At 37.3% G+C, this 50,536-nt stretch overlaps 1 protein-coding gene across 2 annotated transcripts; it reads left to right on the top strand.

Annotated features, from left to right (window-relative positions):
• The first annotated feature begins 18,206 nt into the window (after nt 1–18,206).
• Nucleotides 18,207–49,865, top strand: RLIM (ring finger protein, LIM domain interacting). Of its 2 annotated transcripts, XM_082447409.1 has the most exons (5): nt 18,207–18,483; nt 20,306–20,369; nt 40,373–40,565; nt 41,481–41,564; nt 42,875–49,865. In XM_082447409.1, the coding sequence occupies exons 3-5, from the start codon at nt 40,397–40,399 to the stop codon at nt 44,491–44,493; spliced, it is 1,872 nt and encodes a 623-aa protein (XP_082303535.1). In that variant the 5' UTR covers nt 18,207–18,483; nt 20,306–20,369; nt 40,373–40,396; the 3' UTR covers nt 44,494–49,865. The 2 variants fall into 2 exon arrangements, with proteins under 2 accessions (XP_082303535.1, XP_082303534.1); XM_082447408.1 differs by lacking the exon at nt 20,306–20,369 and having other exon boundaries at nt 18,209–18,483.
• Nucleotides 49,866–50,536: the final 671 nt, after the last annotated feature.

Here is a 50,536-nt window from a genome sequence, read left to right as displayed (position 1 = left end):
AAAGCAATATATAACATACAAGGGAACCCCCATAAGGTGAACAGCTGATCTTTCAGCAGAAACTCTGCAAGCCAGAAGGGAGTGGCAGGACATATTTAAAATGATGAAAGGGAAAAACCTACAACCAAGATTACTCTACCCAGCAAGGATCTCATTCAGATTTGACAGAGTAAGTAAAACCTTTACAGACAAGCAAAAGTTAAGAGAATTCAGCACCACCAAACCAGCTTTACAACAAATGCTAAAGGAACTTCTCTAGGCGGGAAACACAAGAGAAGTAAATAACCTACAATAACAAACTGAAAACAATTAAGAAAATGGTAATAGGGACATACATATCGATAATTACCTTAAATGTAAATGGATTAAATGCTCCCACCAAAAGACACGGACTGGCTGAATGGATACAAAAACAAGACCCATATATATGCTGTCTATAAGAGACCCACTTCAGACCTAGGGGACACATACAGACTGAAAGTGAGGGGATGGGAAAAGATATTCCATGCAAATGGAAATCAAAAGAAAGCTGGAGTAGCAATTCTCATATCAGACAAAATAGACTTTAAAATAAATACTATCATCACAAGAGACAAAGAAGAACACTACATAATGATCAAGAGATCAATTCAAGAAGAAGATATAACAATTGTAAATATATATGCACCCAACAGAGGAGCACCTCAATATATAAGGCAAATGCTAACAGCCATCAAAGGGGAAATCGACAGTAACACAATAATAGTAGGGGACTTTAACATCCCACTTTCACCAATGGGCAGATCATCCAAAATGAAAATAAAGAAGCAAACACAAGGTTTAAAGGACACATTAGACCAGATAGGCTTAATTGATATTTATAGGACATTCCATCCAAAAACAACAGAACACACTTTCTTCTCAAGTGTTCATGGAACATTCTCCAGGATAGATTATATCGTGGGTTACAAATCAAGCCTCGGTAAATTTAAGAAAACAGAAACTGTATCAAGTATCTTTTCTGAGCACAACGCTATAAGACTATATATCAAGTACAGGAAAATAAACTGTAAAAAATACAAACACATGGAGGTTAAACAATATGCTACTAAGTAGCCAAGAGATCACTGAAGAAATCAAAGAGGAAATAAAAAAATACCTACAAAAAAAATGACAATGAAAACACGATGACCCAAAACCTATGGGATGCAGCAAAAGCAGTTCTAAGAGTGAAGTTTATAGCAATAGAATCCTACCTCAAGAAATAAGAAACATCTCAAATAAACAACCTAACCTTACACCTAAAGCAATTAGAGAAAGAAAAACAACAACAACAACAAAAAAACCCAAAGTTAGCAGAAGGAAAGAAATCATAAATATTAGATCAGAAATAAATGAAAAACATGAAGGAAACAATAACAAAGATTGATAAAACTAAAAGCTGGTTCTTTGAGAAAATAAACAAAATTGATAAATCATTAGCCAGACTCATCAAGAAAAACAGGGAGAAGACTCAAATCAATAGAATTAGAAATGAAAAAGGAGAAGTAGCAACTTACACTGCAGAAATACAAAGGATCGTGAGAGACTATTACAATCAACTATATGCCAATAAAATGGACAACCTGGAAGAAATTGATAAATTCTTAGAAAAGTACAACCTTCCAAGACTGAACCAGGAAGAAACAGAAAATATGAAGAGACCAATCACAAGCACTGAAATCGAAACTGTGATTAAAGCACAAGCCCAGGACCAGATGGCTTCATAGGTGAATTCTATCAAACATTTAGAGAAGAGCTAACACCTATCCTTCTCAAACTCTTCCAAAATATAGCAGAGGGAGGAAAACTCCCAAACTCATTTCATGAGGCCACCATCACCCTGATACCAAAACCAGACAAAGAGGTCACAAAAAAAGAAAACTACAGGCCAATATCACTGATGAACATAGATGCAAAAATCCTCAACAAAATACTAGCAAACAGAATCCAACAGCACATTAAAAGGATTATACATCATGATCAAGTGGTGTTGATCCCAGGAATGCAAGGATTTTTCAATATACACAAATCAATCAATGTGATACACCATATTAACAAACTGAAAGAGAAAAACCATATGATCATCTCAATAGATGCAGAGAAAGCTTTCGACAAAATTCAACACCCATTTATGATAAAAAAAAAAAACTCTCCAGAAAGTGCGCATAGAGGGAACCTACCTCAACATAATAAAGGCCATATATGACAAACTCACAGCCAACGTCATTCTCAATGGTGAAAAACTGAGACCATTTCCTCTAACATCAGGAGCAAGACAAGGTTGCCCAATCTCACCACTATTATTCAACATAGTTTTGGAAGTTTTAGCCATGGCAATTAGAAGAAAAAGAAATAAAAGGAATCCAAATCGGAAAAGAAGAAGTAAAACTGTCACTGTTTGCAGATGACATGATAGTATACATAGAGAATCCTAAAGATGCTACTAGAAAACTACTAGACCTAATCAGTGAATTATGTAAAGTAGCTGGACACAAAATTAATGCACAGAAATCTCTTGCGTTCCTATACACTAATGACAAAAAATCTGAAAGAGAAGTTAAGGAAACACTCCCATTTACCACTGCAACAAAAAGAATAAAATACCTAGGAATAAACCTTCCTAAGGAGACAAAAGACCTGTATGCAGAAAACTATAAGACACTGATGAAAGAAATTAAAAATGACACAAATAGATGGAGAGATATACCATGTTCTTGGATTGGAAGAATCAACATTGTGAAAATGAATATACTACCCAAAGCAATCTACAGATTCAGTGCAATCCTTATCAAACTACCAATGGCATTTTTCACAGAACTGGAACAAAAAATTTTACAATTTGTAGGGAAAAACAAAAGACTCCGAATAGCCAATGCAATCTTGAGAAAGAAAAGGAGTGGAGGAATCAAGCTCCCTGACTCCAGACTATACTGCAAAGCTACAGTAATCAAGACAGTATGGTACTGGCACAAAAACAGAAATATAGATCAATGGAACAGGATAGAAAGCCCAGAGGTAAACCCACGCACATATGGTCACCTTATCTTTGACAAAGGAGGCAAGAATATACAATGGAGAAAAGACAGCCTCTTCAATAAGTGGTGCTGGGAAAACTGGACAGCTACATGTAAAAGAATGAAATTAGAACACTCCCTAACACCATATACAAAAATAAGCTCAAAATGGATTAAAGACCTAAGTGGAAAGCCAGACACTATCAAACTCTTAGAGGAAAACATATGCAGGACACTCTATGACATAAATCACAGCAAGATCCTTTTTCACCCACTTCCTAGAGAAATGGAAATAAAAACCAAAATAAACAAATGGGACCTAATGAAACTTAAAAGCTTTTGCACAGCAAAGGAAACCATAAACAAGACAAAAAGACAACCCTCAGAATCGGAGAAAATATTTGCAAATGAAGCAACTGACAAAGGATTAATCTCCAAAATATACAAACAGCACATGCAGCTCAATATCAAAAAAACAGACAAACCCAATCCAAAAATGGGCAGAAGACCTAAACAGACATTTCTCCAAAGAAAATATACAGATTGCCAGCAAACACATGAAAGGATGCTCAACATCACTAATCATTAGAGAAATGCAAATCAAAACCACAATGAGATATCACCTCACACCAGTCAGAATGGCCATCATCAAAAAGCAATAAATGCTGGAGATGGTGTGAAGAAAAGGAAATCCTCTTGCACTGTTGGTGGGAATGTAAATTGATATAGCCGCTATGGAGAATAGTATGGAGGTTCCTTAAAAAACTAAAAATAGACTACCATATGGCCCAGCAATCCCACTTCTGGGCATACACCCTGAGAAAACCATAATTCAAAAATAGACATGTACCACAGTGTTCATTGCAGCACTATTTACAATAGCCAGGACATGGAAGCAACCTAAGTGTGCATTGACAGATGAATAGATAAAGAAGATGTGGCACATATATACAATGAAATATTACTCAGTCATAAAAAGAAATGGAGTTCTTTGTAGTGAGGTGGATGGACCTATAGTCTGTCATACAGAGTGAAGTAAGTCAGAAAGAGAAAAACAAACACCATATGCTAACACATATATATGGAATCTAAGAAAAAAAAAAGGTTCTGATGAACCTAGGGGCAGGACAGGAATAAAGATGCAGACATAGTAAATGGACTTGAGGACACGGGGAGGGGGAATGGTAAGCTGGAACGAAGTGAGAGAGTGGCATGGACATATATATCCTACCAAATGTAAAATAGATAGCTAGTGGGAAGCAGCTGCATAGTAGAAGGAGATCAGCTCAGTGCTTTGTGGCCACCTAGAGGGGTGGGATGGGGGGGTGGGAGGGAGGCGCAAGAGGGAGGGGATATGGGGATATATGTATACACATAACTCTGATTCACTTTTTTATACAGCAGAAACTGACACAACATTGTAAAGCAATTGTACTCCAATAAAGATGTTTAAAAAAATCAGCAACTTCACTAGAAAAATAGGCAAATGATATTTATAGGCAATTTACATAACAGCAAACCCAGAAGACTAATAAGGCATATGTAGAGATGCTGAAACTCATTCTTAATCAGAGAAATGTAAATTGAAAAAACAATGAAATATCTCTTTGTACCTATTAAATGATAAAAATTAGAAAGCAGGGTCAGGCCAAGTGCTGGTGGAGACTGGGGATGTAGGAACTCTCATGCAGTTAGTTTGTAGATTTGTAGTATCACTCTGAAGATCTAACATGAAGCAGTTAAATTTAATGCATGTCCTATGCCCCAGCAATCTTTTTCCTGAGCTGGTATCCCAAATTCTTACATGGGTTCAGGCAGGGCTATGTTCACTGTAGCATGGTTTGTGGTAGTGGGAAATTGAAGATGCTTGGAGAGTGAATGCAGCAGAAAAAAGCAGTGTGTTAGATGTGCACATAGCAACACGGATGGAGCTTTTAAATAGTGCTAAGGAAGTAGTAAGATATACAACATAATGCCATTAGCATCTATTGAAAAAAATATGCATATACACGTTTTGCAAGAATACCTATAAATGAAAAGATACCCACTAAACACTTTAGAATAGTTGTATATGGAGAGTGGGGAAGTGAAACGGGAGTCTCATATGAGGATGAAAAGGAATATATAAACAAGGAGCAGGCATTGGCCAGACCAATGACAATGTGGAAATAAAATACCAGAATATAAAATCATTCAGCCAGGAGGCAATAAAAGTAGCCAGTGTGCAGATTTCTACAAAGAGCTACAAAGGCCAGATTTCTGACTCTTCTAAAATCTGTAGGATAAGTAACAAAAAGGCAAATCGAGTGGCTCAGCCTAGAAGCTGAACTGCTAAAGAAAAATATCTAGAACTCATTCTCAGATGTCACTTTTAGACAACCTCTCTTTCCAAGGGTCCACTCCCTACAGTTGATCACACATTTTAAGATGGACTATATTTTGAAAGCTCACTTCTATGCGATTTAACACTAGCAGGCACTTTAAAAGTACCATTTCTCTAGATTCATTTATTTATTCATCTAACAAATATTTATTTAGCGCCTAGTATGCAAGGGTGAGACTGAGGATGTAGTCACTAGATTAGAAGCTGGGAGTATATACTATAAGGGTACAGACTTTGCCAGTGGTATAGAAGTTTCACAGGACAAGGGTTTGAGTGGGGCCATAAGCTCCTGGACTAGGAATGTATTGCTTAGAAACCTATAATTCTCACTGACTCCTGTGCCAGTTCCCATGTTTTCTTCATCACAAGGGTAATCCCTGCATCTCCCCACAAAATGCAAATTATAGGATTTTTAGCAGATATCATTCCCAGTGTAGGATCTGATGTGGTTGAGGGGCCTCAAAGTGGGTTAGAGTTTTAATTATTCACAAATGAACACTTCCAGGCTAATTTGAAAAAGGAGTACACCTGGGTCACATGAGACCTCACTAGTGCTCTCTGCTATTAAATCTTTACTGAGTGTAGGGATCCTGCTGCCAGGATTTGGGTGTGGGAGACTTATAGGGCTTGCTGATGGGCAGAAGGAATATTAAGCCAAGGCCTGCTGCATAGCACTTTGGATTTTCATAGTGACATTTATACCTTGACAGCCCAATAAATATGTAAGAAGACAGTGGCATTAGTGTGTCCCCCAGAATTTATACTGCCTCATTATCTTAACCCATTATAAATTCACAGTTGGTCAATCTGCCCATATTTCTAAACTCCCACCTCTACAGTCACCACTTCCCTGTGTAAAAACATACTACAGGAGATTTCAGAATCAATAATTCTCTATCAGAGGCTTTGAGGAAGCAAAAGTACTACCCAGTTACCTGCTGTGTCTCTGAGGGATGATTAGGCTCCAACCCATGTCCTCAGCTCAGCTGCAGCTATAATTAAGGATAAGCCATAATCTGCCTTTAAAATGTCCTGCACGTTCCATACCTTCCTTGCACAGCCATAACTATTTTAAAAAATCAAATCATCAAGGGCTCAAATCTGGTCTTTATCCTGTCCTCCTATTTCTGAGATCAAATGTATAAATCCTTGAGCTCTGCTATCTGATTCTGAAGAGCTTGTTAGAAACCTTTTAAAATAATTTAGTGGTTTTAGGGGTTTTAACACTTATTCTCTCTTGGGCACCTGCTGATATCCTGAAGTACAAACTTTGTACTCTCATCTCAGTTTTGGTGTGGAGTATGGAGTTCTGAAGATGAGAAATGAAATGTGACTAAAGACGTGTAAACCTGTCCTGCTTACCAGCCTCCCAAAAGCACAAAGCCCTTATCACTTCAGCTGATTTAACACTGGCTTATAACAAGGAGCCCAGAGTGGGTACAGATAGCCCATTTACCAGTTGCCCTGGTATGTGGATTTTTATTTAAATATTACCAATAAAATGCCCAGAGAAGCTAATTAGTAGAGTCATAGAAAATTGGGACTAAACCCAATATCATCCAAACAGAGATAGCACAAGAAAATAATTGCTTGGGCTAAAGTTGACAAGCTTGACTGGTATGCCCCCCAAATCTTTAATGGTCATTTGTACTCTTAGCCTTGGCAAGTACTTCCCTTTCCCAATATATGGCAAAAAGCCTGTAGAACTATAGCACTATTAAAAAAAACCCTGTCACCTTTTTCTCATTACTGATGAGAAAGAAGTTGGCATATCTAAATATGCATGCCCACATAGGTACATAGGCTTATATGTATGCACATGCACGAATGCAGTTAGTCAACATTTATTGAATGCAGAACTCTATGTGGCAGGAAGTACCAGGGGAAATTTTTAAAAAATGCCTAATCTCTGCCCACATGATAGTTATAGTCTAATGGACAATTGAGATGCGCAGGAAGATGAGCAAAAATTGATTACTCTAGAGATAAAAACCTCTTTCTCTTCCATAACATTTGCTTTTTTTTCTTCTGAGTACAAAAGTAATACATGTTTCTTGCAAAAACTTTGGGAAATAATCACCTATAATGCCAGTACCCAGAAATATATGTATATATTTAAATACATATCTTTCCAGACTTGTTTTTCCTATGCTTATAAAATGTCTTTAAAGGCTACAAACGGTATGATTCCAACTATATTACATTCTAGAAAAGGAAAAATTGTGGAGATAATAACAGGATCGGTGGTTTCCAGAGGTTGAGGGAGAAGGATGGAGGGATGAATAGAGCACAGAGGAGTCAAAGAACAGAGAACTTTAGGGAATGAAAACGCTTTGTATGATACTATAACAATGGATATATGTCATTATACATTTGTCCAAAACCACAGACTGTACAACATGAAGAGTGAACCCTAATGTAAACTATGGACTTTGGGTGATAATGATGTGTCAATGTCGGTTCATCAATTATAATAACAAGGGTACCACTCTGGTGAGTGATGTTGATAGTGGGAAAGGCTAGCCATGTGTGCAGGCAGGGGGTAAAGGGGAAAGCTCTATATCTTCCTCTAATTTTGCTGTGAAACTAAAACTTCTCCAAAAAGCAAACTCTTTTTTAAAAAGTTGTTTTACAGAAACAGAATCACGGACATAGAGAACAGACTGGTGGTTGCCAAGGGGGAGAGGGTTGGGGGAGGGATGGAGTGGGAGTTTGGTGTTAGCAGATACAGGCTTTTATATATGGAATGGATAAGCAGCAAGGTCTTACTGTATGGCACAGAGAACTATGTTCAATATCCTATGATAAACCATAATCGAAAATATTTTTTTAAAAAGAATGTATAGATATGTATAATTGAATCACTTTGCTGTACAGCAGTAATTAACACATTGTAAATCAACTATACTTCAATAAAAATATTGTTTTAAATGGCTTTAAAACAAAATTAGAATCATACTATGCATACAAAGTTATGAACTGTTTTTTCTTACCTGACAATATGCCACAAAGTTTTCCACATCAATAATATCTCATCATAAAGTATGCAATAATTTATTAACAAATATCATAATTCACAACAATGTGAATATACTTAACACTACTAAACTGTACACTTAAAAATGGTTAAGATGGTTAAAAATAACTTTCAAAACAAACCAAAAACTCCTTAATTATTGAAGAGAGGGTATTTTAATTTTTTGCTATTATAAATAATTCCATAATGAGCAATCTTTGAGTGTTATTTTTGTGCATGTGCATATCTCTGATACTTTCTATAGGTAAAATTCCTAGAATTGGGACTGCTAAGCTCCCAATTATGAGCAAGGGTATGAGCAAAAGTAGAAATATCTTTACTGTTTTTCCTTATTTTAAAAATAATTTGTGCTTGTAAATTTTTTCAGAAAATGTCAAAAAAATGTAAAAGAAAATACAAAACTTACTTTTAACCCCACTATCCAGAGATTAAACACTATTAATATTTTGGTAACTATCCAGACTTATTTTCTTATATACAAATATGTATATATTATTATACATATCTTAAAGGGAGCATACTGTATTTGGTAACCTGGATTTTCATATCATAAATGTCTTTCCATACCAATAAATATAGGCAGGCATAATCATATTTCATTTCTTAAATACATTTCACTGAACAAGTGTACCATAAGTTTTGTAAGCAATACCATATTTCTGAGTATTTTGTTTCAGTTTTGCATTATTAACAACATTTTCTGAGCACTTATGTGATTATTTCCTCAGGATAAATTTCTAAATGCAGAATTGCTAAGTAAAATATTTATAAGGTTTTTGGGATATAATGTCAAATTTTACTTCAGAAAGGACGGACCAATGTATACTTTCACTGATTACAGGAGTTTCATTTTTTTAGGAGTTTCATTTTTTATCTATAAAATGGTTTCATCCATACAGATGTTATTTTTGTACTTTTTTGTTCAAAGTTAATTAATTGTCTCAACATCACTGATTAAAAAGTAATCTATCATTCAGTTGATTTGGAATTCCATCTTTATCAGATATTTACTTGGAATATTTGCATATCATTCAGGTTTTCTATTGCCCCCCTCCCAAAACTGGTATCTGGCACTACTTCTTTGAAATTCTCTTAAGATAATAATAATAATAATAATAATAATAATAATAATAATAATAATAATAATAATAATAAACGTCATTTGCTCCCAATTAAATTCTTCTTCAGGTACTCAAGTCTGGAGAATTAACCTTGTCTGTAGTAACTGCCTACAGTGTGATTTAAAATGCCATCAAGCACTCCCACTTGAAAATATCTTCCCCATCAATCTGTTATGGCTCCCTCAAGAGACGTCTCTTTTGGTTATACCAAAGTTCCCAAACAGGTTGCACATTCAAATTACTTGGGGAGGTTTGTTTGTTTGTTTTTAAGTACAGATATCAGTCCTACTGGAATCAGACTCGCCAGGGCAGGCTCTGGCACCAGTGATTTCGAGGTTTGGCAATCATTGGATTCTAGCAAAAAGATAACAGTTATGTCAAGAAGGCAAGAGTTAAAACCCATATATATTATCTGGAGAGAATCTCTCCCAATCCTCCTCCTAAGCTGGAAATTGGTTTATTCAATTTGAGCTAATTATCACTTTGGAATAGGCCACCAAGGAGGCTTGAGTCCTAAGAGGAAAAGTACAGAACTGGCTTAATTTGGAAGGGAAGGAAGGAACATAATGCAGTAATAATATCTGGACAGCATTGGGTTCCAGGCTGGGAATACCAATCCATAAACAAAGTTTCTCTTCCTTATGTTTGTCAGCATGTTAAGTGTAATCAGCATGATCTTAGGTGATATTCAGGTGAACAGTCTCTATTTTACTAATTATGTATTGATTTTCCTCCATTTATGACAAGTGATACTAGTTTCCCATTTATAATAGTGATATAAAATATCCTTTTAAATAAACATATTTACGTTTTAAAAGGTGAGTCAATTTAAAGGAAAAAAAATCACTGATAGCAAGAGGATATAACAAACTTTTGAATATAATTAGAAATAACTGAAGTTGGCTAAACACTGACAATGAGATTCCTGGGGTAGATGCTTGGAAGTCTAGTTTGGGGAAGAATGCCAAAGGGACAACTAAAATGAGCTTTGTCTATCTGGCAGCTTTGCTCAGGGTTAGAGCTAATACCAACTACATTGGTGTCTCTTAGGTTCCTCACCTCATCTTGTGCTGTCTTTTACTACATTTATTCAACTGGCAGCATGAATCAGTCAAACTGTACAATTTCAACTTTACCCTAATGGAAAGTGACCTGTCCAGCTACACTGCTGCCTAAGTCTGATATTCCATTTAAGACTTTAGGCTTCTTGCTCAATCAAGTTCTGGACCAAAGAAGCAGGTGACCACTGACCAGGCTTTCCGGAAGTCAGAGACTGCACCATTTCTGTAGGTATTTCCAAGTGCTTTTGTCCTGCCAAAACAAAACCAAAAACAAAAACAAAACAAGAAAACAAGGAATTAACCTAAGCCAAAGAAATAAGTGACTTTAGCTGATTTGCATAATGGGGGTGGTGGGGAGGGGAGAGAGAACTTTTATTTGAAAAGACCATGCCCATTCAAGATCTTTAGTATTGTAAGATATATAGAAATTTTGAGGAACAAAATTTCCAGCAAAGCCAGGTTTTCTATCTTTTCAATCATCTTTAAGAAAACATTTCTTAATGTATTATTCACTTGAGCCTTTGGTTTAGGAGCTTGGAGATCGGGATTGTTAGAAGCAGCATACAATTATAGTACAGATCTCTCCATTATTTACTAGTTGTGTGATCTCATGCAAAGTTTGGTTTTGCTGCTTTAAGCTTCATTTTCCTCGACTATAAAATGTTCATAACATCTCTCAAGGTTTTTTTGGTAAAAGTAAAATGAGATAATGTGCATTATGTTCTTGGCACATACTAGGGACACAATGGAGGGTAACTATTAGTATCGTTTTCTTTTAAATTTTATTTATTTATTTATTTTTAGCTGCGTTGGGTCTTCATTGCTGCGCAACAGCTTTTCTCTAGTTGCAGCGAGCGGGGGCTACTCTTCGTTGCAGTGCATGGGCTTCTCATTGCGGTGGCTTCTCTTGTTGCAGAGCACAGGCCCTAGGCGCATGGGCTTCAGTAGTTGTGGCACGTGGGCTCAGTAGTTGTGGCACGTGGGCTCAGTAGTTGTGGCTCACAGGCTCTAGAGCACAGGCTCAGTAGCTGTGGCGCATGGGCTTAGTTGCTCCGCGGCATGTGGGATCTTCCCGGACCAGGGCTCGAACACGTGTCCCCTGCATTGGCAGGAGGATTCTTAACCACTGCGCCACCAGGGAAGCCCTATTAGTATCACTTTAACTAAAGTCCATCTTCCAAACATTTCTCTGCAGATAACCTGCATCTGAATCTTGTAGAGAGTTTATTCTACCCTAAGATGTCTGAATCAGATTCTTAGGATGAAGCCTAGGAATCTATATTTTAAGTAAATGCCCCTCCCATCTCTCCTTCTGGGTTTGAGATATAAAGGCTTTGTGAGGAAAAAGGTCTGCACTTGGTTTTTTATTTCTCGGTGAGTCTGTGGGGAGAAGAGGTCTTTTGGAAGTTGGCACTTTTCAAAGTGCTGGGAAGGACAGACCTTTCTATGAAGAGACTAAGAAAGCAGAGGTGTGCGTTAGTATTGAGTGCGCAGTCCCAGAGGGCTCGATGGGAAGTGTTGACAGAGTGCAAAACAGTGCAGATCATGATGGAAGTGGATTTACAGCTGACCTCTATGGAAATGAGAGTTTAGATGGGTGTGGGACCAGATGAGCTTGAAGCTTTCATGACAACTGAAGAGGATGGAGATAAGAAGCAGGGACAGAGTCATCCTCTCTCTAAACAGAAACTTGGTATAAAGTTGTTTGATGCCAGAGAAAGTGCATAGTCAACTGAATCTATTTTAAACATTTTATTATTCACAGTTTATATAAATGACAAAGTATTTATTAAAATAGATTAATAATTGGAGATAAGATGGGTGTTTCTTCTCTAAATCCAAGTCTCCTGTCTTCTCCTTGGTATACTGCACTTAATTTGTTACAGGAAGATCACTTTCTGGTTGTTTTTGGCGTGAGTTGAAAAACTGCCCTGTGCTTTCTAAACCAGAGCATCTGAAACCTTCATGTTTGGATACATAAGGTGCTTGATACTGCTTCCTTAAGCAGTCATTTTTATATCTCCCATATATCTCCCAAAAGCATAGAATGGAAAGAGAGATATCTCATTGCTGCTGTAATAGCTGGAAAAAAAGACATGACAGTGAATCTACTGAGTTCCCCTACTACTAATGTAATTAACCAGGCATCAGTACATATTTTATTTCTACTATGTTTGGATATTTGCAACATAATACTTCTTATTTCTAGAGTATATTTTACTGGAGGAGAACAACCCCAGTTAATTAACTTACAGGGCATTTGTGGGAGGAATGATATACATCACTATATACATTTTAAAAAAGATGAACTGAGTTCTAGAGCAACTAGGTCTTCAATAACAATGCTAGTATAAACATGGCATTGTGCTGCTAGGAATGAAAGCAATTGTAATCTTTTCTACTAATCTAAGGTAAATATACAAGATGTTCTTAAGGCTTTTAGGTTAAAAATATCTTCCACAGATGGTAAGGAATAAAAGGGATTTACTCTTATGCTTTGTGTGCTTCACTCCCTAATCTTTCATTTATTTTTTTTAACACCTTTATTGGAGTATAATTGCTTTACAGTGTTGTGTTAGTTTCTGATGTATAACAAAGTGAATCAGTTATATGCATATGTATATCCTCCTTATCCCACCCCTCTAGGTGGTTGCAGATCACCGAGCTGATCTCCCTGTGCCATGCAGCTGTTTCCCACTAGCTATCTATTTTACATTTGGTAGTGTATATATGTCAGTGCTACTCTCTCACTTCGTCCCAGCTTACCCTTCCCCCTCTCCGTGTCCTCAAGTCCATTCTCTATGTCTGTGTCTTTATTCCTGTCCTGCCCCTAGGTTCATCAGAACCATTTTTTTTTTAGATTCCATATATACGTGTTAGCATACGGTATTTGTTTTTCTCTTTCTGACTTACTTCACTTTGTATGACAGACTCTAGGTCCATCCACCTCACTACGAATAACTAATTTCGTTTCTTTTTATGGCTGACCTCAAACATTTTATAAATATAAACTTGTGGCTGACTTCCTAAAAAGTGTTGCCTGGGCCCCTACAATGGAACCAACATATCAGCTTTAGCTTCCACATATCTCACAAAATGACTGTAGATGAAATTACATCCTCAGGATGCCTCCCTTCTAGACTGTGAACTTCCTCAGGACAGAGACTATATCTTTTATATCTGTAACCCCAAGACCTAGCACAGTGCCATGGTACACAATAAATATTGTTGAATGAATGACAACTGAATGAATAAAGGAACGAATGGATTACTGATTACCTTTCAGTTGTCTCTTCTCATACTGCTATCCCCTTCCTCAGGGAAAACTGAAGAAAACATTTAAAATCCATTCATATCTTGAATATTATTATGAACTCCTAAAGGAATGACCTTAAGCAAAATGGAAGTGCTAAGAGGCAGATACTGGTTTTCTAGTTAATTGATTTTGATCAGTAATTCTTATGCAAAAAATTTTAATAAAGACATTAGAGGCAGCATCTAGACTAAATAAATATATATTTGGGTGGTGTCACTTTTTAAAAACAAAACCAGTTTAATTTCTTAAAGATAAAGGAATTTGGACCCTTAAAATAGTAAATAAATCCACCATAAAGAAAATGCAGTCACAAACACATAGCAGCCATAAAGATCTTTAAAAAAACAAACAAAAAAAACCTTCATCAGATCATTTTTAAATGATCCCTTTTTAAACCTCTTTAACAACTTCCCATTGCTTTTAGGATAAGATCCAAAATCTCTAATTTGAACTATAAGCTAACTCATTGATTCATTCCAGAAATATTGATGAGTGTCTATTAGTATTTTAGGCTTGGAAAATACAGTGGTGAAGCACGGGGGCAAAGCCTCAGTTCCCACAAAACTTTACACTGGGAGCGGGCCAGTGGGAAGACTGACAGACTATAAACATAGAAATACAATCAATAAACATCGCAAACAAATAGACAAGATAAATTCCAATGTGATGAGTGCTATGAAGAAAATAAAATAGAATGATTTTCTAGAGAAAATGAGCTACTCTTTCAGTTTCCCAGGCTCCATTTTCTCACCCCAGGAAATCTGTGCAGGTTATTCCCTCAGGGCTCCTCCCTTATCTTCCTTCTTTCCCTAACCATCATTCTTCCTTCAGTTCAAGTCTCAGCTAAAAATGGCAACTCTATGGGTTAAATATTCCTTTTATATACCCGTCCCAATGTACCAATATGTTGTCTCCTTTGTAATGTTCATTACATTTACGAGTATTTGGTCAATGTCTGTCTTGCCACAAGGGCAGGGTCTTCTTGTCTGTGGTCTACTGATCTATTCCCAGCCACCAGCTGGGAAATAAAGTAGATGATCAATCTACAGTAGATGATCATCATATAATAGGTGATCAATACATTTTGTTGAGTAAATGAACAGAAGGAAAATTAGAAAATTCTTTTATTATTTTCCTGTTAAGGAAGGGATAAAAATATGTGAACATCACACATATGTAAAAAGCACATGGGAGAGAAATGCAATTAGGCTGAGGAGAAACTCAATGAGAATTATTCAGTGGGTTGCTTCCCTGGGTTCTAGGGTGGCACTGAATGCTATCATGGGATAAACTGTTTTGAGAAGTCATATCCTAGGTGTTGGAAGTAAGCAGCCCCTTGGTTATAAAAGAGCATGGAAGAGTACATGGGAGGGAGAGAGAGAGAGAGAGAGAGAGAGAGAGAAGAAAGAAGGGAGGCAGAGGGTGAGGGAGGAAGGAAGGAAGGGAGGAAGGAAGAAGGAAGAGTAGACTTGTTGAAGCGTGGAAGGAATAAGCAGATGGGGAGATGCTCTTTCTTTTTATTTTCAGATTCAGACAGACTTTTCTTTTAAAATAAAAATGGCCCCTCCTCCCAATACCAAGAAATACATGCATATTGTAAATATTCAAGACAATACAGAAAGAGGTAAAGAATTAAAAATGACTAATAATCCTTTCACATTTTATTTGCATGTATATTCATTTAGACTTTTTTTCCTATGTATATTTACACATATATTTTTAATATAAAAATAGAATAATACATGCTATTTTATAAATTGTCTTTTTATTTAAAAACATATTTCCAGATCTAGCTACTCATTTCTAATGGCTATGTAGGAGTCCATTATGTGGATGCACTGTATTTAACTAATTATTGTTGAATGTTCTTTTTTCTGATTTTTCAGTATTTCAATATTATACACCTATGATTAACATCTTTGTACATTTATTACGTATATTTTTGAAAACTTGTCCATTTATTTTCCTTAAAATAAATTTGTTTGTGGACTTGTTGGTCAAACAATATGGATATTTAGGCTTTTGATACGTGTTGCCAAATTACCTAAAAAAGGTTATATCAGTTTGTACCAGTAGCATATAAGTGTGCCCATTTCATAGTATCTTCATCAACACTTAATATTATAAAACTTTTAATCTTTGACATTCTGATAGGAAAAAAAGAGATATCACTGTTTTCATTTTTATTTCTCATTATGAGTGAGGTTGATTACTCTGATTAATATTATCATATGCTTATCAGCCAAATATTTTCTCCTTCTTTGAATTGTCTATTCATGCCCTTTGCACGTTTTTTAATTGGGGTATTTATCTTTAAAAAAAATTTATAATAGCACTTTTTAGACTACAGATCTTCCTCAATTTACGATGGGGTTACATCCCAAGAAATCCATCCTAAGTTGAAAATATCCTAAGTGGAAAATGCATTTAATACACATAACATACCAAACATCATAGTTTAGCCTAGCCTACCTTAAACATGCTCAGAAGACTTAAATTAGCCTACAGTTGAGCAAAATCATCTAACACAAAGCCTATTTTATAATAAAGTGATGAATATCGCATGTAATTTATTGAATACTGTACTGAAATACAGAATGGTTGTGTGGGTACAGAATTGCTATCAGTGTCTGGGTTGTTTACCCTCATGATGTGGCAGTTGTATTTAACAGTAATTCCTTTTATGGACTTTGTGTCATGTTTAGAAAGTCCTTCCACCTCCCCAAGGCTATGGACATATTCACTTACATTTTCCACTTCTTTTATGATTTTATATTAAGCCACGTTTGCCTCAAGAATATGTCAAGGAGTGGCTAATGTTATTGCCATAATCTCAATATCAGGCTTAATAGCAATTGCAGGCCACTGAAGAACTCATTTTACACATTCTAGGTAAAAGTTCTAGTATATGACATGTAATATAAGACAAAAGCTGAGTAGAGACACAATACCAAACTCATATTCCCATACTGTCAAAAATGACAATATCAAGCCTGTTGGAACGTTGAGCAGGGAAGTATGAAGGATATTGTTGTAACTGCTTGGAGTGAAATATATTTCTGGCTGATGAAATGGCCGTCATGCCGAGGCCGGCACTCTCTCAAAAAATATTTGAGGGCCTACTATGAGCTCGCTGCGGATATAACAGTGAACAAAACAAAAAGGTTTACTGTTCTTAAGGGGGTGGGGTAAACAAATAAATAATATATTTTCAGATGAAGTGCTCTAAAGAAAATTAAGCAGGTAAGGGGACGGGTAAGTTGTTATTTCAGATAGGGTGGTTAGGGAAGTGTTCTCTGGGGAGGTGACATTGAGAAAAGGTAAAGTTGTAGAGGTGGGAACAAGTTTAGTTCGCTGGAATAATACTAAGAAAGCCAGTGTAGCTGGAGTGTTACCTGAAAACACAGAAAACAGAAAAATGGGGGGAAAAAAACAGGGACACACCCTAAAACCGTGGTTGTTTTTCTTTCACTGTGAAAACGGGAGTTGGATGCTGGGTAGCTCATTCTCTACCTTTCTTCACGCATTACCATCTAAGAAAGGCCTTCCTTAACCACCCTTAAATTCCAACCTTATCAGATTTTCCCACCGTTTTACAGTCACCGCCCTCTTCCAAGGATTTCAGAATTACCATCTCAGAGAGGCCACCTCTGACCACTCTTTAAAACTGCAATTCCCGTTTGCCCCCACCGGGCGTTCTCCCGCCCACCTCCCCCCGTTTTATTTTTCTCCCTAGCATTTATCATCAACTGTATATATGTTATACATATATATACACATATATATATAGTAATTATTGTCCCTCCCCCAAGTAGAATATAAAGACCCATGAGAACTGGGATTTTGGTCTGCTTTAATTTCCGCTGTATCCCCAACATCTATAATAGTGCTTGACACTACAGCTGGCGCTCGATAATGTCGAATAAAGGTAGGATGCTGTATTAACCGGTCCGGACTAATTATGTGAATCGACGTCAGGTTAGACTAGTATCGCATTTCTCACTCTGAAAAGGGTTTCCAGCAGTCAGACGGTGACGTCCTCCAGCTTTCAAAACGGGAAAGCCAACGTTCCCACAATTCTCAGAACGCGAAATTTCTCGCCACAATTCAAAATGGCGGAGGAGGGTGGGGCCTGTCACATGGTGGGCGTCACAGCGGTTTTCCTTTTCCAGGCCGCGGCCCGCCTTGCCGCGTCTTCAGCCGGCAGCCTTCTCCTCCCACCGAGCCTTTTCGAGGAGTCGCCTGGGATTGGCTACTCGGCTGGGAGTCGGGCTGCGGGGCCCGGACGCGGCATCATCACTTCCTGTTGTGCGCAAGCGTTTCCTGTCGCTGCTTGGTAACAATGGGGAAGATAATGGCTGCCTGAGCAACGTCTCCGAGCAGGCGCTGGGCTAGAGGCGGGTCTCAACCAGCGACTCATCGGAGGCGGGCTTGAGAGCGGCGGTAGGGGAGGCGCGCAGGAGCCCCGGCGGCGGCGGCGGCGGCGGCGGCGGCCGGACCGACCGAGTCGGATCCCGACACTAAAACCGAGTAAGTGAAGCCTTGGGAATCCTCTGAGAAATGGATGGAGAGCGAGAGGAAGACAGCGGAGCCGCGGTTACTGCGTTCTCTCAAAATGGCCTGAGTGGCGCATCGTGGCGGAGGCTCAGCGCCGCCTCCGGACCCCAGGCGCAGGTTGCTGCGGGGGGCTCCGTGGCGTAGTCGCCGCTGCCATTTTAGTTGGCTGTATGGCCGACAGGCTCTTTGAAGAAGGGGAAGGAGGTGGAAAGTACTTCCTCTGCGTGGTCGCTCGAGCCGCGGCTGGGGCCCTCCAGAACCTTAAGAATTTTGGGGAGGCGATTTTCGAGTGTTGGCTTCAGGCGTGAGAATCTTTGATCGTCTCAGGTTTTTCTCTCCTCGGTTCTCTGGAGACTTCCCTCGCGTCCTCCTCCCCCCCTCCCTTTTACATGGCGGGCTTGGGTTTAGGAAATGGGGGAAAAATCAGGCTGCTCTAAGTTAGATGCTGAGAACTCGTGGGCCTTTATATTTCCCAGGATTTGCAAAACCCCATTTTGAGCCCTTCTGCAGGGCACTATCAATTAGGCGCCCCCTGGGGCCACGATGACATCTTCCCTGAGGATCTGAGGCAAATGTGGTTTACTCCCTTGCTCGAATAACCCTGGCATATCCTTTGGCAGATATCACTGCAAGGATCCCCCCAAAAGGGAGGGAAAGCCGTTGCGTGTTTGTTGTTTTTCCCTGGGTGAGGGTGGGAATTGGGCCAAATGATTTTGAAGTTAATTTCCGTTCAATCCGTGAGCAACCCAACCCCTCCCCCCTCAAAAAAATGCCTAAGGGTCTCGGCTTCTGCGGGCGGTACCTGCCACGTACGCCATAGCTTTAGTAACTAGTATTAACCGGTTGGGCTTCTGCTTCCTGAATACTCAGTCCCTTTTTCCCTTATGCTGATTAATTTCAAGATGGAGGAGACAGCCACGTTCCTTCCCTAGACAGTTTCACCATACTTATTCCACAGGTTAGTCCGGGATTCTGAGGACTAGCAGGCTTGTTATTTAGGTCATTCTTTAGTTTTGGGGCAAGAGGAAGCATTTATATCAGGTTGTCATCCACTGTTTGCAAGGCCCCAGAATAATTTTTTGCTGGAAATAAGGAACCCGCATTTCCTGAATCAGAATTAACTGCAGTGGCTTTGGATGATTGAAGGGAGGAAGAAATAGACATACTATTACTAATCATTTTTTTGATTCTTCTCCTTATTAAAGACAGAATACTTACATCACCTCATCAGGTACATTATGTCCGTCCTGGATGATTTGAGAGCAGGCAGGCACAGTTATCGCTCCCCCAAAATCGGTTTTCTAAGTTGTAAAGATAAAGTACCCAGGAAGACCAATCTAAATATTTTTTAGTTGGATTTTAGGATACTCTTACTGAAAAAATGCTTTTCTTTAGCCTAAGATGTCCTGATGATCTTTCATACTTTAGTTACTGCCTTAGGCTAGTGTAATGTGCCAAATAAGTTTTTGGAAGTAACTGAGAATCTGAAAATAATTACTGGTCTGATGAGAAAAGGCCTATTTTAAGTAACTATATTAAAAGGTAGATTGGCTCTCGGCCTTTAAAGGCTATCTTATATACAACATATAAGATTCCTGGTTCCCTCTGACCTTCTCAGTCTCCCCAAATATCCTAATACTAATGTTGAGTTACGTTGGGTTGTGGTGAGTGTGTGTGTATGTGTGTGTATCTGTATCTAAAATATATAGGATATTATTTTTTTAGGATGTGTCTGATTCAAAGAAAATGTCTATCTTATAAAAGAGGAAGAATAATGGATTCTTTTTTTTTCTAGAGCAGAGTGTGAAGAAAACTAAAATCCAGTTTATTGTATTACAATACTATGTCATAACAGTCAGGTAATTTATTTTTTGTTGCGTCTCCTGATGATTTATGTGTAGAATGCATGTTTAAAAATATTTATTCTGTTTTGCAGGCCCTGTAATTGTATGGGCTTATTTGATATGTTAGTTGGTCTTGGGCATTCTTAATGATCAGAATGGGTGTTTTCACTGGGAATTCAAAAGGTAGTGTTCCTGAGTAGCTGGAACCTCATTAGTGCTGTATCTGTCAATTTTTTTCCTTTAAAAAATAACGTTTGAAATTTACCAGTACCTGTATGGAACAGAAAAAACAATACAGAAATTTGCTGCCTTAAATTACTGTTGGAATGAGATGGGTATAAATAAATAGTGTTTAAATGTTTATTGAATAACAAAATGAATTATCAGTAGACTGTATTACAGGAATATAATCTCATTATTTTGTGTGACATTCGATTTTTTTCCTTCAAGGTCCAAAAAGTCATAAATGATATATAATACTGTAATTGGTATTAACTCCTTTCATCATCATTGTTAAGGTAGCCACATAATTTATTGCCCTAGCGAGGATGCTTTTAAGAGCAAAAGGGACATTGTTAATAATGCATCCAGGTGCAGACCTGCATTGTCCCAGGCAAACTGCGATGGGTAGTTAGCCTAAATTCATAACTAATTTGTATTGAATACTATGTGCTAGGTCCTGTGCTTCACATGCATCATTTTGTACTCCTTACAGCAAAGCTTCATGAGGATGTTACCTATTTTACAGAGGTAACTGAGACTCAAAGGAGAGATTAGGTAATTTGTCCTCAATTACATAGCTAATAAGTGGTAGAGCCCCCATTTTAACTCAGGTCTGTCTGATGCCAAAGTCACTAAACTTTTATGTCTTTAGACTTAATTGCTATCTAATAAGATTGGAAATGCAAAGAAAATGAAAGGTTGTAATTTTTAGAATCTATAGGTTATTTGCATCAAAAGCTTTTGTTAAAGGAAATTTGCTTTATGAAGCACGTGAGACTTATTTAGCAATTACACGCTCTTTTGGTCTGTCAAGGTTCCTGTTTCAGCTGTTACTGCTTGTGATAAAGTTTGATAAACTTAATTTAAAATCAGAAGTGGCTTTAAGAAATAGCTTAATAATGAAGTCATATCTAGAAATGTAAGGCTGGTTGGATATATTCTTTCAGGTTAGTGAACATGTAGTGAGGCCTTAAATAATACAGTAGATCAAATGAGACATCTGCATTTATGGAATTATAATGTGTATATTACTTTTCCCAAAGCTCTAGCGGATTGGGAAATAGAGTAAACCACTCACCAACCTCCTGTTCCCTTGATTTACCGTAAAGTAGATAACAAATTAGAAAGTAAAAAGTCCTCTGTCAAACCCAGACCAATCAGGTGCTAGAATTTTGGGCCACTGACTAGGACTGGGACATGTTTTTCTTTTGTAAGTCTAATTCCTTAACATTTCTGTATAACACAGACATTTCCAAAACTTATGGCCCATTGATTTTAAAAAGTATCCAGCTTACATGATCCTTTGACATTTTGATACCCAGTGTAAGAAAGCAATAACACTTCTGTGCCTATTTTTTCTTCGTTATTTTTTTTTCCAACCTGGAATGTGGAAGTTTCCCAGATAATCAAACAGTTCATTTTAGATGTAAAATTCTTGACAATCTTGAACAGTTTGGGAATATATTTGTGAACTTGTGGTTTTGCTCTTGAAATATATACTTGATATTTTTGCTGTAGATATTCTTGTAGTTTAGTGCTTCAACCCAAGGTTTTAATTTCATTAGTCATAATATCACCGACATATGTGGGAGACAAATATCTGTAGACAGTGCACGGTATGTATGTAGATTTGTGGACCTCTTGCAATAATTTCACTACTACAGGTTGGGCTGCTATTACAGCGTTTGCATGGTGATGAACATGATACTTTCTGTGGGGGAGAGGAGATATTTGTGTTCAGTGTTTTCAGTTTTTTCTGGAATGAAAAATGGTCTCTTTCCTCCTGTTCTTCACTTGAGTGTATGAAGAAAGGATTTAACTCTTAATTACAATTTTCATTTTTTATTGACCAAAGTTCCTGTTAGTGTCAGTTACATCTAAGGTGACCATATAATTTATCCAAACTGGGACACTTAGGCGTGAATGAGGGCCATATTAATAATTATTACAGGAAAACAGTTGTAGACTGCTACTCTTCTGGATAAACCGGGGATATATGGTCACCTTTGTCACCATTTCTGTGTAGGAGCACTGGTTCAGGGATCACAGTTGTCAGTGTGTTTGGTTCTGTAACACAATATTGTTTTCCTCAAACAATATAGCAGTCATTTGTATTTGTGTAGGTAATATTTTCTTTTTTGGTCAAGTGATTTTAATTTTAAAAATTGACTTCACTCTTTCAAATAGTTCATTTTTGGTGGAAAACTTATTTCTTAAAAAATAGTACTTTACCAATTAACACCAAAATTGCCAGTAATCAGTGACTTTTACATTAATAACTTAAAAATAAACACATGAATCTTTTGGGTTTTTGAGTCATTTTTTGACTTCTTGAAAATAATGAGAAGTCAGAATTGAGTTAGTGTGAATAAGACCAAATTCTAATTTAGTGGCATAGCTTGATAATAAAAGAGCATGAACTGGGTTGAACTGGGTAATTGAAGATTAAATTCACTGTCTAAAGTACTTGAGTGAATTGAAATGCCATTATAATGGTTTCTTTTTTTAACTAACTTGATCCTGTGAATTGGCAGCATTTGGCTTGGTCTCCATCCTTTGATTTGTTGACATTCTTAATATTCTTTCGGTTTAACTGTTTTAGAGGGTTGTTGTAAGTCAGAATTGTTGGTGAGCTGCAGACTTCCTGCCAAGAGATTAGACACATGCTGAATCCTTTTTTTCCTGCTGTCCTTTTCAAGTGGTAAAGATAGAAGAATATAAACCAGGCTAAGCTAACATTGCCATGCAGATATTTTATAATCCCATTTTGCTCTAGTAGTATCAGCAGTGGTGGAGGCCTTAGTAGCATCCTCTGATAGGCCAGTAATGGAAATGATCAACAAATTGTGTGGTGAGAGGTACCGTGCAATAAGTAAAGGCAGTGAAACATAAACCCTGCCCTGTTTTTTAAAGAGGAATGCTTTATATTTCTTTAAAAAAAATAAGATAGTCATAAAAAGAGAAGTGTATGAGTGAAATAGCAGTAAGAAAAGCACAGCTTCTAAGCTTACATCCTGGTTATTCATGTTGTTTCTTAAGCTTTATTTTTCTGACTTAGAATTGTAATGTGATGCAGGTTATATCTTATTCATAGTCACAGATTCATAGAATTGGAAAGGTATCTTGTAGATAGCTTAATCCAGTACTCTAATATTGATGGAGATCCTGAGACACAAAAGGTTAAATAAATTGGCCAAATTTACACAGTTAGTTACTGTTACAGCCAACACTAGAACCTAGTATCCTCTCTTTTTCCATTTTCACAGAGCTGAATTCCACCCTGCTACTCATAGAATAAAAAAGCTATCTGGTAATCAACCTTTGATTTGTCTGCTACAAATGCTGTAAAATTTTTATGAAACATTCTATATAGGAAGAATTCCCAACACTTGTATATAACTACATATACGATGGTATTTTATTTTCATGACCTCAAATTCAGCAGTTCTGTGTGATTTGACCATTTTTTGTTTTTAACTATATTATTTTTCATTTTGGTGATGGTATTATTGAGCTGACATTTTCGTTATTCACAAGGCTTGCATGTCATTAATTCTCATCTACTCTATGAGGTTCTTAATGAAGAAGCTCTGTTGCAAACAGAATAATGTTTGCCCTTCTCTTTTCAGCATGACACATTTTTACATTGGTACATATGATTTTTTTTAATTGGCATGTTGTGCTTTAGAACAGTATCGAGTTTTGGAGCTTGTATGAACACATCCAAAAGGTGACGATGCTCAAGGTATAATACTTTAGTAGTTGGTTGATATTAGGTTACCTTGATTCCTCCCTCCCACCATACCTTTTGTTTTTAAAAAGAGGTTATTTCTTCCAGACTTAATAGATGTGGCTTATTTTAAAACTGATATTCACACAAGCATTTGAATTTCAGAATTCAGTTTTTTAAGTGTTGTTTTGTTGACCATATATTTTAGTGCCTTAAATCTTCTTAATTGATGCAGTATGTCCATTGAATATAGTATGCGTGTGCTTATATTTAGCACCAGGTCTTCTGACCCATTAGTACTGAACAGTATGTTTTAAGTAACTTTTTGCCTTAACATTATAACAAAATTACATTTTTTAAAGATAGGCGTACATGGATTAGGAGAATTAAATGAAATACTTTTAGCAGTGGTTAGAAACATAGTAATCTGCATAACTTATATTAATATATGATAATGCCTATAGGAGAATTGGAGATCTCTAAAAATGCTTTAAAATTCTCAAGGTGAATAAAATCTGCTTTAAACTCCCTAGTTACAGAATAAATCTCAGGTTTGGTTTTCTTGCTGGCTTTTCCTCCCCGGAATTAAATTTACCTGACACAGTCATACATTTATTGACCAAATGAGTAGTTTTTGAAATGACTGGGCAAATTTTCTAATTTGGCTGCTTGTGTTCCAGGAATGGATTTGGATATATTGGCACACAGTACTCTGAAAGAAATAAGGTTAATAAAATATGTTATTTATCTGAGGGGCAACTCTATTTAAAACAAAAATACTAAAAGTTGACTTATTTAAAAATAAGTCCTGCTGGGTTCAGACTGCTTATAAAAGGTGTTTTGTCATTTTGGAAGTTTTCATACCGGAAATGAACATGGTCTAAAAAGCTCATAGTGAGGTTGAATACATTGGGCATGCCTATTGGGACTGAAGGAATGTATTTATTTAAAGTATATAGTCTTGGCATATATTGGGAGGCAGTTGTCCATTTAGTGAAAAGTTGACTGGATTTGGAATCAGGAGGCCTGGATTTAATTACTGGCTCTTTCCACTTAGTAAGCACATGGCCTTTGGTAAATCACTTCCTCTGTCTGTGCTTCTGTTTTTTATCTGTAAAATAGATTTGGTGATTCCTGCTTCATAGGATTGTTGTAAGGCTTCAATGAAATATAGGTGAAAGGGCTGTATGAATAGGGTGGTAGGTATTGCTTATAACTAGGAAGAGACCTAAGTGATTTAAGAACAATTACACATTTGTTCTCTTAATTGTTTTATTGGTAAGCTTTCCCTAGAAATATTTAAGTTTAAAAATGGCTGTGGCTTCCCTGGTGGCGCAGTGGTTGAGAATCTGCCTGCCAATGCAGGGGACACGGGTTTGAGCCCTGGTCTGGGAAGATCCCACATGCCGTGGAGCAACTAGGCCCGTGAGCCACAATTACTGAGCCTGCGCGTCTGGAGCCTGTGCTCCGCAACAAGAGAGTCCGCAATGGTGAGAGGCCCGCGCACCGCGATGAAGAGTGGACTTGCCGCAACTAGAGAAAACCCTGGCACAGAAATGAAGACCCAACACAGCCATAAATAAATAAATAAATAATTTTTTAAAAAAATGGGTGATGCTAACTGTATACTCAATCCAAAATTTCCGACTTGTGCACATGAATATTATAACTGAGTATAAGGTAACTAAATAAAAAGATTTAAAATCTTCTCTTTTATGATGATAGAAGGAGCTTGAGGGAGGGGGACGTTGGGGATTCTTTTTTTCTCTTACGTAAGTTAAACTGGAAGTGTACCACAATGTTTTTCACCACAGAGTAGAGTCTAGAGACCAATTTTATTAACAATTCTTCACTGATCTTTTCACACCAGAATGGAGAGAGATCTGTATTTCATCATTTGGACTGCAGTCTCCTGACATCTTTGGCACACTTTAACCTTTAAAATGTTAGTTTTCACTTACCAAACAATAGTGACATTACATCTGTCAGGGGCTGAACTGAACTTGTGGTTTAGAATTATTACATTTTTTTCATTTTTATACCACTTAGGTAGTGAAGGGACTGCTTAAAATGAGACCAGGTTCATTTGGGTGTATGTTAGTAAGATGATTTTACAAGGCATTTGAGGGCATTGCTTACATTCAGGATTTCCTTTTCTTTGAAGATGTATTGATAATTACTTCTAGTCCAGGGGACCTCGGCAGGTGTTACAGCCGTAACTCACCACTTAAATGTCCATACAGGGTAGAGATGTCTTGCCAGTGCTGGAATCTCTTGACCACCACTCCCAACCTAGGGGAAATGCAGAATGAGGCAGAAAAGAATGAAGGCTTTGGGCAAAAGGGGAGCAAATTGGCTTTTTCTCTCCCTGTGCCCTAATCAACTACAAGAAACAAACTGCATTTTAAATGGAAACCTTTACCTTAGCAAAAACATTGTGTTCTGTTTAATGAAGCCTTGCCAGTTTGGTTGCAGTTTTGAAATAAATGAGTGCGTTGCAGGGATGCCATGTGGGAAAAATATTTTCCTTTATTTTCTCTGGTGTAGGCAGGGGGAAAGGAGAGCAGCGTGTTATTATGGAAGTAATAGTAATTTGGATTTGTTCACGTGTTGCTTTGTGAGTGTCTCGTTGTTAAAATTTTGAATTAAAATAAAACCAAAGTAAAAATTCCTCTTGAATAGAATAAAGCAACCTCTAAACTCATCAGGTGGGAGCTATTTAGGATTTAACAGTCTCTAAAATCACAGTGTTGGGAGGGTTTTGAATGGAGGTACGATTTTTTTGTCTCTAGTTTCCATGTAGGAAATGTTAGAAATTCTAGAATGTCAAGAGTGAACTTGAAGATTGGTGAGTGTAGGAAAGAATCATCTATCCCATGTGTTTTTGTAGAGTATTCGTTATTATTTTTGAAAAATGTAAAGGAGATGCGTAAATAGTGGGTTTATAGAGCATAAACTATACATTGAGAACACTTTAAAGCTCTTTCCATATGTGGGGTTTCTCTGTCTTACAAACAGATTCTTTAAAGCTGCACTGCCCAATATGGTAACCTCTAAGCACATGTGGCTACTGGACACTTGAAATGTCACTAATTAAGTGGAACTGAACTTTTAAGTTGCTTTAATTTTAATTAAGCTAAATAAAAAACTGAAGCAGTGTAAAATTTTTCCATTAAACACAACTTTGTTGTTTCATTAGGACTACATTTCACTTTAATGAAGATTTAGCATCCAACTTGAGATGTGCTGTAAGTGTAAATTACACACCAGATTTCTGAGACTTAGAATTTAAAAAAAGAATATAAAACATCTCACTAATTTTTATATTGATAACATGTTGAAATGATGATATTTTGGTTATGTTGGGTAAATAAGATATTAATAAAATTAATATTTCAAAAATATAAAAGACCATGTAAGGCAGGAAGTGACACTAGTGGTACAGACAAATGCTGTGTGCAGAGATGGATGAAAAAATTGATAGCTGAGATAGTAATAGCTTCTTAGGTGGTAAGATTTCATTAAACCTTGAGGCGTGAGGGAAATGGGGAAAAGACTAAGCGGGGGCTGAAGGAACAGCATTAGTAGAAGTGTGAAGGTAGTAAAGCACAAAGTGTGTTGGAGGGAGGGGATGGGGCAATATAAGTGGATTGGTCTTACCAAGAAAATGTTATAACAAAATTGTGCCACTGGAAATATGTGGCTTAGTATGACCCTAGGCCCGGAATAGAAAACCAAGGGACTATCCATCCTTAATGACATTTTAGTCCAAAGGGTCTTTTGAAATCAGTCTGTTCAAACTCCCACCTAATAAGGACAAACTCCCACCTAATGTCTAGCCTCTGCTTGAATATTTCCAGAGATTGGTAATAGCTTGCTTCAAGAGACTGGTTACATCTCCACTTTTAGACAATCTTATTTGTTAGACTATTAAAAGACAGAATTATCTGCTTCCATATTTCTTCAATTCTTGGCCCTAGTTTGACCCTATGGTTCTGCTTTCTTTCATGTTATAACTCCAAATATTTGAAGATGGTAATCATGTCCATTTTTAGTCTTGTCTTCAGGCTAGACATCTCCAAGTAATTCAACCATTTCTTTTTTTTTTTTTTTAAGAAAGTACTTAAACTGCGTTTTTTTTAAATTTTTTAAATTTATTTTTATTTATTTATTTATGGCTGTGTTGGGTCTTCGTTTCTGTGCGAGGGCTTTCTCTAGTTGCGGCAAGTGGGGGCCACTCCTCATCGCGGTGCGCGGGCCTCTCACTATCGCGGCCTCTCTTGTTGCAGAGCACAGGCTCCAGACGCGCAGGCTCAGTAGTTGTGGCTCACGGGCCCAGTTGCTCCGCGGCATGTGGGATCTTCCCAGACCAGGGCTCAAACCCGTGTCCCCTGCATTAGCAGGCAGATTCTCGACCACTGCGCCACCAGGGAAGCCCTCTTTTCTTTTTTTTTTTTTTTTTTTAATTTATTTTCTTTGGCTGCGTCAGGTCTTAGTTGCAGCACGCAGGGTCTTCGTCACAGCGAGCAGGATCTTCCTTGCGGTGCGGGCTCTTCGTTGTGGTATGCGGGTTCCAGAGCACGTGGGCTTTGTAGTTTGCAGCACGGGGGCTCTCTTGCTGAGGCACGCGAGCTCAGTAGTCGTGGCATGTGGGCTTAGTTGCCCTGCGGCATGTGGGATCTTAGTTCCCTGGCCAGGGATTGAACCCACTTTCCCTGCATTGGAAGGCGGATTCTTTACCACTGGACCACCAGGGAAGTCCCTCAACCGTTTCTTTTATGGTATTCCCTGGCTTCTCACCATCTTGGTCACTCTAGGTACTTTCTTGTGTTTGTCAATGTCCTTTTGGAGGTATTTTAAATGTTTCAAATACTCCACATATAGTCTGAAGAGCAAGTTGCATTGGCACTGTTACCTACTTTTATCTGAACACTATGGCCTGGGAAAACAACATGTGACTCTTAGGTTTCTTAGCAGCCAGGTCAAACGGTCTTTTTATTGAGCTTTTGTTGACTAAAAACTTCAGGTCTTCATGTGAACTCACCAAGACAGGTTTTTTTCCCCTATTCTGTACTCTTTTTTTTTTTTTTTTTTAATTTATTTATTTTTGGCTGTGTTGGGTCTTCGTTGCTGCATGCAGTCTTTCTCTAGTTGTGGCGAACGGGGCAGGGGGCTACTCTTCGTTGCGGTGCGCGGGCTTCTCATTGTGGTGGCTTCTCTTGTTGTGGAGCACGGGCTGTAGGTGCACGGGCTTCAGTAGTTGCATCACGCGGGCTTGGTAGTTGTGGCACACGGGCTTAGTTGCCCTGCGGCATGTGGGATCTTCCCGGACCAGGGATTGAACCTGTGTCCCCTGCATTGGCAGGCAGATTCTTAACCACTGCGCCACCAGGGAAGTCCCCCCTATTCTGTACTCTTACTATGGATTACTTCAGCTTGCTAACCCTTAAAGTGTTTAAGGTAGCACATTTATCATCATTTTGTTGATTTCAGCTCATCTTCACAGCCCAGAGAATTCAGAATATTTTTTATTATATACATCTTCATTACTAACTCCCAGCTTTGAGTTGTCTGTAGATTTGTTTAGCATTTCGACATGGTTCTTTTAGAAGTGCTAAAGACAGGGCTGTTTGCAGGTTAACATTGCTCCATAATCTTTGAGAGTGGTACTTAACAACTGTGAATCTGTTAAATTATTGTCATCAAGCTCCTTGCTACTCAGACTGATCAGCAGCATCAGCATCACTTGGAGGCTTATTTAAAATGCACGCTCTCAGGCCTCACCCCCAACCTACTGAATCAGAATCTGTATTTTTACAAGATTTCCATATGATTTGTTTGTATGCTGAAGTTTGAGAAGCACTGATCTAGTCCACATTTCTCCATAACGATAGGATGCAAAACCTTTTCAGACTCTGTACAGAAACCAAGCTAGACTAGTCGGCAGTATTATCCTGATGCCCCTATCAAAGAGTTTCTCAACCCTGACTGCACAATGGAATTACCTGTGGAATTTTTAAAATATCACTGTCTGGTTCGCCCCAGAGAAAGCTCCCCAGGTTATTTTAATGTGAGAATCTTGTAAAGCAAGTTGTATGTGAAAGAAAACTATGTAAAGCAAATGAGGTTAATTTGGCAGTGAATTCCACTTCTGGTGAACATATTTCTTCTACGTGTTTGCAATGTATCTGATAGTCTATTGCAGAATTTCCCCCTAGGTTTCTCGTCAGATTTTGCTGTGCTATAGCTTATAGACGTCACTTTCTTTGAAGATTACATCATCTAGCATCTCTCCTGTTCTCTGTGATTTCTCAGAGATTATCATTGGAAATATTGCAGTTTTGGCTCTTGATTCTCTCTGAGAAATTTGGTTTTTTCCACTACTTCCAGTTGGAAGATGATTCTCCGTGTTGAATAAAATAGAAGTTGAGTGCCTCTACCTACCATCTTCTGTTAATATACCAACCCCCTCACATGCTTAGTACAAGACTCCATTCTTCTTTCAGATTTTGTTTTTCAAAGCCATTTTAAAAAATCTTTCCCATACTTTTGAAAGTTTCTGTTCCTGGTGGGCTTTAACCTCCCTGGCACTATTCTTAAGACTTTGTGCCATTCTTGTAACAGTCCTTGGTATGAGAGTTTTCTGTTGTCTTTGGTTCATGTTCTTCAAATGTCAGAACTTATCAGATGTTTTTGCCTTCTTTGAAAGCTTTACATTTTTAAAGCCTTTCAGCCCTACTGAGTTGTATTTTTTTTTTTGAATTTCTTTTTTTATACAGCAGGTTCTTATTAGTTATCCATTTTATACACATTACTGTATATATATCAATCCCAATCTCCCAGTTCATCACACCACCACCACCTCACGCCACTTTCCCCCCTTGGTGTCCATACGTTTGTTCTCTGCATCTGTGTCTCTATTTCTGCCCTGCAAACCGGTTCATCCTGTACCATTTTTCTAGGTTCCACATATATGCATTAATATACGATATTTGTTTTTCTCTTTCTGATTTCGCTCTGTGTGACAGTCTCTAGATCCATTCACGTCTCTACAAATGACCCAATTTCGTTCCTTTTTAGGGCTGAGTAATGTTGCATTGTATATATGTACCACATTTTCTTTATCCATTCGTCTGTCAATGGGCATTTAGGTTGCTTCCATGACCTGGCTATTGTAAATAGTGCTGCAGTGAACATTGGGGTGCATGTATCTTTTAGAATTATGGTTTTTGCTGGGTATATGCCCAATAGTGGGATTGTTGGGTCATATGGTAATACTATTTTTAGCTTTTTAAGGAACCTCCATACTGTTCTCCATAGTGGCTGTATCAATTTACATTCCCACCAACAGTGCAAGAGGGTTCCCTTTTCTCCACACCCTCTCCAACATTTGTTGTTTGTAGATTTTCTGATGATGCCCATTCTGACTGGTGTGAGGTGATACCTCATTGTAGTTTTGGCTTGCATTTCTCTAATAACTAGTGATGTTGAGCACCTTTTCATGTGCTTCTTGGCCATCTGTATATCTTCCTTGGAGAAATGTCTATTTAGGTCTTCTCCCCTTTTTTTATAATCTTTTTTTTTTGGCTGTGTTTTGGGTCTTCGTTTCTGTGCAAGGGCTTTCTCCCGTTGCAGCGAGCAGGGGCCACTCTTCATCGCGGTGCGCGGGCCTCTCACTGTCGTGGCCTCTCGTTGTGGAGCACGGGCTCCAGACGTGCAGGCTCAGTAGTAGTTGTGGCTCACGGAGCCAGTTGCTCTGCGGCATGTGGGATCTTCCCAGACCAGGGCTCTAGCCCATGTCCCCTGCATTGGCAGGCAGACTCTCAACCACTGTGCCACCAGGGAAGCCCCTCTCCCCTTTTTTTGATTGGGTTGTTTGTTTCTTTAATATTGAGCTGCATGAGCTGTTTATGTATTTTGGAGATTAACCCTTTGTCCGTTGATTCGTTGGCAAATATTTTCCCCTATTCTGAGAGTTGTCTTTTCATCTTGTTTGTAGTTTGCTGTGCAAAAGGTTTTAAGTTTCATTAGGTCCCATTTGGTTGTTTTTGTTTTTATTTCCATTACTCTAGGAGGTGGGTCAATAAAGATCTTGCTGTGATTTATGTCAGAGTGTTCTTCCTGTTTTCCTCTAAGAGTTTTATAGTGTCCGGTCTTACACTTAGGTCTCTAATCCATTTTGAGTTTATTTTTGTGTATGGTGTTAAGGAGTGTTCTAATATCATTCTTTTACATGTAGCTGTCCAGTTTTCCCAGCACCACTTATTGAAGAGGCTGTCTTTTCTCCATTGTATATCCTTGCCTCCTTTGTCATAGATTAGTTGATCATAGGTGCGTGGGTTTTTCTCTGGTCTTTCTATCCTTTTCCATTGATCCATATTTCTGTTTTTGTGCCAGTACCATATTATCTTGATTACTGAAGCTTTGTAGTATAGTGTGAAGTCAGGGAGTCTGATTCCCCCAGCTCCGTTTTTTTCCCTCAAGACTGCTTTGGTTATTCAGGGTCTCTTGTGTCTGCATACAAATTTTAAGATTTTTTGTTCTAGTTCTGTGAAAAATGCCATGGGTAGTTTGATAGGGATTGCATTGAATCTGTAGATTGCTTTGGGTAGTATATTCATTTTCACAGTGTTGTTTCTTTCAATCCAAGAACATGGTATATCTCTCCATCTGTTTGTATCATCTTTAATTTCTTTCATCAGTGTCTTATAGTTTTCTGCATTCAGGTCTTTTGTCTCCTTAGGTAGGATTATTCCTAGGTATTTTGTTCTTTTTCTTGCAGTGGTAAATGGGGGTGTTTCCTTAATTTCTCTTTCAGATTTTTCATTATCAGTGTACAGGAATGCAAGAGATTTCTGTGCATTAATTTTGTATCCTGCCACTTTACCAAATTCATTGATTAGCTCTAGTAGTTTTCTGGTGGCATCTTGAGGATTCTCTATGTATCGTATCACGTCATCTGCAAACAGTGACAGTTTTACTTCTTTTCCAATTTGTATTCCTTTTATTTCTTTTTCTTCTCTGATTGCCGTTGCTCAGACTTCCAAAACTATGTTGAATAATAGCGGTGAGAGTGAACATCCTTGTCTTGTTCCTGACCTTAGAGGAAATGCTTTCAGTTTTTCATCATTGAGAATGATGTTTGCTGTGGGTTTGTCATATATGGCCTTTATTTTGTTGAGGTAGGTTCCCTCTATGCCCACTTTCTGGAGAGTTTTTATCATAAATGGGTGTTGAATTTTGTCAAAAGCTTTTTCTGCATCTATTGAGATGATCATATGGTTTTTATTCTTCAGTTTGTTAATATGGTGTATCACATTGATTGATTTGCGTATATTGAAGAATCCTTGCATCCCTGTGATAAATCCCACTTGATCCTGGTGTATGATCCTTTTATTGTGTTGTTGGATTCTGTTTGCTAGTATTTTGTTGAGGATTTTTGCATCTATATTCATCAGTGATATTGGTCTGTAATTTTCCTTTTTTGTAGTATCTGTGTCTGGTTTTGGTATCAGGGTGATGGTGGCCCCATAGAATGAGTTTGGGAGTGTTCCTTCCTCTGCAATTTTTTGCAAGAGTTTGAGAAGGATGGATGTTAGCTCTTCTCTAAATGTTTGATAGAACTCACCTGTGAAGCCATCTGGCCCTGGAGTTTTGTTTGTTTGGATATTTTTAATCACAGTTTCAATTTCATTACTTGTGATTGGTCTGTTCATATTTTCTATTTCCTCCTGGTTCAGCCTTGGCAGGTTATACCTTTCTAAGAGTTTGTCCATTTCTTCCAGGCTGTCCATTTTATTGGCATAGAGTTGCTTGTAGTAGTCTCTTAGGATGTTTTGTATTTCTGCAGTGTCTGTTGTAACTTCTCCTTTGTCATTTCTGATTTTATTGATTTGAGTCCTCTCCCTCTTTTTCTTGATGAGTCTGGCTAATGGCTTATCAATTTTGTTTATCTTCTCAAAGAACCAGCTTTTACTTTTATTGATCTTTGCTATTGTTTTCTTTGTTTCTATTTCATTTATTTCTGCTCTGATCTTTATGATTTCTTTCCTTCTGCTAACTTTGGGTTTTGTTTGTTCTTCTTTCTCTAGTTCCTGTAGGTGTAAGGTTAGATTGTTTATTTGAGATTTTTCTTGTTTCTTGAGGTAAGCTTGTATTGCTATAAACTTCCCTCTTAGAATTGCTTTTGCTGCATCCCATAGGTTTTGGATCATCGTGTTTTCATTGTCATTTGTCTCTAGGTATTTTTTGATTTCCTCTTTGGTAGCTTCAGTGAGCTCTTGGTTATTTAGTAACGTATTGTTTAGCCTCCATGTATTTGTGTTTTTTACGTTTTTTTCCCTGTAATTGATTTCTAATCTTACAGCGTTGTGGTCAGAAAAGATGCTTGATATGATTTCAGTTTTCTTAAATTTACTGAGGCTTGATTTGTGACCCTAGATGTGGTCTATCCTGGGGAATGTTCCGTGTGCACTTGAGAAGAAAGTGTTGTAATCTCCTGTTTTTGGATGGAATGTCCTATAAATGTTAATTTAATCTATCTCGTCTGTTGTGTCATTTAGACCTTGTGTTTCCTTATTTATTTTCATTTTGGATGATCTGTCCATTGGTGTAAATGAGGTGTTAAAGTCCCCCACTATTTTTGTGTTACTGTCGATTTCCTCTTTTAGAGCTGTTAGCAGTTGCCTTATGTATTGAGGTGCTCCTTTGTTGGGTGCATATATATTTATATTTGTTATATCTTCTTCTTGGATTGATCCCTTGATCATTATGTAGTGTCCTTCCTTGTCTCTTGTAACATTCTTTATTTTAAAGTCTATTTTATCTGATATGAGTATAGCTACTCCAGCTTTCTTTTGATTTCCATTTGCATGGAATATCTTTTTCCACCCCCTCAGTTTCAGTCTGTATGTGTCCCTAGGTCTGAAGTGGGTCTCTTGTAGACAGCATATATATGGGTCTTGTTTTTGTATCCATTCAGTGAGCCTGTGTCTTTTGGTTGGAGCATTTAATCCATTCACATTTAAGGTAATTATCGATATGTTATCCCTCCCTTCCCTCCCTCCTCTTTTTTCACTGACTTGAGTGTTTCCTTGACCTCACAGGCTAAGCTTATAGCTTCTTTCTCTGTTTAGGAGGTTGGACTAGACCTCTAATGACCCTTCCTACCCATGCTATGCTCTTTAGTGTCTTTTGTGTGTGTGTGCTGAAAACAGCTTCATTGACTCAGGCATCCTTAATCACTGTGCTCCTGGGATCTGGCTCCATTTTCTTAATTGTTATGGGTTTGTTTTTGTAGGTCCTTTTCTTCTCATGTGTTTCCCACTTAGAGAAGTTCCTTTAGCATTTGTCATAGAGCTGGTTTGGTGATGCTGAATTCTCTTAGCTTTTGTTTGTCTGTAAAGCTTTTGATTTCTCCATCGAATCTGAATGAGATCCTTGCTGGGTAGAGTAATCTTGGTTGTAGGTTCTTCCCTTTCATCACATTAAATATATCATGCCACTCCCTTGTGGCTTGTAGAGTTTCTGCTGAGAAAGCAGCTGTTAACCTTGTGGAAGTTCCCTTGTATGTTTTTTGTCATTTTTCCTTTGTTGCTTTTAATAATTTTTCTTTGTCTTTAATTTTTGTCAGTTTGATTACTATGTGTCTCGGCATGTTTCTCCTTGTGTTTATCCTGCCTGGGACTCTTTGCGGTTCCTGGACTTGGGTGGCTGTTTCCTGTCCCACGTTAGGGAAGTTTTCAACTGTAATCTCTTTAAATATTTTCTCAGGTCCTTTCTCTCTCTCTTCTCCTTCTGGGACCCCTATAATGCAAATGTTCTTGTGTTTAATGTTGTCCCAGAGGTCTGTTAGGCTGTCTTCATTTCTTTTCATTCTTTTTTCTTTATTCTGTTCTGCACCAGTGAATTCCACCATTCTGTCTTCCAGGTCACTTATCCATTCTTTTGCCTCAGTTATTCTGCTATTGATTCCTTCTAGTGTATTTTTCATTTCAGTTATTGTATTGGCCGTCTCTGTTTGTTTGTTCTTTAATTCTTCTAGGTGTTTGTTCTTTAATTCTTCTGGGTCTTTTTAAAGCATTTCTTGCATCTTCTCGTTCTTTGCCTCCATTCTTTTTCCGAGGTCCTGGATCATCTTCACTGTCATTATTCTGAATTCTTTTTCTGGAAGGTTATCTATGTCCACTTCTTTTAATTGTTTTTCTGGGGTTTTATCTTGTTCCTTCATGTGGTACATAGCCCTCTGCCTTTTCATCCTGTCTGTCTTTCTGTGAATGTGTTTTTTGTTCCACAGGCTGCAGGACTGTAGTTCTTTTTGCTTCTGCTCCTGAGTTGTATTTTTTATAAATTATTTTCAGGACTATTTATTGATCCTTCACAAGTGGACTTTGTCATGTTGTTAGTGTTCAGAATATTAACTGCTTAATATTAGCCAAATGTGGTTTTCTTTGGTTTGAGAAATTATGGCTGAACTTTTTCCTTTGTGCTTTTCTGTATTTTTAAAAATTAGCTGTGTGCTATTACCAATACTAAGTTGTTACTTAGGTACATGTGGGACATTTTGACTTCCTTTTGTTTGTTTCTTTGATTGCCTGGCCCATATAACTTTTATTAGTGTTTTATTTAAGCTCTTGACTTCTGGTCTTCTTAAAGTTTCAAGTTATTATGAAAACAGTATCTTTCAGAAATTTATATAGTTTATTCTTACCAAAAGTAAGGAATCTTAGTTATGAGGTTAGGAAACTCCAAAAATATTGCATCTCCCTCTCCTTCTTTGACATATTTATCTTATTTGTTTAAACAATGATAGAGTAGTTCTAAAAATAATGATCTAAGAGAGACAATGGGGAGAGCTAGGTGTGCCCATGTACAGCCTAAAATTTGTTTAGACTCATCAGACAGGTAGAGAGGCTTCTTTGTTTTTATATCTGAAAGATGGTTTGTTTTTATTTTTCTCTAGTATTGACTTGTAAACATCCAGATACTTCATGTGTTGTGTGTGGGATTAAATCCTAGTACCAATATAGATTACCTCTTTTCTACAGATCGGATTTTCATATGTTTATGGAATTAACTTTTATTTTGTCAATGTGAACTTCAATAAGGTCAATCTGAGGTTGGAAGGAAAAGAATTAGAGAATGAAATTTTTTGTTTGGATTCTTCTCTCAGTTTAGTTTTTGGATATATGTTCTTTCTTTTTAATTTTGTTTTCAGTTTTAGAAATTTCTATTGACATATCCTCATACTCACTGATTATTTCCTCAGCCATGTCCAGTCTACTACTGAGCTCATCACATATATTGTTTTTTTCTTTTAAGTGGGAAGCAGCCACATAGCACAGGGAGATCAGCTCGGTGCTTTGTGACCACCTAGAGGGGTGGGATAGGGAGGGTGGGAGGGAGATGCAAGAGGGAGGGGATATGGGGATATATGTATACATATAGCTGATTCACTTTGTTATACAGCAGAAACTAACACACCATTGTATAACAATTATACTCCAATAAAGATGTTTAAAAAAAAAAAAGTGTTGGCTAGTTTCATGTACTATCCCAGATCGGGGGTTGGCAAACTTTCTGTAGAAGTCCAGATAGTAAATTATTTTCACTTTGCTAATCAAAATTGAGCATATTACATAGTTATTTATTTAAAAACAGAAACCAAATTTCCACAAAGTTTTTCTTGATAAAACTCACAATGTAATAATAATTGAGTACAGTGTTTTGTAATATAGGTCTACTAATGAGAAGAATGGTATTCTTTTGCTGGCGGAGGGGTAACATTTTGCTTAATTGGTTCTAAACGTACTCCTTTTCAAAATCATTTGCAGATGTTCATTTAGTGTTTTCTGACTTGAAGTGAGATTTTACATATTTCATCTTTGAAAATGTCTATTCACACATATAGGTAGGTCTTGCTCTCTAATCAGTACACAAGCCTAGAATTTTAATGAAGTATATTCCCCCCTTAGAAGGTGTTTATCGAATTTTTCATTAGATTCTTCTCTAGATATTTACTTTTTAGCAAGCATATCATTAGACTGCAGAGTCATCACTTTCAGTTGAAGGCTAGGTGGAAGCTCCTCAGTTACACAGTTAAGTGGATTTTGAAACAAGGAAATTTTCTTTGTACTTGCATTGAGGTCCAAAAAACACTTCTGGAATTGTAGTTTGTGCTTAGAAAATATATCTGCTACAGTTTCTATAGGAATGGAGCTCTCATTTCTTTGATAGCACAAGAAGTGCATAAAGCAGCTTGACATTGTGATTCCAGTGTTAGTTATTGTTGAAATGACTTTACTGTAGTATAAGATTTACATATTATCTAAGCACTGTAATTTTAGGTTGAGTTCATTCAGAAACATTATGAAGTCTTCAGAAAAAGCTAATTTCCCAAGCCATTCCTTGTTTGGTAATAGTAACTGAGAGTAGTTCCTTTCATTCAGAAACAAATCTAATCTTGGACCTGGGTACAACAAATCACAGTAAAACTTTACCAGTGCTAAGCCATAAAAATGAGCACCTGGTAGAGCAAGTCAGGATATTCAGCTTCTATGTCTGACAAAAATTCATGGAACTCACTATGTTTAAGTCCACTGTAGTGAAGTTCACTGTTGACGTTACTGGTTCAATAATGATAGATACAAATATTTTTTACAAACTACCTATAACTGCTATATAATGAATAACCATAGACTTTAAACACCTTACATTTTCATAGGCATTGTAAATTTGTCCAAGTAGGTCTACACTTTTTTTTTAACCACTGTTTCAGTTGTAACACATCTTAGCAGATTCCACTTCATGTTGTGCTGAATTAGTGTTTCTCAGCTTCTTTGAAAATATTATCACCTGTAGTTGTTCCATGCAAACTCTTCATAGAGGCCACTTCTGTAGTTACTTCAAACTCCTCAAATAATCAATGCTTGACTTCTTGAATAAACAGCTGAATAGTATCAGTTATATTTGTCAGCTCATCAAGAACCAAGGAAAACCACTGGAAATCATTTGCTCCCTTGTTTTTCACTTGATTATTGACATATCCCAGTATCCTCAACTTTCTGAGCAACTGTTCTCATCAAAAGGCTAATAATCTTAAACAAGTTTATTTTCTGTGGACACGTTTCTTTAGCTTCTGCAGTCAAACACAGTTTAACTGACACATCATCGACAAATGGCTTTGCTTGCTTAGCCAACAAATGAGCCACTTGGAAACTTACTTTGGTTGAAGCCTCATTTTTTATTTTTGTGAGGAAATATTTTGTGATGAGATACTTTGTTTTAAATTTTTTAATTTTTCAGACTGTAGCTTTCCTGTGAATTGGGAATATTGTGATGAGTGCTTAGTCTGATAATATTAATGTATATTTTATTTTAGCACAGTTTTAGCGCTGTTGCATTATAAATATTACCTTTGCCATCTAATAACAAAATAATCCATATTCCACTGTACCTTTAGGCATTTGAAGTCCATTTTCTCTTCATTTAATATGATGAGTGTGCATTGGTAATTTAAAAAATGTCACAGTGTGGTGATAAGCATGGCACTTGAAATGCTGTCAAGTTATAATTGCATCGCTGCAACTTACAGTGCACAGATCGCCAGTGCGAAGTAGTGAGAGTGCCACATACAGTCTTGGTCACAACTACTCAGCTCTGCCATTATAGCATGAAGCAGCCATAGAAAATATGTAAGTGAATGTGTATGGCTGTATTCCAATAAAACTTGAACACTGAAATTTGGATTTCATATAATTTTGACACATCACAGAATATTCTCTTAAAAAAACATTTAAAGGTGTAAAAATCATTCTGAGATCTCAAGGAGAAAAAAATAGTCACCAGGGCTAAATTTGGCCCATGGGCCATAGTTTGCCAACCCCTGACCTAGTCTTTTCGTAGTATAACAGTGCTTTTCAGGAGTTTTTCTGTTATGAAATTTCATTCATATGAGGTCTTAAAATCCACGTCTGGACCTGCATTCTGGATTTTCGCATAACTAAAACTGTTCTGTAGAATACATACTGACTTCTGTTTTCAAGATTGATCTCCTTTCTCCTTTTAGATAATTTTCCACTTGTTCATCAAGATGGAAAGCTCAGATTCTAACGATAAAGGAAGCGGTGATCAGTCTGCAGCACAGCGCAGAAGTCAGATGGACCGATTGGATCGGGAAGAAGCTTTCTATCAATTTGTAAATAACCTCAGTGAAGAAGATTATAGGCTTATGAGGGATAACAATTTGCTAGGCACCCCAGGTATGCAATGTGTAGTTTAAGGATTTATATATGTAAATTGCTGGTCTTAAAAAAAAAAAAGGAAACCTGTATTTTAAAAAAATGTTTCTTTAGCCATTATGAAGTATGATTTTAATACAAGGGATGTAGAGTGACATTAACTGCTGTACTTATTACATGATTTTGTTCACTCATATTTGGAATTATCCTATGTCAGGTTTTTTAGTTAGGAATTATATTATGAATTTATAATGAGCTAAATTCAAGAGAGTGGACCTGAACAATCTTTTTGTTATTTCTCTTTATATAACTTACTAGACATTAGTAGTCTTGAGGAGCTAATGGGAACTTCAGTTCTTAGGACAGACTTACTCTGTCATAATCAACCAGAGCTAGCCTTGGGTAAAATAGTCAATTATTCAGAACTTTGTGCTTGGTTATTCTCCTTTGCTTGATTAGGTCCCATTTGATTCTAGTTAAAATTCATTATCTCCCTTCCTCCTTGTTTCTCTTTAATTCTATTAACCTTTGAGTGATTCCTTAAATTTTAAAAGGTAAGGTGGTAGTTAGCATGGCTCTTATAAGAGGGAGTGCATTTTGAGGCAACAGTACCAGATTTGAGTCAGAATGCCAAAGTTGGCATTCTCGCCCTGCCATATATTAATTAACACGTCAGTCTCTCACTCAGTCTGAGTTTCATTGTTTTAAAATGCAGATAATATCTGCCTCCCAGAGTTGCCGTTTTAAACGATGAGATACTGTATGCAAAAGCATTTTGTAAACTGGAAAGAAATGTGAATAAATATAAGTTGTAATATCATGCTCTCAAATAGTTGAATTTTACCCAGGTTTCCTACTCACTCTCTGGTTGTCATCTCAGATGGATAAGTCATTGTTTTTTATTCATAATTTGGCAAACATTTTAAACTATTTTAGGTGAAAGCACTGAGGAAGAGTTGCTGAGAAGACTACAACAAATTAAAGAGGGCCCACCACCACAAAACTCAGATGAAAATAGAGGTAAATTTTGCTTGGGGGTGGGGGGAGGGGTGGAGGATGGAATGGATAAGGAGCTTCCTAATGATAAATGTCAGCCAAAGATAATCTAGCAATGGCACAAATTAATTTGGTGCTAAGTAACTGCTCATAAAAACAACTGGCATTTTCTTGATATTTGGTGAGAATGTTAACTTTTTTTTTTCTGCTTCACCTTTGGGTTTTTTGTGTTAATTGGAACATAGTGAGGAATGGCCTATTTTAAATGTGATTTTTTTTTCTTGATTTTCCACCTCCATTGAAATTTCCCCCTACCTACTGTATTATTCCTTCCTTATAAACATGAGTTCCTCACCAGCAGAAAGACATGTTGCATTCTCTAATCTGATGGTTCTCAGTGGGGTATAATTTTGCCCCCTAGGGGACATTGGCAATGCCTGGAGACATTTTTGGTTGTCATGACTGGGGGTTTGCTATTGGTATCTAGTGGGTGGAGGTCAGGGATGCTGCTAAACATCCTAAAATGCACAGCACAGCCCCCACAACAAAGACTTATCTGGCTCAAAATATAAATAGTCCCACTGTTGAGAAATCTTGCTCTTACCTCGGGTCTGGTGTTTCTCCCTCAATGTGAAATAGGGAATTTGACTAACATAAGAAGCCATGATAACAGTTAGGTTCTCGAATGTGCCATTATATGTACTGTGCTAGCTTCAGACTATTTACTTGGTCTGATCTCCAATTTCATGTTAATTTAAAATCTTGGTAACGTGAAGAAGTATTCAAATACTTTTAAACCTGTAAATCTTGTTTATATTTTTGCAGTGACTAAAGCAGTCTTGTATTTTTAAATGTCCCATATTATCAAAGGCACTTAAGTCAAGAGCCTAAAGAAATGTAGACTAATGAAAATTTGACAAAAAAATGTAATTTGAACTAAAATATTAGCCCTGTACCTTAACTGGTGTTTACCTTGGTTGATTACATTAGTGTTGACAGTGGACTGAAAAAATGTTGTCATCTGACAGTCCACAGTGGTGTTAGGCTCTGTATATGATGAAGTGCTAAAAATAGAGTTCTTCCCAATTCCCTTTTTTTAAAAAAAAATTCCCTAAATTTCTCTACGATTAGCTTGCTCTTTTAAAATGGAATTGAAACTTTCCTGCTTTTACTGCAAATCAATGCAGTATGGTTTACAAAAATCTGTAAATGTGAAATCTGTTCAGAATCTTTGTTCTTTTTTTCTAATATGAAGTTTCTGAGTACTCTTACATGATTTCCTAATTTTAATAGTTCCTTTTTCTTCCTCTCTTCCCTCCCTTTTTTAAAAACAGGTGGAGACTCTTCAGATGATGTGTCTAATGGTGACTCTATAATAGACTGGCTTAACTCTGTCAGACAAACTGGAAATACGACAAGAAGTGGGCAAAGAGGAAACCAATCTTGGAGAGCAGTGAGCCGGACTAATCCAAACAGCGGTGATTTCAGATTCAGTTTAGAGATCAATGTTAACCGTAATAATGGGAGCCAAAATCCAGAGAATGAAAATGAGCTATCTGCAAGACGTTCTAGTGGAGAAAGTATGGACAACAACAGCCAAAGGCAAGTGGAAAATCCACGATCTGAATCAACATCTGCAAGGCCACCCAGATCAGAACGAAATTCAACTGAATCATTAACAGGAGAAGCCCCACCTACCAGAGGTCAGAGAAGGGCAAGAAGTAGGAGCCCAGACCATCGGAGAACCCGAGCAAGAGCTGAAAGAAGTAGATCACCTCTGCATCCAATGAGTGAAATTCCACGAAGATCTCATCATAGTATCTCATCTCAGACTTTTGAGCATCCTTTGGTAAATGAGACTGAGGGAAGTTCTAGAACCCGGCACCACGTGACATTGAGACAGCAAATAAGTGGACCTGACTTGCTAAGTAGAGGTCTCTTTGCAGCTTCTGGAACCAGAAATGCCTCACAAGGAGCAGGGTCTTCAGATACAACTGGCAATGGTGAATCTACAGGATCAGGCCAGAGACCTCCAACCATAGTCCTTGATCTTCAAGTAAGAAGAGTTCGTCCTGGAGAATATCGGCAGAGAGATAGCATAGCTAGCAGAACTCGGTCAAGGTCTCAGACGCCAAACAACACCGTCACTTACGAAAGTGAACGAGGAGGTTTTAGGCGTACGTTTTCACGTTCTGAGCGAGCAGGTGTGAGAACCTATGTCAGTACCATCAGAATTCCAATTCGTAGAATCTTAAATACTGGTTTAAGTGAGACTACATCTGTTGCAATTCAGACCATGTTAAGGCAGATAATGACAGGTTTTGGTGAGTTAAGCTACTTTATGTACAGTGATAGTGATTCAGAGCCTAGTGGCTCAGTCTCGAGTCGAAATATGGAAAGGTCAGAGTCACGGAATGGAAGAGGGGGTTCTGGTGGTAGTAGCAGTTCTGGTTCGAGTTCCAGTTCAAGTTCCAGTTCAAGTTCCAGTTCTAGTTCCAGTTCCAGTCCTAGTTCCAGTTCCAGTGGTGAAAGTTCAGAGACTAGCTCAGAGGTATTTGAAGGCAGTAATGAAGGAAGCTCATCATCAGGCTCATCAGGTGCCAGGCGAGAGGGTCGACACAGGGCCCCAGTAACATTTGATGAAAGTGGCTCTTTGCCCTTCCTTAGTCTGGCTCAGTTTTTCCTCTTAAATGAGGATGATGATGACCAACCTAGAGGACTCACCAAAGAACAGATTGACAACTTGGCAATGAGAAGTTTTGGTGAAAACGATGCATTAAAAACCTGTAGTGTTTGCATTACAGAATACACAGAAGGCAACAAACTTCGTAAACTACCTTGTTCCCATGAGTACCATGTCCACTGCATCGATCGCTGGTTATCTGAGAATTCTACTTGTCCTATATGTCGCAGAGCAGTCTTAGCTTCAGGCAACAGAGAAAGCGTTGTGTGATTAAGGTCTGAACTCTCAGCTATGTAGCTGGTATAGTGATGGGCAAACAGGAATCACTTGCTTTATGTCCACTTTTTGAGTGGTGCTTAAATGTAAAGTAGCAACCTGAATTGAGTCATTGCTTTCTGAATGAATTATTGTCCTTTCTCTAATTTCTGTTCCAGAATAAAAGGAAATATTTAAAAAGCAACGTTTTAGGACATAAAAATCTGATTTCAGTATCAGTAATTGTTATTACTGATGATTTATCATATATAGTTGTCAGTTTCTCCTTTGTTATCTTAAAAGATCTGCCTTAGCAATGGCTTTTATCTGTTTCATGTTGATCTTTAAAGTTTCCTATGCCATAGGAAAGAGGGGCGAAGGAAATTCCCAGTTTAGACTAAGTTACAGTACATGTTTCCTAAGTGATTGCTTAAAGCTATACTGTTCCCAGTTATTAGTTGGCACAAATTCACCTACATTCTGAATATCATTTGTTCACCTTTCAGACAAGGTGATATTGGACATGTCAGTGTAAATAACACTAAGGTTAGGATCTTCTAAGTGTATAACTGTCTCCTAAGCCCATCACTGTGGCACACTGTAGAGTGAGCTTATAGTTTAATTGAGATATTTATCTTGTGGAAATATTAAAAAAAAAAGCCTATGCTTGTGTAAGTGAAAAAAAATCACATTCATTTGTTTAAAAATGTAAAGCTATTTTGTAGAGGCTCAGTACTTTTCCAATGCACTGTTGTATTAATGAGTTAAAAATTGTAAAGTACCATGCTTAGAAATGAAAAAACTGCTTTTTGTGAGCCAACATAGTAAAAAACACACCAAACAAAGTACAAAGCTGCTTTTGTAAGTGTGTAGATGTAAGAGCAGAACATATCTATGATATTTAATGTATGTGAACAGCTACTGTGACATGCAAAGGAAAGGACAGAGTGCAGAATTGAACTGCATTGAAGATCAGTGGAAATTGTTTATTTTAACTTGGATTTAGGCAGGAAATGAAAGACAGGAGGAGTAAAGAAAACTGCTTGGAAGAACTTAAACTTTTCATGAAGACAGTAGTCATACAGATGTGAGTGAACTGGTTTCATATGGTGAGATCCTGGACACAGTATTCTACTTGAGCAGATGACGCAAATTTGGCAGAGCTTTGGTTTAAGGAAAACAAACCACTAGCCCTTAGCACAAGTTACACTGATGTTTTTTACAAGACTGCTCCTCAAAAAAAAAAAAAAAAAAAAAAAAAAAACCCAAAAAGCAAAAGATGGAGGAAAGAGACTATAAACCACTTTTAGCATAGGAATTGAAGTTGGTGCAGATGTATGTACTAATAGGAAAGTCTCAAATTTGCATTGTTTTCGAGATTTGTCATTCAGGGTACCGGTGCCCACTTGTTTAATGTTTTGTTACTATCTCTCTATAACACAGACCTAACATCTCACATTTAAAGACAAGGTGAAGAATTAAGGGATTTTTATTCTTTGTGGAAAGTGAGTCATGTTGGGTTATTTGAAATTGAAATTTTAAATGTGCTGCCCATATTTGAAGTTGAGAATGCTGACTCACAAATCTATGGGATAGGCACTTTATGTTGTTTCCTTAGTAAGCTTTGTGAAGAACCCCAGTACTCTTGCCAACTTTCTCTTGAGGCTCGTTGGGGTTAGGATTAGTCTGACTGTGGAGGACTGTCTTTGTTTTTCTGGGAAAAGCTAATGGGCCCAAAGAGGGATTGAACACATCCTTGGCCTTTAACAAAGTGAGCTAATTACCCAGGCCTAGTCAGATACTCTACAAAATAAACAAGTCTGCTTTAGAAATTATCTGGCCACCTTAACTGTTATCAACTCAGCTGTAAAGATTATTTCAAAGCTCATTCTTTCATATTTTCCTCTGGCTTTCAATCCTACCTAAGTATCAAGGAAATTGTAAATATGGTAGTTGTTTACTAAGGATATGTACTGCTCTTGCAAGGAAATAATGTCCAAACAAAGCTTCACTTATTTTTTTTTTAATATAAGCAGATTTCACTGTTTATGGCGCTTATGTAATACATTTTATCTTTTTAAAAAAATTGTCCATGTAAAAGTCAGGATTCCTTTATATTTGTGAGCCATGTCTCCTTTCCTAAGGGTGTATTCTTTGGTTTTCAGATCTGCAGGGTATTCCTGATTGGCTAAAAACAAACCCAGTTTCCTCTTGGTATAAAATGTCCCATTCTTATATAGGGGTGTTCATTTTAAATAGTTTAAAAACAACTGCATCACATTCTAAGCATAAAAGAAAGTTATTAACAGGTACCTTCCTAACCTCCCAAGATGTATTTTACTCATTTGTGAAGTATTAAAGAGGTAACTCATGCAGAATGCTGGTTATGAATGTAGATATTGAAGCTATTCATAAACACTGGAAATAGAATTTTAAGTTTTTAGCCTTCAGTAGGATGCACATATTGGACATGTGCATGTGGAAACCTTTTTCAGTAGCACTCATTAATTTCCATTGGATTGTGTAGAATGGATGCAAATATTTTAGTGGAATTTGCTACTTGATTTTTTTTTTTTTGCAAGGTCCATGACCAATATGTACTTACTAGTATGGACATTGAAGACAAGGTCATTTGTAGGTGTCAGATGTACATTGGAGAACAAAAATCTTTTTTCCCACCAGCATCCAAACACCTGTTCTCTTGAGGAAGCATTTTCTTGCAAAAGACTTTACATTTCATTTTGTATCTTTGCACTTTTTCTTTATTACAGGAAGGTTCTGTCTTGAGGACCTAGTTTGAACTTCATGCAGTAATAGGAACAAGAAAATCAATGTTGGGATTACATTGTTCAAGGCATAGGGAAAAGTACTAAAAATGGAATTTCCTTGAATATTTCAGATTATTTTTTAAAATTCACTTACTAGTCTGAAACATTTGAGGTGTTATGTTTAACTCCAAGCAGTTGACATGATTGAGATTAGTACTAAAAACAAAATTGAACAAGTTAGCTTTAAAGTTTGCAGACTTTATCTGTAGCAACACTAGAAGATGAGCCATATTCTTAATTTGGAATATTTGCTCTAAAAAGAACACATTAGTTATACCTCAGTGGTGTTGATGGAGGTGGGGATTGAGAAAAGTGTTCACATTAGTGTTGGAGTATAGGTAATCAGTTGTACAGTTAACAATGACAACGTTTAGCACCAGGATTTTATATATATATGTATGTGTGTGTATATATATATATGTATAAAATCTCTAAAAACATGATTGTTGGAGTTCATCCAAACTTTAAGATTAGGAAACTATTATCTATAAGTGTTACCTCAAGTAATTTTTTTTCCCTGGGAAAACATGTTCATTCCGTGCCAAGTATTCTCTCCTAGTGTCCGTGTCTCAAATTATATTTATGAAGGGTTATCACTTAATATACTTTGTATTTAATCACCTGCTTCCCAGATGTCCACGACATAAAATGGGTCAAGCATCAGCCATAACTTTTGGCAGTTCGCAAAATACCCATGTGATAAGGAGGTGAATGGCCATTTTTACAGCTTGCTAGAATACAGTGGCACCTTGTGGTTGTTGTTGATACTTTTAAAGATGGAGGATATTTTTATTCCTCCCTTTACTCCACCCCATTTCTTTGTTGTTTTGTGAACGAAAAATACTTGTAATCTGCCTTATTTGAGTTTTTAAGTTTTACCTTACTGGCTTCCCTGTCAAATGTATTACCAATATTAAATACATAGAAGCCACGTTTGCAGGGCACTTTTATTGTCTTATAAGACTATGCTGATTGCTACTTTCTAAAGTATTCTGTACCTTAGTAATGCAAGAGACTGATAAGGCACATGTTAAAGTGTCAGGCGTTTTTTCCCCCTTAGTATAATTCTTCAGTATGTGTAATATTCAGTAACAGTGTTGTAATTCATTGAGTTAACGAGTAAATTGTGCGCTTTTGAAAAAACATTTGAAAATGTAAGTCAACTTATAACATGCTTCATTTGGAAAATTAAAGTGCAAGGTCCAAGTAACTAGTATTTCAGTTATTTTTAAATCAGATTTTTAATAAGCAACTAAGAAATAGCTGTGAGTTACGTACCTGCCCTTTACAATTTTTAGCATTCTGAAATGAGTTCTTAACTGGAACATTTCTAAAATACTAATATTCCCAACAAGTAAGCAATCTCACTTGATTTAAGTAACTCCATTTTGTATCTAAAATACAGTATAGAATTGAGCTGTTACTGAGCTGTTGGACTCTCAAGGAATAACAAGATTGTATCAGTTTTACAATTATTTTCATGTCTACATAGGTATTTTAATTCAAATTTGAAGAAAATAGGCACACCCTTCAACACTCAGAGATACTTATTTTTGATTAGGATTTGTTTACTAAAGACCCCCAAGCTGCTTTATAGTTACTTAGATTGAGTGATATCTTAAAGACATGCAGTGAAAGTGAACCCCATCATACCACTGTGCCTAGTTATTTCAGGGTTCCTCTATCAGTTCCTCATCTTGCAGATTTATCCTAATACCAAGGTATGGCTGAACCAGCTGTCCAGCCTTAACTCTTTTGAGTGCCCCTTTGCTAACGTTCTTTTAACTGAGTGATTTGTGTTTTAACTGTCCAATGTTTGGATTTTACCTCTTGATGGCTCCATTTGTCCCTGGTGCTGCTTTTAAACATGTAGGGCCATGTGATCAGGTATCAAGTTGAGTAGGTACGCAATTGGCCTGGTTATGTATCTGTGCCTGTTTTATCTTCTCCCAGGAAGAGCTGCTTTGGTATAGATGTTTACTTAGATTCAGATAAAGAACTGGGCAGCGATTTTGGAAAGCTTTCTGAAGCCTATAAGAACCTGAGGGGATTTGGAGGGGGAACAGTAACAAAGGCTGCCTTTATGTCTTTGAACATGAAGCACATAAATGTATGTTCTGTAAAGACTAAAGTGATTGTTATACCAGGGCTTCCTGACCTCTGGGAGAGACTTTCAAAAAAGCAGAAAGGAGCACAAAGTGAAGTGAATTTGGTTGGTTTGCTTTATCTGGTTTCTCATTTTCTTTCAATTTAAACCTGAACACAACACCCTTCTCCAATATCTATCCAGCAGACTCCTGGTTGGGAAGCCCTGTGTTAAATTTTGAGAATGTACCCAGTTTCCTTTTTTTTTTTTTTTTTTTGTACAGTGCTTTACATCTGCTAAAAGTTAACTTGTTTAATGCAAAACAAGACCTTGAAGGGTCAGTCATACTAAAGCTGGTTTGATTATTAATAGTTATCTTTTAGGAAGAAGCTTTTTCCCTATGTAAGATGTCATACTGCAGATTTAAAATATAGACTATCAATAAAATGCATGAAGTGATCATTTGTGCTTGATCATCTCTCCTTGGGTTTTTCTTTTAAAAGGGGAATCTGATAAAGGTTCTGTTGCTCACACCAATGTCAGATGTGGTTTTTAGAATCAAGTAGAATTACAGTGCAACCTTGATTTTGATTCCCCTCAGTGTGGGCAGGTACTGGTTTATGGAATATAACTTCCGTATCATGTAATTTAATGGCTTAATCTTTCAGTGGTAAAATAAAAGATTAAACTCTATTCCTATATAAGAATCCGGGAAAGATTTATGTAAACGACATTTTAAGTAGGTGCATCTTTGCTGTTTCTTGTATTCTCCCCATTGCCCTGCCCACTCCCTTGCTTGATCTCTGTAAATACAAAAACTTGTCTAGGTGTGCATGTGTGCTCACACAGCTTTTGTCTTCCATCCCTACTTCCAGTCTCTTGAACATGTTGCCTAAACCACTAAGAGTCTTTGTTTCTAAGTAGGTCATCACATTCTGATACCTGGATGTGACTTCCCCTTGGTACTGGTATTCACTTAGCTGATGGTGAATTTTATTACCATTTCATTTCCTCTAGTGCCTACAGAGCCCTATCATTGGCATAGGAACACAGTTCCTCGGGATTTTTGGTGTGGTCAGCTCTTCTTTTCCCCATGACCTTCCCAGGGTTTTACTTTTAGTGTCGTTCATGATTCTATTCTTTG

This window comes from Balaenoptera physalus (assembly GCF_965194825.1).
Source record: "Balaenoptera physalus genome assembly, chromosome: X".
NCBI classification, from domain to species: Eukaryota; Metazoa; Chordata; class Mammalia; order Artiodactyla; family Balaenopteridae; genus Balaenoptera; species Balaenoptera physalus.
The sequence above is the reverse complement of the archived record's forward strand: the minus strand, read 5'-3'. Positions and strand labels throughout refer to the sequence as shown.

Excerpts from the sequence above, each read along its gene's own strand:
- RLIM (XM_082447409.1), top strand. The coding sequence starts at position 40,397 with ATGGAAAGCTCAGATTCTAACGATAAAGGAAGCGGTGATCAGTCTGCA. Across the intron at positions 40,566-41,480 it reads CAATTTGCTAGGCACCCCAG|GTGAAAGCACTGAGGAAGAG; the intron begins GTATGCAATGTG and ends AAACTATTTTAG. Across the intron at positions 41,565-42,874 it reads AAACTCAGATGAAAATAGAG|GTGGAGACTCTTCAGATGAT; the intron begins GTAAATTTTGCT and ends TTTTAAAAACAG.